Here is a 72,089-nt window from a genome sequence, read left to right as displayed (position 1 = left end):
AGAAAATGTAACTCATAAACAACATATATTCATTTACCTTCATTAAATTACCCAGGATCTTGGTGAGATATTGGTTCTCTGTTGCTTTCCCTGTTATGACAATACCTCAGCCAATTAGAGCTGACTTCCCAACCAATCAGAGCCCTTTCTCCTGTAGTAGAAATGGCTGTAACTGGCATTTGGCATTCTTGCGCTTCTCCTGAAGTGTATGAGATGAAAATTTTTGGTAACATGACTATCCTTTCAGTGATGTTTACAGACCATGAAGATCCTGCCTTTTCAACCTCTTCCCTCACCTGTGGCATGGTAACCCTCAGGTTAAAGCACCATCTAATGAGAGATCAGCCCTACGGTTGACCTTTATTTGTAACTCTGACTGGTGCCTCTTCAATGCCCAAAAGGGACTTAAATCTGACTGAAAATGAGACAACATGAGTTTGAGGTTATGAAGAATTTGGAGACATGATGTAGTTTGAAATGAAATAGGGAAAAGGTGTTTTTTTTTTAAATAGTAGGGTCATTAAAAGTGGTTATGAGAAAGCATTGCACAGTGTCCATTGGAGGCAATGTTAGTGAGCATGAGGATCAGGAAATGGAGGACTTCATGTGATCTGGACACATCTGACAATATATTCTGAAACCAGATGTGCTCATATCTCTGCCCCTGTGGCTTGAAGAATTGCTTTGGTATCTGGTAATGGGAAGAAACAGCCAGACTAGACAACTCCACTGACACTAACACAACTGAACCAGATTCAGAAACACTGATGCCAAGAAAGGCCTAGGCTTCCCATATTGTCGATACCTGTTTCAAGAATCAACAGGGGATTGTTAATAATCCACTACATCTAGTCACCAAGAGGTCAGTGAGAGCAAGTCAGAGTGATCGACCCCTTCACTGTCCTCCTGCTTCCTTATGGTGAGGTAGGTAGTTGCTGCTTAGCACGCCAGGAACTACCCTGGAAACATGTGAACTACATTCATTGTGGTCTGGTGGTCCAGACTCCTGTAATTTGGCAGCACAGTGTCCCTCTTCAGTCTTAGTCCCTCAGACGCTGACTTCACATCAGGCTTGGGCTGACAAAGTAGCAAGTAACATTCAAGCCACACAAATGTCAGCTTTTGTGACTATCTCCAATAAGAGACAATCCAACAATTTAAGGGGAGGCGATGACCTTGTGGTGTTATCATTTGATTATTAATCCAGGTGAAGTTCTGGGTTCAAATCCCACCATGGTGGAATTTGAATTTAATAAAAACCTGGAATTAAGAGTCTAAATGATGATCATGAATTCACTGTAATTGTTAGGAAAAACCCATCTAGTTTTTAGGGAAGGAATATGCCATTCTTATCTGGTCTGGCGTACATTTGACTCCAGACCCACAGCAATGTGGCTGAACTTTTTTTGTTAGCTCTCAGAGTGAACAGAACCTGTGACACTCCTGTTTATTTTATTTTCCTCCCCCACACTACCACCTGACAGCGGTGGTGCTTATTTTTTCCCCAGCACCCATGTCGAGAGTGTGCAGGTGTCAGACACAGTGAAGAACAACAAGTGTGTAAGTCTTTATTTATGTACCACCACCAGGAAGAAAGGAAACACCCGAGTGGCCAGTGACAAGCAGTGCCCTTCTCAGAGGGCAAAGAGTGATCAAACAGTGAAGGGGAGGGCAGGGATTAAATCAAAATAGGGTTGGAGGGGGAAATAAAACATTCCACTCCCTGTGGTGCCCACCTCTCCCTGAAAACCTTGAGGGTGCTGGTGGACACCGCGTGCTCCTTGTCCAGAGACACCTGGGCTCTGATATATCCGCGGAAGAGGGGCAGGCAATCGGCCCTAACAACCCCCTCCATGGCCCACTGCTTGGACCTGTTTAAGGCCAGTTTGGCCAGGCCCAAGAGCAGGCCCATGAAGAGATCCTCTGACCTACCCTCTCCACTCCGCACTGAGTACCCAAAGTTCAGTCATGTGGGACTGAAGTGCAACCAAAAACAGAGGAGAAGGTTTTTAAGAAAATCAAAAAGGGGTGGCTGAATCTTAAGTGTCCCACGGGCAATTACACGTTGGCCCAGCTAGTGACGTCCTCATCCCATAAATGAATAAAGAAAAACACTATCCCTTGACATTCAATCATGTTACCATCACTGAAGCCCCCACTATCAACAACCCTGGGGTTACCATTGACCAGAAACTCAACTGGACTTGCCACGTAAACACAATGGCTACAAGAGCAGATCAATGGCAGAGAATACTGTGGTGAATAACTCATCTCCCGTCTCCCCAAAGCCTGCCCACCATCTACAAGGCACAAGTCAGGAGTGTGATGGAATACACTCCACTAACCTGGAAGGATGCAGCTCCAACAACATTCAAGCAGCCCACTTGATTAGCACCAGATCCACTTCCTCCACCACCGATGCTCAGTAGCAGCAGTGTGTACTAGCTACAAGATACACTGCAGAAATTCACCAAAGGTCCTTCCAAACATATGACCACTTACATCTAGACGAACAAGGGCAGCACATACATAGGAACATCTCCATCTGCAAGTTCCCCTCCAGGCCATGCACCATCCTGACTTGAAAATATATTGCTGTTCGTTCACTGGCACTGAATTAAAATCCTGGAATTCACTGCCTAACAGCTTAATGGGTCACCTACAGCTGGTGAACTGCAATGATTCAAGAAGGCAGCTCACCACCACCTTCTCAAGGACAACAAGGGATAGGCAATAAATGCTGGCCCAGCCAGCAATGCCCACATCCCATGAATGAATAAAGGCAAAAGTCTGTCCTGTCCAGTCTATTGTTCCTCAATTTCTCAGCAGGGATTCAATGATTCACTTGCTACCTTTCAATTTACAGCCACCATACAAAGAGAAATGTCAGTACTATTGACCAAATGGATTTCTCTTGTCCACAGTATCAGACAAGTCCAGAATTACAGATGAGTAACTTTTCTATAGACCAGAGTCAGATTTTTTTCATACACGTGACTGTGCCTAAAACAGTCTTTAAATGTGCCACTCGTGGACTTGGTATGAATAGAGTATTGATTAGAAGAACAGACTATTCACTTAAAGGCCTTCTCGTGCTCCAATTTCTAATGTTCTTAAAATTAGATGATTTTTCTATAGTTGTTTATCCCTGTGACCTTCCATCCCTTTGTTCTGTCAGATTCACCGTAATTATACGTTAATGATCGAAGCTTAGCAAAACCGCTTCAGAATGTGTTCATGGCTTTCATCAAAAGTACATAGAGGCTCCTGCGTCATTTTGTTTCAATAGCTTCAAATTACCTTCAATAAACTGTGTCTGTTATTGTCCTCTGATTTACATGCACCATACACGTGCGAGTGAGAGGTCTCCGAGTTCAGACCAGATCAATTCAAGCTGTGGTGTTCACTTTAAATGTAAGAATAGGTGTGGGTGGGCCAGCTGAAAGGTAAGACCTTTCAACTCTGATCCTGAAATGTCCACATCCAGTTTTAAGGTGAAATAGATCACCATTCCACTGTCAGGACTTGTGTGGGGGTGGGAGGTGGTGGGGGGAGCAATGGTAACAATTAGCCTTTAAGAAGCCTGCAAAGCTTCTATTTTGACATGTGCTTGCTATTGTGACAGGGTGGTACTGTTCCTACCTCTAAACCTGGAGGCTAGCGGTTCAAGTCCCACCTGCTCCTGAAATGTGTACCAGTACCACTGAACAGATAAATTAAAGAATATTCAACTTGGTTACATATCTGCATGGAGAAGAGTGGGCAGTCCTTCCTCCATATCTGTAATGGCTCCTGTTCCGAAAACTCGTGCCAAATGATGAAGTGTGGGACATATGAGAAATAGGATGTGCAATTTTTTTCCCATAGTTCATTATTTTTTGGTACAGATTGGTAAATTTGTCATTCATAACTTTGCAGATGCAGGAGGGGTTACTGTGGTAGGGTGGAGCCGACTTGTCAGTGAACATTAATATGCCTTATTGAACATAACACATAAACATGGGGCGGTAAGTTGCCCAACAAAATCAGGTCCACGTTATTTGATTAACTAGAATTTATTTCAAAGTGAATGGGGTAGAAATGTCGGGAGGGTTTGCTAAAACTGTGCAAGGTGCCAGTCAGTCCACCATGAAAATACTGTGAACAGTTTTAGGCCTTCAGTTTCGGGGAGGTTGGTTCCCCTTATAGCAGGATCTAGGACCAGAGGGCATCACCTCAGAATAAGCAGCTTCCTGTTTAAGACAGAGAAAAGGAGGAATTCCTTTTCCCTTAGGATTGTGAATCTGGAATTCTTTATCGCGAGAGCGGGTAGAGGTTGGGTTGTTAAATACATTCAAGGCTGAGATAGATCGTTTTTCAATCAGAAAGAGAATAGTTATAGGGAAAAGGCAGGAAAGTGGAATTGAAGATGATCAGATCAGCCATTATCGCAGTGAATGGTGCAGCAGACCTGATAGGATGAATGGCCTATTCTACTCCTACGTCTTATGGTCTTATTGCTGAGTGTAGGAGTTGGGATGTCATGCTGCTGCTGTATTGGTGAGGCCACTCTGGAGTGCTGTGTACAGTTCTGGTTGCCCTGCTATAGGAAAGATATTATTAAATTGGAAAGGGTGCAGAAAAGATGGACAAGTATATTACAAAGACTGGACGGTTTGAGTTATATGGAGAACCTATAATTATTTTCGTTGACGTGTCAGAGGCAAGGGGTAACCTTACAGAGATTTATAAAATCATGAGAGGAATAGATAAAGTGAATAGCCAAAGTATTTCCCCCAGGGTGGGGTAGTCCAAATGAGGGCATAGAATTAAAGGTGAGAGTGGAAAGATGTAGAAGGAACCTGAGGGTAACTTTTTCACACAGAGTGTGGTGTGTATTTGTAATGAGCTGCCAGAGGAAGTGGTAGAGGTGGGTACATTTACAGCATTTAAAAAACATTTGGAGAAGTACATGAATAAGAAAGGTTTCGAGGGAAGTGGGCCAAACACAGGCAAATGGGCCTAGTTTAGTTTGGGCAACCTGGTCAGTATGGATGAGTTGGGCCAAAGGGTCTGTTTCTGTACTGTTTGATTCTATCTCCATACTAGGGAGAATGGACATGCCCCCTACCCCCCACCCCACAGACACACACACACATCGCTTCCTGAGTTTGGCAGACAGCTTTCAGGAGTTTATTCATGAGCTTAGGGATGATTAGACTCAAATGGATTTCTGGTGAGTCTAATTGCCTCCTGCCCCTCGTGAGTAGGTTTCCCACGTCAGCTCTCCTGCCCATCACTAAATCTGGTACAGTTTTCACACAAGTTGGAATTACACACATGACCTCCCATGCAACTCTCCTGGCATCCGCACCATCATAGCTACTCCAGTTGTCTGCCTAATGTCTTAAAGAAATAAAACACAGAATCAATTTGACTTCACCTGATAAAAGAGCAGTGCTCCAAAAGCTTGTGATTTCAAATAAACCTAGTGTGGTGTGACTTCTGACTTTGCCCACCCCAGTCCAACACTTGCACCTTTCCATCAATTTGGTTAGGAATGAGAAACCATAGAGAGACCAATGCATTACTTGGGCTATTCTATATTAGGTGGCATCAGAAAACATAGAGCAACAAACTTACCAGTTAAGGGTTTTTGACTAGTTTTCAGGAAAGTGTTTTAGATCAATGTCTTTCCAACAAGTGAGGAAAGAGGCATTGCTAGATGTAATTCTTGAGAATGAGGAGAACCATTTAAGGGGCAGTGACCATAACACATGGTGGCACAGTGGTTAGCACTGCTGCCTCACAGCGCCAGAGACCCGGGTTCAATTCCTGCCTCAGGCAACTGACTGCATGGAATTTGCACAGTCTCCCCGTGTCTGCGTGGGTTTCCTTCAGGTGCTCCGGTTTCCTCCCACAGTCCAAAAATGTGCAGGTTAGGGGAATTGGCCATGCTAAATTGCCTGTAGTGTTGGCTGAAGGGGTAAATGTAGGGGGGTGGTTTGCGCTTCAGCGGATTGGTGTGGATGTGTTGGGCCGAAGGGCCTGTTTCCACACTGTAAGTAATCTAAACGCTGTAAGGCTGAAGTTAGCTCTGGTAAAGAATAAGGAGCAATCTAGTGTGAGAAGACTAAATTGCAGAATAGACAATTTCAATGGGATGAGAGCAGATTTTCAGGTGAAACTAAAAGAATGGACAGTCCATAAAGAGGAGAGGGTTTGGGAATAGTCAAGGGAAACATCCACAAGCAAAAAGGTTCAGACAGACATAGCCAATGGTCTGAGACAACAAAAGAGATGGAGTGAGTTTGAGCAGAAGAAGGATGTGTACGCCAAAGTACAGATTAGTCATAGAAGCGACAGTGAGACTGAATCTAGAAAGTTTAAGCAGAGGAATTTTTTAAAAAGTGAAGCAAAGAGACTGGCAGTTAACAGAAATATCTTCAATAGGCATGTAAGTAATAAAAAGGTGGTCAAAGGAGGACTAGGACAATTTGGCATCAAAAGAAGAGATTTCTATGTGGAGGCAGGATGCCTTAGGAATGAAATCAGTATGTGTCGCTGTCACAATGCTACTAGTCAAAGTGAAAGAAAAGGTAATTGAGATGATGGATGAACTTAAGAAGAGTTATTAGGGATGTTGGTTATAGAGTCATAGAGATGTACAGCATGGAAACAGACCCTTCGGTCCAACCCGTCCATGCCGACCAGATATCCCAACCCAATCTAGTCCCACCTGCCAGCACCCGGCCAATATCCCTCCAAACCCTTCCTATTCATATACCCGTCCAAATACCTTTTAAATGTCATAATTGTATCAGCCTCCACCCCATCCTCTGGCAGCTCATTCCATACAAGTACCACCCTCAGTGTGAAAAAGTTGCCCCTTAGGTCTCTTTTGTATCTTTCCCCTCTCACCCTAAACCTATGTCCTCTAGTTCTGGACTCCCCCACCCCAGGGAAAAGACTTTGTCTATTTATCCTATCCATGCCCCTCATAATTTTGTAAACCTCTATAAGGTCACCCCTCAGCCTCCGATGCTCCAGGGAAAACACCCCCAACCTGTTCAACCTCTCCCTATAGCTCAAATCCTCCAACCCTGGCAACATCCTTGTAAATCTTTTCTTAACCCTTTCAAGTTTCACAACATCCTTCCGATAGGAAGGAGACCAGAATTGCACGCAATATTCCAATAGTGGCCTAACCAATGTCCTGTACAGCCGCAACATGATCTCCCAACTCTGATACTCAATACTCTGACCAATAAAGAAAAGCATACCAAACGCCTTCTTCGCTTTCCTATCTACCTGTGACTCCACTTTCATGGAGCTATAAACCTGCACTCCAAGGTCTCTTTGTTCAGCAACACTCCCTAGGACCTTACCATTAAGTGTATAAGTCCTGCTAAGATTTGCTTTCCCAAAATGCAGCAGTTTGCATTTATCTGAATTAAACTCCATCTGCCACTTCTCAGCCCATTGGCCCATCTGGTCCAGATCCTGTTGAAATCTGAGCTATTCTTCAGGAACCCTCTTCGCTGTCCACTACACCTCCAATTTTGGTGTCATCTGCAAACTTACTAACTGTACCTCTTATGCTCGCATCCAAATTATTTATGTAAATGACAAAATGTAGAGGACTCAGCACCGATACTTGTGGCATCCCACTGGTCACAGGCCTCCAGAATGAAAAACAACCCTCCACCACCACTCTCTGTCTTCTACCTTTGGGCCAGTTCTGTATTCAGATGGCTAGGTCTCCCTTTATTCCGTGAGACCTAACCTTGCCACCCAGTCTCCCATGGGGAACCTTGTCGAATACATTACTGAAATCCATATAGATCACATCTACCACTCTGCCCTCATCAATCCTCTTTGTTACTTCTTCAAAAAAACTCAATCAAGTGTGTGAGACATGATTTTCCACGCACAAAGCCATGTTGACTATCCCTAATCAGCCCTTGCCTTTCCAAACACATGTACATCCTGTCCCTCAGAATTCCCTCCAACAACTTGCCCACCACCGAGGTCAGGCTCACTGGTCTATAGTTCCCTGGCTTGTCCTTATCACCCTTCTTAAACAGTGGCACCACATTAGCCAGCCTCCAGTCTTCCAGCACCTCACCTGTTACTATCGATGATACAAATATCTCAGCAAGAGGCCCAGCAATCACGTCTCTAGCTTCCCACAGAGTTCTAGGATACACTTGATCAGGTCCTGGGGATTTATCCACTTTTATGCATTTCAAGACATCCAGCACTTCCTCCTCTGTAACATTTTGCAAGATGTTCCTGATGAAGGGTTTTTGCCTGAAACGTCGATTGTACTGCTCCTCGAATGCTGCCTGAACTGCTGTGCTCTTCCAGTACCACTAATCCAGAATCTGGTTTCCAGCATCTGCAGTCATTGTTTTTACCCATTTTGCAAGATGTCACCAACTGTTGGGTGGCACGGTGGCACAGTGGTTAGCACTGCTGCCTCATAGCGCCAGAGACCCAGGTTCAATTCCTGCCTTTGGCGACTGACTGTGTGGAGTTTGCACGTTCTCCCTGTGTCTGTGTGGGTTTCCTCCGGGTGCTCCGGTTTCCTCCCACAGTACAAAGATGTGCAGGTTAGGTGAATTGGCCGTGCTAAATTGCCTGTAGTGTTAGGAGAATGGGTCTGGGTGGATGGCGGGTCGGTGTGGACTTGTTGGGCTGAATGGCCTGTTTCCACACTGCAAGTAATCTAATCTCTGGATTCTCATTATCTCATTTCTGAAGGCTTCCCATTTTCCAGCCGTCCCTTTACCTGCGAACATCTGCCCCCAATCAGCTTTTGAAAGTTCTTCCCTGATACCGTCAAAATTGGCCTTTCTCCAATTTAGAACTTCAACTTTTAGATCTGGTCTATCCTTTTCCATCTCTATTTTAAATCTAATGGAATTATGGTCACTGGCCCCAAAGTGCTCCCCCATTGACACCTCAGTCACCTGCCCTGCCTTATTTCCCAAGAGTAGGTCAAGTTTTGCACCTTCTCTCGTAGGTACCTCCACATATTGAATCAGAAAATTGTCTTGTACACACTTAACAAATTCCTTTCCATCTAAACCTTTAACACTATGGCAGTCCCAGTCGATGTTTGGAAAGTTAAAATCCTCTACCATAACCACCCTATTATTCTTACAGATAGCTGAGATCTCCTTACAAGTTTGTTTCTCAATTTACCCCTATTAGGGGGTCTATAATACAATCCCAATAAGGTGATCATCCCTTTATTATTTCGCAGTTTCATCCAAATAACTTCCCTGGATGTATTTCCATGAATATCCTCCCTCAGCACAGCTGTAGTGCTATCCCTTGTCAAAAATGCCACTTCCCCTCCTCTCTTGCCTCCCTTTCTATCTTTCCGTAGCATTTGTATCCTGGAACATTAAGATGCCAATCCTGCCCATCCCTGAGCCACGTCTTTGTAATTGCTCTGATATCCCAGTCCCATGTTCCTAACTATGCCCTGAGTTCATCTGCCTTCCCTGTTAGGCCCCTTGCATTGAAATAAATGCAGTTTAATTTATTAGTCCTACCTTGTCCCTGCCTGCCCTGACTGTTTGACTCACTTCTGTTCTCAACTGTACCAGTCTCAGATTGATCTCTTTCCTCACTATCTCCCTGGGTCCCACACACCCCCCCCCCCCCCCACCTTACTAGTTTAAATCCTCCTGAGCAGTTCTAGCAAATCTCCCTGCCAGTGTATTAGTCCCCTTCCAATTTAGGTGAAAACCGTTCTTCTTGTACAGGTCACTTCTACCCCAAAAGAGATTCCAATGATCCAAAAATATGAATCCTTCTCCCATACACCAGCTCCTCAGCCATGCATTCATCTGCTCTATCCTCCTATTCCTGCCCTCACTAGCTCGTAACACTGGGAGTATTCCAGATATTACTACTCTCGAGGACCTCCTTTTTAAATTCCTGCCCAACTCTCTGTCATCACCCTTCAGAATCTCAACTTTTTCCCTTCCTATGTCGTTGGTACCAATGTGGACAATGACCTCTTGCTGGTCCCTCTCCACCTTGAGAACATTCTGCACCCTCTCTGAGACATACTTGATCCTGGCACCAGGGAAGCAACACACCATTCCGATTTTTCGCTGCTGGCCACAGAAACATCTGTCTGCACCTCAGACTAGAGAGTCCCCTAACACAATTGATTTCTTGGAACCTGACATGTCCCTCATTGAATTAGAGCCAGTCTCAATACCAGAAACTTGGCTGTTCGTGCTACGTTCCCCTGAGAATCCATCATCCCCTACATTTTTCAAAACAGCATTTGAAATGGGTATAGCCACAAAAGGCTCCTGCCTTAGCTGCCTACCTCTCTTACCTTTCCTGGAGTTAACCCATCTATGACACTGAATCTGAGACTTGCCATCCATCACATACTGTTGCTGTTACAAATTCCTCATTGGTTCTAGCTGTCTCTCTCACCGTTCCATTTGATCTGATAAGATTCGCAACCAAAAGCATTTATTGCATATATAATCCACAGTAACCCTTAAACTCTCTTTAAACTCCCACATCTGGGGTGCATCTGGGAAAATTAACAAACAGTTAAATTCACAACTGATCTTGGAGGAACTGTTTGGGTGAATTTCACAGCACAGAAGCAGATAAGCGTATTGTTTTTACGTGGGACCTACAGAAAGTCTGCAGTAGTGAGTAGAGTGGGATTTTCTTGATTATCTGCTTTTTGAGATATATCTCTTGATTAAACTTAAAATATAAGACATAACTATTAATTTAACCTGCATATCACTCTACTAAATGCCATTTTTACTCCTTCACAATCTACAGACTCAGAAAATAACACCGTCTTATTCCTCTACAAAACACTGCCCCAGGTTAAATTAATAGTTATGTCTTATATTTTAAATTTAATCAAGAGACATATCTCAAAAAGCAGATAATCAAGAAAGAACCCACTCGACTCACTACTGCAGACTTTCTCTAGGTCCCAATTAAAAACAATACACTTATCTGCTTCTGTGCTGTGAACTTCACCCAAACAGTTCCTCCAAGATCAGTTGTGAATTTCAATGTTTGTTAATTTTCCCAGATGCACTCAGAAGTCTAGCGATACATGAATTCAAACAGCAAAGGCAGTAACTGTGCAGGTTCACTGCTGCGTCAGTTTCTTTCTCTCTCTCTCTCTCTCTTACACTGTCCTCACCATGTGCTTCCTTTGTCTGTTCTTCTCCCTTTTAAAACTGCTGGTGTTTTAACTTTTTTTTCCAAAGTTCCAAAACAATGCAACAGCATATAAAACAGTAATTGCTGCTCCTGGAATTCGAGGAAATCAGCTCCAGCACCTAAAATACCTCAAAAATAGGAGCAGCTGTTACAGCCAGAAATTTTTCCCGTCCTCCATCTTCACTTAAAAGTTGGTAAATCACCAAGTTTGGTTGCAGTGGGAGTTAAGGGTGGAAATTGTAAAGTTAATCCTCCTTGCATAACAGATGACTGGAGACTTGCAAATATAGTACCATTGTTAATCAAATAGTGGTGTGAAGCCAGTCAGTTTAATCTCAGTGGGTGGAAATGTTTTTCAAAATAATAATCCAGGTCAAAATGAACAGTAACTTGGGAAGTGTGAAGTCATTACAGAGAGTAAAAACAAAACTTGGATTTGAGTTTTTTGATAAAGTAAGCAAAGGATTGATGAGGGTAGTGTAGTTAAAGTGGTGTATCAGGACTTCCAAATGGCATTGAATAAAGTGCCAGACACCAGGCAAAGTTAAAGACCATGGAATAAATGTGATAGCAGCATGAGAGATACAACATTGGCAGAGTAATAGAAAACAGAGACAATGGTGACCAGTTGTTCTTTGGACAAGAGGATGTTATGGAGCAGGGTTCTCCAGTGATCAGTGTTTAGATCACTGTTTAGTTGACCTACATTAATTAGACCATAAGACTATAAGACATAGGAGTAGAATAAGGCCATTCAGCCCATTGAGTCCACTCTGCCATTCAATCATGGCTGATAGGCATTTCAACTCCATTTACCCGCACTCTCCCGTAGCCCTTAAGTCCTTGTGAAATCAAGAATTTATCAATCAAAGATGTTCAACGTCCCGGGCTCCACTGTGCTCCATGGCATTGAATTTCACAGGCCTACCACTCTCTGGTTGAAGAAATGTCTCCTCGTTTCCATTCTGAATTGACCCCTTATAATTCTATGGCCGTGCCCATGGGTCCTAGTATCCCCACCTAAAGGAAACAATTTCCCAGCTTCCACCCTTTCTAAGCCACGTATTATCTTATAAGTTTCTATTCAATCTCCCTTCACCCTTCTAAAATCTAATGAATACAATCCCAGGATCCTCAGCCGTTCATCATATATTAGGCCTACCAGTAATGACCCAGACTTGAGTTTGTAAGGCTTAATTTCAAAATGACATAAGATTTGAAAGTATTGTGATGGTCTGTGATGGTCGACTTTACAAGAACATAGGCTGTTGGAAGACAAATCAAACTTTATGTGGAGAAGTGCAAAGTAATTCACTTCAGTTGGAAGAATGAGAAGAGGTGCTACAAAATGAAGGGTTCAGTAGTGCAAAGACAGAGGAACATGAGGGTATGTGTGTACGAATGAGTGGAAGTAGCAGCAGGTTCAGCATTCTGACACACAGGATACTGGGCATTAGAAATGAAAGCAGAATGCAAAAGCGATGATGGAATGATGAGCCTGTATAAAACACTAGAGTAGCCTCAACTGTAACTTGGTGTCCAATTCCAGGCATCACTCTCATGTCACAGAGGAAGAGTTTGAAGGCATTAAAGGTACGCAGTAAAGATTCATGACACTACATTGGAGAAAGGTGGGAACTGTGGTTTTTGTAGAACAGAAGTGCAGAGAAGTTTAGGTCGAGGTTTTCAACATCATGATTGGCTTGATGTGAGCAGAAAGGCAGATTCGGGATGAAAACAAAGGTTGACATGAGAATGCACTGCCTTTAATTGTGATGGGGGAAAATTCAACCATGGCTTTCAAAATGTAGGATTTGCAAGTATATCTGAATAATTATCCGAAGAGAAAAAATGTGAACTCTAAGTGCAAATTCAGATCTGTCTGGAGTTAGCATCATAAGGATAATTCTAAATGTAGTAAGTCAAAGAAAAGAAACACTTTTGAATAGCCAGCACAAATTTACATAGCGCAGACTTTGAGGAGTATATAGGATACAAACATGCACGCGCTTGTGTTTGCAAATTGTGACAGGGCAAAATGTCTGACTATTGTTTTAATTACCATTGACTATGGGCAAAGTCCAGTAATGGGGGCATACAGTCATAGAGCCATAGAGCTGTACAGCACGAAAACAGACACTGCAGTCCAACTTGTCTGTGCTGACCTGATATCCGAAATTAATTTTGTGGTATTTGCCACATTTGGCCAATATCCCTCTCAACCCTTCCTGTTCATATACCCATCCAGATGTATTTTAAATGTTGTAATTGTACCAGCCTCCACCACTTCCTCTGGCAGCTCATTCCATACACGCACCACCCACTGTGTGAAAATGTTGCCCCTTTGGTCCCTTTTTTAGCTTTCCCCTCTCATCTTAAACCTGCCCTCTAGTTCTGGACTCTACTACCTGGGGAAAAAAAGACCATGGCTATTTACCCTACCCATGCCCCTCATGATTTTATAAACCTCTATATGGTCACCACTCTCTGTCACTCAGGAAAATAGCCTCAGCCTATTTAGCCTCTCTCTTGAGCTCAAACCCATGTTTAGAACATAGAACATAGAAGAATACAGCGCAGTACAGGCCCTTTGGCCCTCGATGTTGCGCTGATCCAAGCCCACCTAACCTACACTAGCCCACTATCCTCCATATGCCTATCCAATGCCCATTTAAATGCCCATAAAGAGGGAGAGTCCACCACTGCTACTGGCAGGGCATTCCATGAACTCACGACTCGCTGAGTAAAGAACCTTCCCCCAACATCTGTCCTATACCTACCACCCCTTAATTTAAAGCTATGCCCCCTCGTAATAGCTGACTCCATACGTGGAAAAAGGTTCTCATGGTCAACCCTATCTAAACCCCTAATCATCTTGTACACCTCTATCAAGTCACTCCTAAACCTTCTTTTCTCCAATGAAAACAGCCCCAAGTACCTCAGCCTTTCCTCATACGATCTTCCTACCATGCCAGGCAACATCCTGGTAAACCTCCTCTGCACCTGTTCCAGTGTCTCCACATCCTTCCTATAGTATGGCGACCAAAACTGCACACAATATTCTAGATGCGGCCGCACCAGAGCCTTATACAACTGCAACATGACCTCAGGACTCCGGAACTCAATTCCTCTACCAATAAAAGCCAGTACGCCATATGCCTTCTTCACTGCACTATTTACCTGGGTGGCAACTTTCAGAGATCTGTGTACATGGACACCAAGATCCCTCTGCTCATCCACACTACCAAGTATCCGACCATTAGCCCAGTACCCCATCTTTTTGTTACTCTTACCAAAGTGAATCACCTCACACTTAGCTACATTGAACTCCATTTGCCACCTTTCTGCCCAGCTCTGCAGCTTATCTATATCCCGCTGTAACCTGCCACATCCTTCCTCACTGTCAACAACTCCTCCAACTTTTGTATCATCCGCAAACTTGCTCACCCAACCTTCTAACCCCTCCTCCAGGTCATTTATAAAAATAACAAACAGCAATGGTCCCAAAACAGATCCTTGCGGAACACCGCTAGTAACTGCACTCCAAGATGAACCTTTACCATCAACTACTACCCTCTGTCTTCTTCCAGCCAGCCAATTCCTGATCCAAATCTCCAACTCACCCTCAATGCCATACCTCCGTATTTTTTGCAGTAGCCTACATGGGGAACCTTATCAAACGCCTTACTAAAATCCATATACACCACATCTACCACTTTCCCCTCGTCCACCTCCTTAGTCACCTTCTCAAAGAATTCAATAAGGTTTGTGAGGCACGACCTGCCCTTCACAAAAGCGACAATCTGCAGTTTGTAGCTGCATATTTTACAAATACTAGAAAATTACACAGAGAACTCCTGAAAATACTGTAACTCTCAAGAGCTTGTGGAAAATAAAATAAATTGTTTTCAAAATTATTGCATGTAATGGAGTAATACCTGAATTTGAACACACTCCATCCACAGGAGATGAGAATTACTGTGATGAGTAGAACTAAAAATATCTCGACAGAGTGGTATTATGTGAAAGCTAACAGCACTCCCTCAAACAATGAGCATTTCCATTTTCCAAACTCATTGCTTTTCAATTTAATCACAATGCTGCAAATTTTTTTCATTTGATGTTTGACATGGGCTCAAAAATAATCAAGGAGTGCATGGGTTGATTGCCTTGTCTGTATCTCTGTGCCATTTAACTCAGAGTAAACATAGCAATCTAGGATTAACAAATTGGACAAAATATGACGCTCATTATTTTTAAGTGGAGTTGGTAATGTGGCAATTTAACTGTACCGTAGTTCAGGGTCCCTTACAAACATGGAAACTGGGTAGGACTGCATATCTTATATAAAGAAAACCACAAGCAGAAACCCAACTCTTAATCACCAGCTGTGATCTTTTTAATTCGAAAGAAATTACATTTTCATGCCGTGTAAATTGCATAATTGCATTTTTAATAATGATGTACATAACATATGCAATAGGCAAGGGTGTTTAGCCTTGTGTGAAAAAGATGGCCTATTAATGAATTCTTTTGACTGGTCACCTCCCTCAGTCACATTCAGGCTTTCAAAAATGTCCATCTTCCCCATGTTAAAGACCTGCCATTAGCAAATGTCCACAGCGTATTTCTTTTTCATCCTTTTGCATGGTAAAAATGACTTTCTACTGGTTACATAGCGCGAAATGTTCTGCAAACAGCAGTAATTAGCAGTAAAACACTATAATTTGCTGTAATTAAAGCAAATTACTGTGGGCACTGGCAATTTATAAGAAATAAAGAAAATGCTGGAAATCTTCAGGAGGTATGGCAGCATCTCTTAACAGAATTAATATTTCAGGTTGGTGCCTTTCAGTGTTCATCAAATTTGTTGTTGTGTGAGTGGTCCCAATCTTTATTTGGGCTGAGTTTCCAAGACTAAGCAGTAGTACTGGTTGCTGTATACTGTATCTTTGTGTGGGTGCAGGGACTTTGGTAACAGCCAGCGTGACTGCCAGGTTTGGCCTCATGCTACATGGGAAGTCTACTGAAGAGGCAGCTATCAAAGAGCAGGTAGGTTTGTGCTGCTGGAGCAGAGATGGTGAGAAGTGGTTGGGCTTGGAGAAGCGGTGATGGGGGAAGGACTCAAAGGATCAGGCAATCAAGAAATGGCACAGTGGCTCAGTGGTTAGCACTGCTGCCTCACAGCGCCAGGGACCCGGGTTGGATTCGAAACTTGGGCAACTGTCCATGTAGAGTTTGTACATTCTTCCCCTGTGGGTTTCCTCCCACAGTCCAAAGATGTGCAAAGATTAACCATGAGAAATGCAGGGATACAGGGATAGGGTAGGGGGCTGACTCTGGGCTGGATGGTCTTTGGAGGGTGAGTGTAGATTTGCTGGGGTAAGTGGTCTGCTTTCATATTGTAGGGATTCTAGGAATCAGAGGCAGGGATGTGGGCTGATGATTGTTGGGGGAGCAATGATTCGTCCATCCAATCATGGGGAATGCAGCAAGTTAGCTTCAAGGCACTGGATAGAAACCTTCTCCTGCGTTCTCTTGGCTACAAGTAGTACTGAAAAAGAGGTAACTCTTCCGCACAGAGGGTGTCATCTCCTTTGACCTGTTGGGATTCCTGAAGTCCATAATACTCAGCCTGGTTTAGCATAGAAAGGACATAGGACTGGATTTTCACCACCTGGAAACTAACTGATCCCTTATAAATGGCCTTGAAAGAAATTACTATTTTTGCTCTGGGGTGGTGGGATTATCGGGATTGAATCAGATCCACCAATTTCAGAAACAACTCAGATGGACAAGGAAGGCAGGTGAATGGTAAGGCAAACTGTGGGTTAGGAGACTCACCTCAGTTATCTGGGAATTTGTCCCAGTTGTATTAAAAGTTGTTAATCCCTCTAGCCCTTACCCTCACACACCACCCACTCTCATTCACCCGGTATTTATTTATAATAATTTAGGAGTCTGCTTTCTGAAAAATGACCAGATTTTACAACCTAATAAAAGAGCCACAGTTTTGATAACAGAATCTTAATGCACTTCATACTCCTCAACCATGTTCAAATAAACATAGATGTTGAATGGAAAATCAAAGAGTTACTTATTATAACCTCATACAGCCATCAATAAACCAAGGTAAACACTCCATCTTAGCTTGTGAAAACAGACCTTGGCTAGACTCTCCATTAGTGAGCCTAGAATAGAACAAAATACAACATATTGTCACTTGCATTTTTTAAAAAAAATAGTGAAAAGTGTTTAAGTCACAATACTCTGGCCCCATTTTAATAACAAAGTATGTATATGTGAGAAAGAAAAATACTAAGACAAAGTTCACCTTTAGTTCAATTCAGGGCTCCATGGATTCTGAGGTCAAGGAAGCCTTACAATGAAACAGCTGCAATGAATCCTGGGCTGGTCTCAGCACAACGCCAAAGAAGCTCTTGGAATTCAGCCAGACATTCCCAATGATGCTAGTTGTGAACTACAGAGCCAGATGTTCCATGTACTGAGGGAATGCAAAATAAGGCTTACCGGATTGATTCCTGGGATAGCAGGGCTGACACATGGAAATGGATTGGATCAGTTATGGCTATAATCACTAGGATTTCAAAGAATAAGTGTTGGGGGAGGGGCGGGGGGGGGGGGGGGGGAGTGGAACCTTTAAAATTCTAACAGAACTAGACAGGGTAAAACACAGGAAGGATGACCCAATGATCATGGAATCCAGGACCAGGAGTCACAATCTAAGAAAAGGGGGTAGGTCATTAAGTACCGAGATGAGGAGAAATGTCTTCACCCAGAGAGTGGTGAACCCATGGAATTCTCTGCCACAAAAAGCATTGAGGACAAAACATTGTATTTTTTCAAGAAGGAGTGATATAGTACTCGGGCCTAAAATGACTAAAGGGTATATGGAGAAAGCCGGAACAGGAACTGAGTTGGATGATCAGCCATAATCCTATTGAACAGTGCAGCAGGCTTGAAGGGCTGAATGGGCTACTCCTGCTCCTATTTACAATGTTTTTATGAAACAGAAGAAGATAGATCTAGTTTTTTCAGGTGGCTTGATTTGAGAGTTCTTTAAAATTTTAGGTCATCCCTTGGTCTTCCCTTTCCTTGAGAACAGAGTTCCCACCCTGTTTGATCATATTTGATAAATAAAACCTCTCAGTTCTGTTATCATGCAGTAAATTTAGCATCTTATCCTGTGCTCTGTATCCAGCCTACGTGTAGACAGTACAACCATTCACAACATTCCAAGGTTTATACAAACTGAACATAACCTCTCTGCTTTTGGATTCTACTTCGTTAGAAATGACCCCAGGCTTCTTTATTTTTTATCAACCTGTGTTGCTACTTTTGGTGATGGTGTTTCTATGTCCCAGATTTCTCAGCTTTTCTACCCCATTTTGACACTTATTTTCCAAACAGTGGAACAGATGTGACATTCTCCTTCTTTTGATTAAAATTAGTAACATTTTTACCTTATGCCTATCTATAGTAACATAGTATCTACTAATGCATTCTTGTATTATGCAAACGTGTCTTTCTTTCAATTCGTTAATTGAATATGGGCATCATAGCAAGGCTTTCATTTACTGCCCATCTCTAATCGTTCTTGAAATGGTGTTGGTGTCTTCTGCCTTCTGCCCATTATAGATGAATTCACCCACTCTATTATTATGATGGGATTTCCAGAATTTTGATTCAGTCATACCCAGGTACGTCATAAAGAATAGATGGCCTGTAACTTCAATTTTCATACTTATAGATGGTGAATATATTATATAGTGACCACAATGCTTTCCATCAGTCCTGGTTGTTAATGCTAATCTTCACTCATTTACATTGATTTTAACTTCTGGTCTATGCTAATAAGATTATCAGGATTTCATTGGCAAAGTGATTACATGAGTGGTCATACTTTTGAGTGGAACTACTCAATTAAAACCCCACACTATATTACAGACCCTAATTTTAAAGCATGCTTTGTGAGATTCCCTGGATACTGCGAATGCTGTGCTATTCTATCGTTGCTTAAACATCCCTACAGCCGTGGAAGCAGGTCATTCGGCCCAGCGAGCCCACACCAACCTTCTGAAGACCATCCCACAAAGACCCACCCTGTACTCTATCACCTAACCTACACTACCCTGGGCAATTTAGCATGGCCAATCCACCTAACCTGCACATCTTTGAGGAAACACAGGCAGATACTGGGAGAATGTGCTAACTCCACACTGACAGTCACCCAAGGCTAGAATCAAACCCAGGACCCTGGTGCTGTGAAGCTAACCACTGAGCCACCGGGCCACCCTCCTATTATCTACCATCTTGTTTAATTTCTGTATCTATAGGAAGTCAGAAATTATGATTTTGCAGCTGAGGCCAGCAATGATTGGAATGTTCATTTTAATTAACAAATTAATAATTCAGCAATAGAATGTTTTTGAGCACAGTTCACATTTTAGTGTCAAGTGCTGTATCTAGAATTGGCTTAATGTGTAAATGCGCTTATGCTGGCTATTCTGTTGAACCATAAAGATCCAAAAGAAAGAATGTGACTTTGTAAAGTATCTTTTACTATTTCAGGGATGTCTTAAAGTAGTCTGAAGCCAATATATCTTGAAGTGTGGTCACTGTCTTACTGTGGGGACACTTTGCAGCCAATGTACGGCCAGCAAGTCTCCACACCATTGAGATCAATGATCAGATCACCTGATAAAGTGACACAAAGGTTTTGACAGAATTTCCCTGCTCTCCTTCGAAAAGTGCTAGGAATTTTTCACGTCTCATCCAGACAGCATGCCCAACTTAGGAGGAGTCCTTCAGTAAGAAACTCAGTGGCTCTGGCAGCAGCTGTGGACAGAATTTGATTTGGGGCAGTGCAGCTGACATATGCTGATGCAGGAGTTCAAGGAGATTTCATGTTGTCACTTGATGAAGGAGCAGCGCTCCAAAAGCTAGTGCTTCCAATTAAACCTGAAAGACTATAACCCGGAATTGTGAGATTTTTAACTCTGTATGAAAAAGTCAGCCTTGTGCTCAGGTTTCTGAAGAGCAGCTTGTGACCCAGTGGGGCAAATTTCAATCTCTGGTCCATGAGGTCATACTGAAGCAGTGGGAAGGAAAGAAACTAGCCACGATTCGTTATCCTGATTACTATCACTAAATGCTGTGTGAAAATAAATGGCTGTGATTTCAGGCAAAAAAAAACTGGGCTTCGTTATGGAACCCAATGTTGAGGTAACCTGGCCATCACTCTCTGTTGAAGTTCACAGATAATTAATTACTAATTGGCTCAGTCTGGCCGACTCACATAAAGCACTCCCAAGCTGTAAACCCTACTTTAAACTGTCTCTTTAAATGGTCCTTCTTTGTCTTCTCCGCATTCACTTGCAACGATGAGTATGAGGAGCTTGTGATCTTCAATATCACCACAGACCATCCGATTATTTGCTGCTGCCCAATTCCCTTCATCCAACACATCTTCTAAGGGCCCACCCTCTCCACCCTCTGCCCCAGCCATAAATCTGTACCTTCCTCTATTTTATCTCTTACTGTTGCTCATCTTTGTCCACATCTTGGCCATTAGACAGACTTGCTGCTCCCTCAATTCTGTTCTTGCTAAATTGCTGACCATGTAACCTCTCTTTCTGGCTTTCATATCTGCTGACATTGTTCTTTTTTCAGGCGCTGTCTGTCCATCCTTCAAATAACCACCCTGACCCTGAAAACTATTTCCCATCACCAACTTCTCTTTTATGTCCAAAGTGCGTGAACATCCTTTCATCTCCAAAATCCATTACCGTCTTTTCTGGAACTCCATCCAAAACAACTTTTATCAAAATCATGAATGAAACTGCACGTGACTGCTCTGTTGTAAATTTTCCCCCTTGTCCTCCTCAACCTGTCTGCAACCTTTGATACATTTGACTAGATCATTGTCTTGCACATCTCTCCATTGTTGTCGTGTTAGTGGGATCCATCTTCCCTGGTCTCATTCTTATCCAGCTCAAGATTCACCCGCAAAGGCCTCTCTTCACATTCTTACATGGTAAGACCCAGTTTTCCCAAGGATCTATCTGTGGTTCTCTCTATATGTTTCACCTTGGCAACATCATCTACATTCATAGAGCAGTTTGCACATGCATGCAGGATGGGATTCAGCTCTACCTCACTGTCACTTTTCTCAATCCCTCCACTGCTTCCAATTTGTCATGTTTCTTGTCGGACAGCCTGTACTGTTCGTGAAGAAATTTTCTCCAATTAAATATTGGGAAGATTGAAGCTACCTGAGCCCTAATGTCTGGAAATCCCTCCTTACCCCTTCCCACCTCACTACCATTCCTTCCTCCTTTAAAGGCCATGATGTGGAGGAGTCAGTGTTGAACTGGGGAGGACAAAGTTAAAAATCACACACCACCAGGTTTACCTGGAAGTACAAGCGTTTGGAGTGCTGCTCCTTCATCAGATAGCTAGGAGCAGCGCTCCAAAGGCTTGTACATCCAAATCAACCTGTTGGACTATAACCTGATGTTGGGTGATTTTTAACTCCTTTAAAGGCTTTCCTTAAAATGTTTCTCTTTAAGCAAGTTTTAGGCCATTTAACCTGAGCACCTTTTTATATGGTTATGTCCAATTGTGCTTGACAATTGTTCCTGGGCTATTTTACTATATTAAAGTCAAAATATCAATAGCTGTTGCCTTTGCCCTCTTGCACATGAAAAATTTCATGAGCTTTATTCTGGTACTGCTGTTAAAATACAATTTTAGTGGGATAGGTTTCCATTTCAGAATGAATCCTCAACCTTGCACTCCAGGTGGTAGTTATGCCCACAGGGAGTATAACTCAGCTCTACAATCCGTGTCTTTCCAATCATTAATTTTATCGTGTGGGACATATTGAAAACAGCATGGTGATGAATTCCTACATTTCCCTCAGAAGAAAGAAAAACTGATACTTAGATAGAATTTTGTCAATCACTTATGTGTTGAGTCAACTCAAAGCTACATTCAACATTCAATCACAACCCACGTTTCAGAATATACCCATGTTATTTAATATGAATAACATTGAGGCTTTGTCCTTCCACAAAGGAAATTGGGCCACAGTGCATATTTCTTCCGGTATACATTCCTGCTCAAGCAGTTTGATAACTCCATGTCACATTCACAAATCATCCTTTCGCAATAGTCAAAGAAGTCCCCTGTAATAAAAGCAAATGTTTCTCTTTTAAAAGACTATTAATATTAAATGATTGGTATCAAACATTCAGTTGCTGGCATTCCTGCCTGAATCAGAGATTAGTATGTTCAAATCTCACTCCAGGATTTTAACACATTTTCAGAACTGATGCACTGATACAGGTTCTAGATTAGAGTGGTGCTGGAAAAGCACAGCAGTTCAGGCAGCATCCAAGGAGCAGGAAAATCAAAAGGAGCAGGAAAATGAAGGGCTTTTGCCTGAAACGTCGATTTTCCTGCTCCTCGGATGCTGCCTGAACTGCTGTGCTTTTCCAGCACCACTCTAATCTAGACTCTGGTTTCCAGCATCTGCAATCCTTGTTTTTCCCACCCTGATACACTGATACAGTCCACACAGAATGATGAGTTGCTATAGTTGGCACTGTTTCAGAGGAACAGTAAACTATCTGTGTGGTTCAATGAGTATAACAAGGATTATTTCCAAGTCACAATGCTTATCGCAATATCCTGACCAATGTCCTTCCATCTTCACTAGCAGAAATGTCAAACTGGTCATTTGTCTCAGTGCTCCTGTAGAATCTTCCTAAGTACTTCAAAAATTCATTATTGGCTTTGGCATCTCCTGATGATGTACAAGGAGGTCCATAAAGGCTATTTTCTCAACAGCCTAGACAACCTGTTCAGTTGTTCCTCTGTGGTTGTCTGCCACTTTGCTTTAATTCAAGCTCAGAACTTTGGGCTGCATTTTACCGGCTAAGTTTCATTTTTGTTTGAGTTTCAGTCTGCGAGGACTTGTGAGATTTCTCATGCAATCGTTCCAAACTTGCCACAATAACTAAGCAGCACATTCCTATGGTGTCCTGCTTGAAAATGTCAGCCTGATTCCTTCACATGCTGTGGGCGAAAGTGCTCATTGCTGTTGGACATCCAGGGATTCTAGGTTCAAGGGGCTCTTGTGCACCCAGCCATGCACTGGTATTTCGGATCTGCCCCACTGGGTTTGTGACATTTGCCTCAGATATGGTAGTTAAGGAGACACTGGAGCCCTACTTTGTGGACAAGGATATGGAGGTCCTGGTAGAGAAGGGAGTACAGTGGATGAATGCCCTATTCCCCCAGCAATGGCAGAGGAGATCACGACACCAACACTTACCAGCCTCATCCTAGGTTGCCACCCAGGTTCCAACCCGAAGGAACACCCAGCCTCAGGAAGGTCAATAGTAGAAGGTTTGCCAGGCTAAATGCCACCATCATTTTTTTCTATTATCCCAGACTCACTCTCTCTCTGCTACTGCACCCACCTCCCACTATGGCTTATGCTCTGACACTCTTATTGTCGCACACATTTTCCTTGCTCGCTATTACCCACCAAATACCGTCAGACCACTAACCCTGCATACCCTCTGCATCTTCTACAAGATATGTATCTCCATTGACTGATGGTTGCTGACACCACAACAAGCTGCTTGGTGTTGTGTCTATGCTGAAAGGCAAAGCAAGACAAGGCTAGGCTGAAATGCTGTTAGCAACAAGGTAGGCACAAACTGAATGAGTTATAAGAGATCAAGTAAAGAGCCCTGAGATGCAGGCTGGTTCAAACCATGAGCCAAGTGCCTGTCCCTGAGTGGAAAATGCCCATGTGACATCATTTCAAAGAGAGGTGCTGGTGTGCATCACTGAACTGCACAAGTGTACATTGTTTTATTATTCATTCACAGGATGTGGGCGTTGCTAGCAAGGCCAGCGTTTATTGCCCATCCCTAATTGCCCAGAGGGCAGGTACGTATCAACCACATTGCTGAGAGTCTGGAGTCACAGGTAGGCCAGACCAGGTTAAGGACAACAGTTTCTTTCCCTAAAGGACATTCGTGAACCAGATGGGGTTTTCCAACAATTGACAATGGATTTTTGGTCAATGTTAGATTGTGAATTCCAGATTTTTTTTTAACTGAATTCAAATTCCACCATCTGCTGTGACTGGATTCAATCCTGAGTCCCCAGAACATTACCTGGGTCTCCGGATTAACAGTCTAGTGATAATACCATTAGGCCATCACCTCCCCAACTGTAAGTGCTGTGACTGATAATACAGATTAGATGCCATGTCTTGTGGATGTGGAGCACATGCAGTCCCTGCCCTGAGGTGTTGATGCCAAATGTCCAACAGGCTTGGATGGGGAATGTTTGGGGTCTAATTTGTATCCAGTGGATGGAAGTATTGGAGACTGCTTAGTAATAAGGCAAGAATAAATAGAATGAAGCTGTTCATGAGAGATAATCCATGAACGTAGACCTCCTATTGCTCACTAATGGGAACACTTAGTCAGAAAAAAGGTCGTTTTGATCTCAAAGCTGAGAAGATCCTTGTTGGATATCTCACCCGATTTTCTGAACTTTCTCACCGTGACACATTTTGTTCAAGGGCTTGGAAGATTCCAACCTTTGAAGCAAAACATTTCCTTTTATAAAGGAAGAGAAAGTGAGAACTGTAGATGCTGGAGATCAGTGTCTGGAGTGTGATGCTGGAAAAGCACAGCAGGTCAGGCAGCTTCCGAGGAGCAGGTGAATTGATGTTTTGGGCATAAGCCTTTCGTCAGGGCTTTTATTAAGAAAGCCAAAGGTGAAGTCCCACTCCCTCAGAGAGACAGTGAGTGCAGGTGAGTGAAGAAGTTCAGTCCTTTGTGGTAACGTTAGCTCGTGCAGAAATGGAACCAACACTGTCGGTGTAGCTCTACATTGCAAACCAGCTATCCAGCCGACTGAACTCACTGACCCACTAAGAAACAGATTATGAGAGAAAACAGTTCTGAATATTTAATGGATGCACTTAGATCAATACTAACATGCAGACAACAGCACAGGTCACTTCTTAGCTTTCTGTAGTGATGAGATAAATGCAAAAGCTCACTAACACCATGTTACTGCTTCTAGCTCAAGATGATCAGATTTTGCATCATCAGTTATTTTGATTATAACATCTTAAAATAAGATCAAAGTGAATGAGTGTAAGTATTAGCTTTAGATTTAAAATGGTCTGATTGAAATTTAACAGTCTTGTTAAATTTGATTTGCAGTGTGCTGTCATTTTTTTACATGAGTGAACAGTTTTGAGGTACTTGATCAATGCACTCAGCAGATGAACATGTAGTTACCACCTGATTGATATATCTGTCCACTCTTCAACCAACCACACTATAATGCTGAGGCACTCTGGTCACTCAGAGATTAGGAAAGATGTAATTTAATCAGAAATTTAAAAGCATTACCATATGGAGCTGGGTCATCAGGAATATTAAAAACTCAGTGATGCTGTGGTTCACTGTTTGATTTGTTCAAGTAAAGTAAAATGATGTTTCCATATTTATTTGCAGGAAAGAAACCTAAAGTAAAGTGTTTGAATTCCAGTAGTCTTTTTAAAAGCTAAATTGTTACGAATGAGGGACTGACTTTAAGGAATTGAACACTGGGTGTGATTTCCCCTTCCTAAAGTGGTGAGGCTAATTGTGAAAATAAAACAAAGAACTATGTGGATGCTGAAGATCTGAAAAAATAAAGCAGAAATTGCTGGAGAAACTCAGCAGGTCTGGTAACAAATGTGGGGAGAAGGCAGAGCTAATGTCTGGAGTCCAGTGGCCCTTCTTTACAAGTTCTGAAGAAGGGTCACTGGAATCAAAATGTTCATGCTGCATTTTCTCCACAGGTTCTGCCAGACCTACAGAGGATCATGGCAAATGTGATGATTTAATTGGGCGAGAGTCTAAAGTTAGATTCTTGCAGTGATGTTAAAATGTCACAATTAAGTCCTTCCTCTTTAGATGGTGAGATTATATTCTCATGATCAGGAGGGGAGAAGCTTATTTGCATGAATTTGTAATTTGTTCGTTCCATGACTTGCCCCAACAACTTTCACTTCCCAGTTAGTTTCTGCTGAATTGAGAAACTTGCATTTCAAATACTCACCTGCAAACACCAGGCAGATACCTGTCAAGTTGGATTCGCAGCCTTGACTCTGGGTGAGTTCATGGCTGTCTGACCATCATTCTTCTCATCACTGGAGATGGACCCAATGCAACTGCAGCCATCGCCTCCATGTTCAGTGGGATCAGTGTTTCCCTGGACTCTTCATCCCCACAACTGGGTGATGATAATGTGTCAGCCTCAGAATAGTAGGGTGCTTATTGTTAACCAGATAGCAATCTACAGCTGAGAGGGAAATCTTTAGCATCAAGAGACTCCACTGGCTTTGGGTTGAAAGGTCAATCATCGAGGCAGCTGAAGGGCCATAATCTGGTCTCCTGCCTACCGAAAAGATGTTGTGAAACTTAAAAGGGTTCAGAAAAAATTTACAAGGATGTTTGCCAGGGTTGGAGGATTTGAATGATAGGAAGAGGCTGAATAGGCTGTGGCTGGCTTCCCTGGAGCGTCGGAGGCTGAGGGGTGACCTCATAGAGCGTTTTACAATCATGAGGGGCATGGACAGGATAAACAGACAAGGACTTTTCCCTGGTGTGGGAGAGTCCAGAACTAGAGGGGATCGGTTTAGGGTGAGAGGGGAAAGATTTAAAAGAGACCTAAGGCGCAACTTTTTCATGCAGAGGGTGGTACATGTATGGAATGAGCTGCCAGAGGAATTGGTGGAGGCTGGTACAATTGCAGCATTTAAAAGGCATCTAGCTGGATATATGAATAGGAAGGGTTTTGAGGAATATAAGCCAAATGCTGACAAATGAGGCTGGATTAGTTCAGGATAGCTGGTCAGCGGGATGAGTTAGACTGAAGGATCTATTTCCATGCTGGACATCTCTATGACTCTCAGAGGCCACAGAGTTTACAACACAATTGCAGATCTGAAGACTGGGGGAGGGGGAGATTCTTATGTCAAAGTTGCTCATTCAAACACAAAGTTAGAAACTCGCCATATTAATCTGAAAATCAACCGTGCAATAGTCCCAATGAGGGTACCAAGACTCATAGGTGCTGCCCTCTTTCCAAGGCCTTGGGCCACACAAGGATGGTTTGCAGGCAACAAGAACAGTAAAGCTTATGCAAGCAATGCATCAGGGTTGTTGCTCAGCTGTAAAGCCAGCATCGTGCTTCTGTCTCTCTCAGCATTTGATTCACCAAGTAACTTGATTGGTCATGGCATAGATTTCACCACCCAACATACTTGCCATCACACTTTAACTTCAAAACGGAAATTTCTGCACTAACTCGCAATAGTACAAATATAGGCATAATCCCCATTTGCTGAGCTCTCAATTTGAGCTGACAGTCATGAAAAAGATATCAACATGTGCAGAGGCAGGGAAATAATAAACAATTATGTGCAGGTTAGGTGGTTTGACAATGCTAAATTGCCCATAGTGTCCAGGGATGTGTACGTTCGGTGGGTTAGCCATGGGAAATGTAGGGTTGAAGGGAAAGGATAGGGGGTGACTCTGGGTGGGATACTCTTCAGAGAGTCAGTGTGGACTTGTCGGGCTGAATGGCCTGCTTCCACACTGTAGGGATCCTATGATTCTGTGAATTAGTGTTCAATGCTCAGTGACCTTTTTGGTCAATAACTAATTGCCAGTAGTTGCAAATTCCTCTTTAAACTCCTTTCTTAAAGTTCCTGTTTCTCTGCAAAAGAGAAGTTTGGAGATAGGTAAGAATAACTTAGATGAGTTTTCATGCTGAAACATCAGCTGTATGTTTAAAACAGGGAAACTTGGTCTTTCCTACAGTGACCCAGCTACAGGGGTGGGGCGTGGTGACTCAGTGGTTAGCAATACTGCCTCACATCAGCAGGGACTCCACCCCTGGATGACTGTCTATATGGAGTTTGTACATTCTCTACCCGTGTCTGTATGGGCTTGCTTCGATTTCCTTCCGCAGTTCAAAGATGTGCAGATTAGGTGAATCGGCCATGCTAAATTGCCCATCGTGTTCGGTATGTGTAGGTTAAGTGGAATTCAGGGTGTTTGGGTGGGTTTGGGTGGGATGTTCTCTGGAGGGTCAGTGAGGACTTGATAGGCCAAATGGTCTGCTTCTACGTTGTAGGGATTCTCTGCCCTTCTATACACTTAAATTCTGCAAAATATATTTTCAACTGTCAGTGTGAGGATATCCATTTTGGAAGGACAAATAAGAATGCGGAATACAGGGTTAACGGTAGGGTTCTTAGTAAGGTGGAGGAGCAGAGGGATCTTGGGGTCTATGTTCATAGATCTTTGAAAGTTGCCACTCAGGTGGATAGAGCTTGTAAGAAGGCCTATGGTGTATTAGCGTTCATTAGCAGAGGGATTGAATTCAAGAGTCGTGAAGTGATGTTGCAACTGTACAGGACCTTGGTTAGGCCACATTTGGAGTACTGTGTGCAGTTCTGGTCGCCTCACTATAGGAAAGATGTGGAAGCTTTGGAGAGGGTGCAGAGAAGATTTACCAGGATGTTGCCTGGAATGGAGAATAGGTCGTACGAGGATAGGTTGAGAGTGCTCGGCCTTTTCTCATTGGAACTGCGAAGGATGAGGGGTGACTTGATAGAGATTTATAAGATGATCAGAGGAATAGAGAGAGTAGACAGTCAGAAACTTTTTCCCCGGGTACAACAGAGTGTTACAAGGGGACATAAATTTAAGGTGAAGGGTGGAAGGTATAAGAGGGATGTCAGGGGAAGGTTCTTTACCCAGAGAGTGGTGGGGGCATGGAATGTGCTGCCTGTGGGAGTGGCAGAGTCAGAATCATTGGTGACCTTTAAGCGGTAATTGGATAGGAACATGGATGGGTGCTTAAGCTAGGACAAATGTTCGGCACAACATCGTGGGCCAAAGGGCCTGTTCTGTGCTGTACTGTTCTTTGTTCTATGTTCTATGTCCTATGTTCTACGATCTAGCTGTGCAGCTGCTCTCTCAATAGTAAGTGGCTTTGCATGCTTTCTGTTAAAGAGCTACCAAAATTACATCTAGATCTTTCAACTTCTGATTCACATGAGAAATACAAGTGAGCTCTTTTGACATTATTGAGATCAGATTTAGGCACTTCTTGTGCTCTGATCGATTTAACACATACAGTCAAAAGCAAAAGAACTTTCTGCTAGTCCCTGTAGCATTGCTATTAATTTCACTTTTTGACACAGTAACTTAGCCAAATTCACTTGATATCATTAGCACACCCGCTGTTCAACAATAATTGAAACTTCAGCAGTTGTAGATTAACAGTTGAAAAAAAAATCTTGAATTTGAAATTTTCACAATAGACAATGGTTATACCACTGCTTGGAAATTTAGCGGTTGGGGAGAACACTCAAAATTAGTGCTCATTTTTAAAATAAGTTCCAGTAGTTAAACAATGGGGAATTTTTAGCATTTACTTCCAAGTTTTATGTAATGCTCATTAGAATCCAGGACCCTGGAGTACAATCTTGAACATGTTTATAGACATGATGTTTTCCCTGTGTACTGATTGCCTTTTGTAGCACTCATGTTGTTCTCCACAATAAACTCAATGAACCAAAACAACCACAAAGTATCTGCATTGTTTTATTTTGATATTCAAACTGTGCCTCTGAGCATCTCGAGATTAGCAGCTCACAAGCTGGTGAGATCACTCTCAAGGCCTGCAAAGAGAGTTGGTAACTATCTGGCTTTAGATGAAAAGGTTTCCATTATCGCATGCCTTCCTCTTCCCTTTCACATTATTGTTCCCCTTTAAGTCCAAACTCGAGTTTTCCTGACAACACTGATCTTATATTCGATAATTTTGAAACCTGGAGGAAAGTTTTAACTTGTCTCAATTTCTTAAAAGAAGATGCCAGTGTTGGACTGGGAAAGTTAGAAGGCACACAACAGCAGATTATAATCTAACAGGTTTATTAAAAATCACAATCCTTCAGAGAGCTGCTCCACCCTCATCTGAGGAAGTTTGTGATTTTAAATAAATCTGTCGGACCATAGCCTGGTGTTGTGTGACTACTGACTTTGTCCACATTTCTGAGATATTAGATCTTGTTTGGATCGGTTTGATTGTAAACTATGACAATTTAGATGATTACATGGGGAAAAATAAACTCTAATGTACTGTTGCATTGCAAACATTGTGGCTGCAGTGTTCAGTTCATGTTTGAACATTCTGTAGGCCAGGACAGACAATATTTCCACCCTCTACCTGGAGTGAGATTTACCCAACTGATTATTTTACTTGGAGAAAAATGAGGATGACAGATGTTGGAGATCATAGTTGAAAAGTGTGGTGCTGGAAAAGCACAGTAGTTTGGGCAGCATTACAGGAGCAGGAGAATTAATATTTTGGGCATAAGCCCTTCATCAGGAATGTGGTGGGGGGGGGAAGGGGACTGAGAGATAAATAGGAAGGGGATGGGCTAGGTCGGAGTGGAGAGTGGAGCAGATAGGTGGGAAGGAAGATGGACAAGTAGGACAGGTCAAGAGGGCGGTGCCGAGTTGGATCTGGGATGAGAGGCAAGGAAACTGCTGATATCAACTTTGAAGCCATGTGGTTGGAGGGTCCCAAGGTGGAAGATGAGGCATTCTTTGTCCAGGCATTGAGTGGCTAGGATTTGGTGGTGGAGGAGGCCCAGGATGTCCTTGGCAGAGTGGGAGGGGGAGTTGAAGTGGTCAGCCATGAGTCGGTGGGGTCGTTTGGTGTGTGTGCCCCCGAGATGTTCTCTGAAATGTTCCACTAGTTGGCATCCTGTCTCCCCAAAGTAGAGGAGACCACATCGAGAGCAAAGGATATAATAGATTAGATGTTTGGATGTGCAGGTTTATTTTACTCATTAATCTAGTATCATGACGTATGACCTGCTAATGTGCTAAATCAAAATTCACTGTACAGATTTGTTCATAGTCACCTTCTGAAATTTATTTTAAAATTGAGTCCAGTGAATCCATCAGGGCTTGACAATAATATTAACAAGAGACCGCATGGTGGTGATATTATTACCAGGGCAAACCTGCTGGATTAAAGGCAGCAACAGGCTAAGTCCAGTAAGCTTCTTTACAACGGGTGGCACGGTTACCCCAGTGTTCAGCACTGATGCCTCACAGCATCAGGCAGCCTCACACAACTGTCTGTGTGGAGTTTGTACATTCCCCCCGTGTCTGCGTGGGTTCCCTCCAGGTGCTCCAATTTCCTCCCACAATCCAAAGATGTGCAGGTCAGGTGGATTGGCCATGATTAAATTGGCCATAGTGTCCAGGGATGTATGGGTTAGGATTAGAGTGTTGCTGGAAAAGCACAGCAGGTCAGGCAGCATCCAAGGAGCAGGAAAATTGACGTTTCGGGCAAAAGCCCTTCATCAGGCTTTCCTGCTCCTCGAATGCTACCTGACCTGCTGTGCTTTTCCAGCACCGCTCTATTCTTGACACTGATCTCCAGCATCTGCAGTCCTCACTTTCGCCTATGTGTAGGTTAGGTGCATGGGAAATGCATGCATAGGTTAGGGGAATGGATCTGGGTGTGATGCTCTTCTGAGGGTTGGTGTGGACTTGTTGGGCCGAATGGTATGTTTCCACACTGTGGGGATTCTATGAGAACTAATTTCCTTGTGGCCTTCATCAGCCTGGCCTCTGATTCAGGTCCACCCTCTTGACCTGACCTATCTGTCCATCGTCCTTCCCACCTATCCGCTTCACCCTTCGCACCGGCCTCTCATTATCACCTCCTCCCCTCGCCCACCTATCGCCATCCCAACTACCTTTCCCCTAGCCTCAACCCACTTCCATCTCTCAACCCCCCTCCCCAGCCCTGAAGAAGGGTCCTGCCTGAATCGTCAACTCTCTTGCTCCTTGGATGCTGCCTGACCTGCTGTCCCTTTTCCAGAGCCATGCTTTATCAACTCCTTTTCTAACGCCAATTAATTTACCTTAGTATTGGGGGCCACTTCTGCCTGTCCAGCTCAGCAGTTTCCTGCTGTCAGATATTTACTGGCCAGAGAGTGGTTTCAATCAGAAAGCTCACACGCTCCATTCAAATGAGGCCTGGGAATTTAAAAAAAGAGACCAGATCTCGCGTAGTTTCCAGTTGCTGAGTACAACTCATCTCAGTCTCATAAACCCATTCCAGTCTGCTTCCTGTTAAAACCACTCCTCTGAGAGTTACCTCCTACTTACCACATCTAGCAGCACCATATATGCAATACCAGTTGTAACTCTCTGACTTGGGACGGCAACCAGCTCTCTCTGCTTTCCCGTAACAGCAGTCATGAGTAAAACAGCACCTGGAGAAAGAAAGGAATAAGTGAATGAGTAAAAATAAATAACTGAGTTTTTCATTCTAACTTGAGTGAGGGAAGGGGCTCAGCAAAGCTACTTCCTTCCACAGATACCACTGTTGCCCATCAGTGCCAGAAACAAATGAGAGAAGTGGCTATTTACAAAACGGGCACTGGATCTGAAATGTTAACTCTGCTTCCTCTTCACAGAAGCTGCCAGATCTGCTCAGTTTTTTTCCAGCAGTTTCTGCTTTTGCTACAAATGGTGTTCGGTGTGGGTTCTCTTTAACGTTTTTCATTTGGAAGTTTCCACAAAAAAAACTTGAATGTAGTCAGTGGTGACAGTAATTTAAAAATACAACAGATTTCCTTACGTTGAATCTTTATGGATTATGGAGTTTAAAGTTTGTGGAAGCTTGTTCCTGTCTATTTCTCTAATGGAGAAAGGAGTCAGCAAAGGCAGAGTTTGGGTGGCACACTGTTGGAGCTGTTGGTTATTAGTTATTTGAGCTCAGCCTCTTTTGGGCTTGGCGTGCTGCTTACAAATATTTAGTCATCCTTTGGAGGGGTAATTCAACCTGTGGGATGTTCTCCAGCTCTGAAGACTGTGCTAGCTTCTTGATGTGACAAACTGAGAAACACTGGCATCTCGTGATTAACTGCTTGGAATGAGCTATTACCCAGTGTTGAACCTTCTCACAGAGGGCCTTTTAGTTTTAACAGCTCACTTGTCCCAAGTGGCAACGCAGTCTTTTGAATGTGGTCTAACAAATTCTGATATCGCAATTCTTTCACTGTGGGTGAAGAATGACTAAAGTCCAGTTTCACAAGAACACTGTGGGCTGTGTATTTCATTTGTACATTCCTTTTTTAGGAGTATTTTAGATGTGGATCCCTAACTAATGACATGTTTCAGTAACTTCAAGGAGGGAGACAGGCAGGGTGCAGTTGGGTATTGATAGATTGTTGGGGGGTGATTCATATCACGTTGCATTTCTGTATGTTGAAATTTTATTATTTCCATATCTTTCTTGATGCAAACTTTGTCTGCTATTTCACAAACAGCTTTGTATAACAGGCAGTCATCTGCAAAGAGTCTGATCTGGTTTGACATTGCATTTTGCATATCATTTCAAAACGGGAAAAACAAATGTAGGTCCAGGAAGGTACTGTCCCTTGGGACAGGCTGCTTAACTCTGATTTCCAAGTTTGAGGTCTTCCTTTCACTATGACTCATAGTCAGAGTCATACCGCACAGAAACAGACCCTTCAGTCCAACCAGTCCACACTGACCATGTTCCAAAATTAAGCTAGTCCTACCTGCCTGTGTTTGACCCATATCTCTCCAAACATTTATTATTCATGCACTTATCTAAATGTCTTTTAAAGATTCTAACTCTATTTGCACCCATCACCTCCTCAGAAATCACTCTCTGTGTAAAAACATTGCACCCATTCTCCACTTACCTTAAAAATATGCCCCATGGTCTTGAAATCCTCCACCCTCGGGAAAAGACACCTACCATTCACCATATCTATGTCCCTCATGATTTTACAAACCTCTGCAAGGTCACTCCCCAACCTCCTTCACGTCAATGAAAAGGTTTCAGCCCATCCATCCTCTCCTTCTAACTCAAACCCTCCATTCCTGCAATATCCTGGTAAATCTCTTCTGAGCCCTCTCCAGCTTGGTAATATCCTGCCAATAACTGGGTGACAGAACTGCACATAGTACTCCAGAAGAGGCCTCACCAATATCCTGTACAACCTCAACATGACATCCCAACTCCTATATTCAAAAGACCTCAGCAATGAATGCAAGCGTGTTAAGCACCTTCTTAACCACTCTATCTACACGTGATGCAAACTTCAAAGAATTACCTACCTGAACCCCTAGGTCTCTGTTCTACAACACTACCCAAAGCCCTACAATTTATTGTATAAATCCTGTCTTTGTTTCTTTTACCGAAATGCAATACCTCCCATTTGTCCAAATTAAACTTCATCTGCCACTCATCAGTCCATGGACCCAACTGATCAAGATCTCTTTGTAATCTTAGATAACCTTCTTCACTGTCCACTATACCACCAATCTTGGTGTCATCCCCAAATTTACTAACCATGCCTTCTATATTCTCACCTAAATTATTTATATAAACGACAAACAAAAGTGGACCCAGCAACAATCCCTATGGAACACCACTGGTCACAGGCCTCCTATCTGAAAAATAACCCTCCTACATCATTTTCTGTCTCCTGCCATTAAACAAATTTTATATCCAATTGGTAGGCTCATCCTGAATCCCATCTGATCTAACTTTACTAATTAGTCTACTATGGAGAACCTTGTCAAAGGTTTACTAAATTCCAAGTAAAACAACGTTTACCACTTTGCCCTTGTCGGTGTTTAGCAAAATGACTTTCGTGTTTCCTCAGATTCCATAATGTTTGTCCAATAGTTTTGAGTGTGGTATGAATGTATCTTGCACCTCACTCGCTGACCATTACTCAAGTGTATACAAAGATAGTAAGCATCAGCAGATTATTTACCAGGTTTAGCTGACTCTCATCTATCAATCACACACATATGTATTAACAAAAATAAATCATTGGTGATTAATCTATCACTAGAATCCTAACTCTAAGCCCAACCCTTTTTAACACAGCGGCTCCAAAGCCTCTTGCAATGGACTCACTGAAACAGATAAAACAAGGGGCAAGACTAAACAGATATTTTTCAGGACAGCAGTAGTTTAGTGCCTTCCTAATGTCAGGCTAACTCTTTTCTTGAAATAGCAGGGTTATGTCCGCTATTTTCCAATCCACATGGATCATTCTAGAGTATCGGAATTTCTGAAAAATAAAACAAAATGAAGGCCTTCTCTGTTGATAGCTCTTTGAAAACCCATTTTGAAAACATCAGGACCATTGAAATTGTCAACTTTGACTCTCATTACTTTCTCTGACACAAATATTAATGCCTTATAGTTCCTTAAGCATTACAGAAATGGGGGAGAATTGGAGTTAACATAGAAATTCAGCCCTAGTCACCATAAATGAGAGGCTCAAGGAAGCATATGACCCACTCCTGCACCTTCTTGGTAATTCAGCATATCAGAATGCAGTTGTGATGAAAGGGAAGTTTTTAATTTTTTTATATTTAGGACACTTTGAAGGTTGGTTTTCAGTTGGGGGTAAATCCTTTTAAGTCACAGAATTAAGAAAAGTTCTGGTTCCTATGTTGAATTTTTTTTTAAGTTATCGTCACCAGGAAGACAGATTATCCAGTTATGGTCACATTGCTGCTTGTGGATCATGCTATGCAGAAATTGGTTGTCATGTTTCCCATGTCATGGGAGTGATGATGGGTCCAAAGGTCTTTATTGGCTATAAGGCACATGATGACATCATGTCATAAATCACACTGATGATGGTCATAAATCACACTGTATACAGGTAACCAGTCTCAATTTCTTGAAGTAGATATTGATATAAGAAGGCATGGTAGATTTCAACAGTAGATTCTGTTGGCAGATGTAAAATATCTTTTTCTTCAAAGATCACTGCAGATCTCAGGTTAATTTTAATCCTTTCACCCAGCAACAAAATTTAAAATGATCCCCAGATCTTTAAGGAACAACAAATCCCGGAGAACAGAAAGAAGAGGAAAATAATAAACAGGAAGATGTTAAGAAAGTTATTAAATTGCTAAATTATTACTGCTAGCTTTCAGTTATGATTCACACATGTCTTTCTAAACCAAAAAAATTTATAAGAGGAGAAACAATTACACTCCTAGGAGTTGAAAGGTGAATAGAAGTTGAAACACTATTGATCTTGGGGTCAGATAGCATTTGAGAGCAATTGCTGAAGCCAGGCATATTACTTGTCGAGTGGTCTAATGACTACAAGACTTATGCACCCATGTTAAATGGTATTTTTGTCAGATTGTTTCCACTGTCAGGACTTGGATTTGGGTTTAGCTTCACAATTAAATTTGATGACCATCAAAGACAAGTACTAGTAAACCAAACACCATTGCAGGTAAGTGCAGGGTACAGAAGCCTTCCTTACCAATCTGTGCTATCCCGTGGCCAGCCTTTTCCTCCAATTCCGCAGTAACAACCATACATCAGGTAAGAAATAGAACTCCCCGTGCTACACTGAATCATTCCGATCAAGTCCAGAATACTTCTTGCTTGCCGTCTGTGGTGTTCTTTCACGGCTGTAATGTGCACTGGAGTAAGACCACAAACATGATTAATACCCTGACATTAAGGTGCATAAATATGCTCAATTTCAGGAAAAATAATACAATTTTTTGAACATGTATCATATTCAATTATCCCCAATCCCTGCAGCCATTGGCAAACTAAATGAAGCTGAATTTGGATAAGGGCAATGGTGTAATGAAGGAATCCCATTTGTTCCCATTTATATAGTTATACAGATGTACAGCATGGAGACAGACCCTTCAGTCCAACTCATCCATGCCAACCAAATATCCTAAATAAGTCTAGTCCCATTTGCCAGCACTTGGCCCATATCCCTCTAAACCCTCCCGATTCATATACCCACCCATTTGCCTTTTAAATGTGATTGCACCAGCATCCACCACTTCCTTTGGCAGTTCATTCCATACACGCACCCCACATTGCGTGGAAAAGTTGCCCCTTTTAAATCTTTTCTCTCTCATCTCAAATTGAGGTACTCTAGTTTTCAACTCCCTCATCCTTGTATGTTTACCCTATCCATGCCCCTCATGATTCTATAAACATCTATAAGGTCACTCCCCCAGCCCCGACGCTCCAGGGAAAATAGCTCAAGACAATTCAGCCTCTCCCTGTAGCTCAAACTCTCCAACCCTGGCAACATCCTTGGAAATCTTTTCTGAACCCTTTCAAGATTCATAACATCCTCCTTATAGCAGGGAGACCAGAACTGCATGCAGTACAATATCCTGTACAGCCGCAACATGCCATTCCAACTCCCAGACTCCATGCACTGACCAACAAAGGCAAGAACACCAAATGCCCTCCCCACCACCCCACCCACCTGCAACTCTATCCCCAATGGACCACGATCCCACACCCCAAGGCCTCCCTGCCCAGCAACACACCCCAGGACCCCACCACCTAGTGCACCTATCCCATCCTGATCCGCCCCTCCCAAAAATGCAGCACCCCACATCCATCCAAACCAGACTCCATCTGCCACCCTTGGCCCACCAGCTGAGACCCCACTGCACTCTGAGGCAATCCCCCACCCCCGCTGCTCACCACACCCCCAACCCCGGTGCCATCTGCAAGCCCACTAACTATACCCCCATGTTCATATCCAAATCATTTAAGGCATGGCTAGCAAACCTGCAGATGACACCAAAATAGGAGGTGACAAGCACCAGCCCAGTTACAAATTCTTCATCACAATAACACTTTTGGGAAAAGATTGCACCATGTCACCAAACAGAACCCCTTTCTCTAAGTTCCAGTCTCCAGATTCGAAACTCAGCTCCTTAATCGACAAATTCAGCCTAAAACACACATATTTACAGTCTTGGGGAAAGCAGATGGTCCACTTTGATCTGAGGTAGCCTCCTCTGTTTCAACCTTAAGTGCAGGTACAGGTTCAATAATCGGTTTCATGCACACCTACTAGAATGAGGGTCTCAACTGGAATGAAGTACATTTATAAATCAGAAAGCCATGTTTCCAGCACAATAATAGGATCAGGGTGAGTGGCACTGGTTAATCTTCAAAAATGTGTTTCTGCAGCATCAAAGGAGTCAGGAACGTTAGAAGGCAAAGGGGTGGCTACTATATCCAAATGAGGGAATGAGAGTCTTCAGTGAAGATTTGGGAGAACAAACAGCCTATGTAATTGTAATCGCCTGAGAAAATCTCACTCACAGGGTAAATTTACCCTCTGTAGGGGATTAATGATCTTCACTGGGGAGCCCAATTGGTATCTCACCCAAGTGAAGGGGTGCCCAGTGCCCAATAGTCATTCATTTGCGCCATCCCCCCATTAAAGTAAACCTGGCCCCATTCAATCTATCATCACCAACAAAACATGGCCAGCACAGCACAACAGAAACTGAAAAATGCACCACTGTTGGTTTCTAACAGAAGTACCCAGTTCCAGTGGGACATTAATTTAAACAAAATGAAACAAAACCACAACATGAAAAAAAACATAGTCTTTCACTAGGAATCAGTTCTCTTCAACATGTGGGACTTCTTCACATGATCCAACCCTGCAAGTACAATCGTCTCTGTGACTTCACTCCAAAATGCTCCAACGGGATGCCCTAGCTGAGGACAAGGTACTTTCATGTCAGCTCATGGTGAAGCTGTTGGAATGATTTGTTGGTCACTCTCAAACCTGGATTCCTTCCTTAAAATTGGTCCAAATGACCGAAAGCTAAACACTAGAAACACATAGCAGGAGCCCGAGATATTGGGATGGAGTTACACTGTCACCATCACATCAACACACAGCTGCTCCACTGTAATGAATGCAGGAGTGGTAATGGCCCTGAGAGACAGGGTTGATCAGAGCCCTGAGAGAATTAAAACCAGATAACACAAAGTCTGGTTTTCTCCTTGAGTCTCGCATCAGTAAGTTTACAGTGGGTAAACTTATTGATGTGAGACCCAAGGAGGAAATCAGACTTTGCACTATCTGGTTTTAATAACTCAATTCTATTTTAATAGGCACACCTTCCGCTTCTGGGCACTTTACAGAATGATATTTCAATATTCAATAAAGGAGTTGCTCCCATCACATTAACGATGACAGACAGACAAAGCTCCCTCACAGAGGATCCAGTGATATACAGCAAGTTGCCACAATGTCTCTGACCAGTAGCTGTGTCTCACTCAGATACCAGCTCTAGACAGATGGCTGGGGGTAAAACTGTCTTTAATAGTTGGGCAGAATCCCCCCCCCCCCCCCCCCCCGCTTTTGGAATCCTTCTGTTCTAATTGTAACCACAGCTGAATTACAAGCGCAATTCCACAAAGTGACAGACCTGTTTGGTTCAGTTACAAAGACAGAATATGCAAGGTCAATTAATTACAGCAATGCACACATACAAAAAATTATCCAAGTAATCAATAAACAGCAACAAAGCAAAGATTTCCCTTATTTCACGAAAGATCCTTGAAGATCATGTATATTAAGTATAATCTCAGTGCAGGCAAGAGACAGTCATTCAGTGAATGGATCATGTCAGCATCAAAATTAAATATCCCAGAGATTTAAGAATATATTGTACTCTGTACGTGTACAAACTAATAACCTCACCCAGATAAGGGAACAGTCCAACAGTAAAGACCGCTACAGTAGAGATATGCCATTCACAATATTGTTCCTGAGAGCAATGATCATGTTACCACAGACTTTGATCAGGTTTTATTAAAAAATACTGGCCAAAGGGACTGGAAAATACTCATAACAACTTTCAGATAAGAAAGGACAGCGGAGATGGTTTGCAGTGATTGGACTATAATCCAGAATGTGAGATAATGAACAAATTAAGAACTAAATATCAAGTTGACCTTGATCAGTAGCATCTCCCAGTGTTAAACTCATTGTCATTCTCTATACTGCGCATGTTCTAGTCCCAGTGACACTGTGTCTCTGAACTGGATAAAAATAAAAACACTCTCATTTAAAACGAAGCAATGTCTGTAATACTGAGATGTACTGAATCAACAGTTATCCAGAAGTGAGCAATCTTGAATGAAGAAGCAAAGACATATTAGAGAAATGAGCCTCAGGGAAGGGGGCACTGATGAGTTGGAAGGAAGGGAGGAGAATAGAGGGTGAAACTAGAGAAAACTCCCCCATTCCTTCCACTACCATTACCCAGCAGCCTCATAGACAATAGAGAGGTACCAGTGAAGATACAATTGGATGAGGCCAAATGGAACTCTATGCTGTCAGCTAGTAATTAGCAGTAATTTTGTTATAAATCATATATAATGCAATTATGCAAATCCACACTCAAATAAACAACAATCTGGGAGAGAATTAAATGTTTATGGATAGTATTCACTAAAGAAATAGTCCACGAACTTCTTTTGATTTGCATATTCTGACCACTTAAAATATTCCAAACATGTACCACTCGTGTCTTTAAGAATTCATGTTCAATTTCCTTTCTGTGCCCTTTCCATCTATCTTGTTCAAAGTGATTAGGTCAACGCAACTGAGTATTGGGTGCAGAGGAAACTGACTTCTCAACAGGGTAAGAAGTGAGTGTTTATCCCCAACTCCATCTACAAAGTACTCTGGGTGCATTACATCATATGCATCATAAGAACAATACATCAGGCAAATTATGAGTAGGCCATTCGGCCCACTGAAACTGGTCTGCGATTCATTAAGATCATGGTTGATCTGACTGTGGCCATAAAGCCACTTTCCTGCCTGTCTCTGCTGACCTTTAACCTACCTGCTGATCAAAAACTGGTATAACCCAGTCTTGAATATATTCAATGACCTGCTTCCACTGCTGCCTAGGGAACAGAACTACAAAGATTAACTACCCTCAGAAAAAATAATTTACTCATCTCCTCTTACATAGGAAACTTCTTATTTTTAAATTACATCACCTAGTTCAAGGTTCACACACAAGAGGAAACATCTCAATATCTAGCCTGTCATGTCTCCTCAGAATCTTAAATGTTTCAATATAATCATCTTGCATTTTTCTAAACTCTATGTATAGGCCCAATCTTTCCACATAAGTTAACCCCTTCATCCTAGGAATCATCCCAGCGAATCTTCTCTGAACAGCTTCCAATTTAAGGCAATTTCTCCACAATAAGGAGACCAAAGCTGTACATTGCATTCTGGGTGGAGTCTCATTAATTCTCTATAGTGAGACTTCTCAACTTTTATCACAGAATCACTACAGTGTGGTAGCAGGCCATTCGGCCCATCAAGTCTACACCAACCCGCCGAAGAGCATCCCATCCAGATTCACCCCTACCCTATCCCCATAACACCACATTTCCTCACAGTATATTCCATCTGTCAATGTTTCTACCCACTAACCCTTTTTACCTTGACTTTTTGTATCCCCCTGACATCTTGCTTTTTGACTTATCTTTGTATAATCAGCAAATTTGACAACAATATAGTCTCCTCATCCATGAATGGTGAATTCATGTGGCACTCTCTACTTAGTCATAGTCATAGAGATGTACAGCATGGAAACAGACCCTTCAGTCCAACCCGTCCATGCCGACCAGATATCCCAATCCAATCTAGTCCCATCTGCCAGCACCCGGTAAACCCTCCAAACCCTTCCTATTCATACACCCATCCAAATGCCTCTTAAATGTTGCAATTGTACCAGCCTCCACCACTTCTTCTGGCAGCTCATTCCATACACGTACCACCCTGTGTGAAAAAATTGTCTCTTAGGTCTCTTTTATATCTTTCCCCTCTCGCCCTAAACCTATGCCCTCTAGTTCTGGACTCCCCCACCCCAAGGAAAAGACTTTGTCTACTTATCCTATCCATGCCCCTCATAATTTTGTAAATCTGTATAAGGTCACCCCTCAGCCTCTGCTCCAGGGAAAACAGGCCCAGTCTGTTAAGCCTCTCCCTATAACTCAAATCCTCCAACCCTTGTAAATCTTTTCTGAACCCTTTCAAGTTTCACAACATCTTTCTGATAGGAAGGAGACCAGAATTGCACGCAATATTTCAACAGTGGCCTAACCAATGTCCTGTATAGCCGCAACATGACCTCCCAACTCCTGTACTCAATACTCTCACCAATAAAGGAAAGCATACCAAACACCTTCTTCACTATCCTATCTACCTGCGACTATGAACTTGCACTCCAAGGTCTCTTTGTTCAGCAACACTCCCTAGGACCTTACCATTACATATATAAGCGCTGCTAAGATTTGCTTTCCCAAAATGCAGCACCTCATATTTATTTGAATTAGACTCCATCTGCCACTCCTCAGCCCATTGGCCTATCCGGTTAAGATCCTGTTGTAATCTAAGGTAACCCTCCTTGCTGTCCACTACACCTCCAATTTTGGTGTCATCTGCAAACTTACTAACTGTAACTCTTATGCTCGCATCCAAATCATTTATGTAAATGACAAAAAGTAGAGGACCCAGCACCGATCCTTGTGGCACTCCACTGGTCACAGGCCTCCAGTCTGAAAAACAACCCTCCACCACCACCCTCTGTCTTCTACCTTTGAGCCAGCTCTGCATCCAAAATACCTCATTATCCTGGATCCTGTTGTTATCTAATCCTTTACTTATGCTAACATATTACCATCAACATCATGAACACTTAAAAACCAAAAGAACTGCGGTTGTTGTACATGAGAAACAGAAATTGCTGGAAAAACTCAGCAGGTCTGGCAGCATCTGTACAGAGAAAGCAGAGTTAACATTTCAGGTCCAGTGACACATCTACAGACCTCCTGAGCTTTTCCTGCAATTTCTTTTTTTGTTTCTGATCATGAACTATTACCTCCTGCAGTGATCTCTTATGAGGCACTTTATTGAAAATTGAAATATACTCTACATCTGGTTCCCTCTTATTCACCTTGCTGGGTAGAAGAGAATGGCAATTTATTATCAGTTGAATTTATAAAAATTCAATGAGATATTGAAATGCGTATCAGTTGCCATAATTTGGCACCATTTTGATTACAGAAATTATAAGAAGAAATTATTTAACTAAAATAATTAAATAATGTAATTGAGGTTATTTCCTCAAAAAAGGCTAATGAACCTGTCAAAGATAATTTCCCATTCACAAAACCATATTGATTTTTACCCAATTGTATCTTGATTTTCTAAATGATCTGGTATTGCCTCCTCAAAAATGGGTTCCAGCATTTTTATAATGACACATCAGGTTATGATTTTCTGCTTGACTGCATCAATTTAAGAACAGGTTCACTATTCAAGGACAGTAAGGGGATGGGCAATAAAAGCTGGCCTTGCCCATGATACTCACATCTCAAGAACCCCGAATAGGGGAGGTGATGGCCTCGTGCTATTAACGCTAGACTATTAACCTAGGAAACTCATCTAATGTTCCGGAGACCTGGAAAATCCTGCCAAGGCAGATAGTGAAATTTGAATTGAACAAAAAAAATCTGGAATTAACAATCTAATTATGTCCATGAAACCACAGATGATTATCAAGAAAGCCCATGCCCTATAGGGAAGGAAATCTAGCCTACATGTGACTCCAGACCCACAGCAATGTGATTAATTCTTAACTGCCCTCTGGGCAATTGGGAATGGGCAATAAATCGTGGCCTGGCCAGAGACACCTACATTCTGTGAGTGAATTAAAAACATAAAAACAAGTCGGTCCCAGCCACCCATATCTTCATCATCCACTTTTGCCAGTGACCAAATTCAGTCTTAGAATTGTTGCCTGTCTAAGCTAGCTCTCTCCATTTGTCCTGGATGGGCAGCGAGCTCCCCGAATTTAAAAATGCCAAGGTGACAAACTGATGACGGTGGATGACTTTCAACTCCATTTTTGACCAGGCCCGTGCAGCTGAAACCATCTCACAGTTAAAATTCTTCTGTGAGAATTTTACAGAATTTTACAGAAGAAGGATTAATGTTAAAGGCAAATTCTGATGAAGATTTACAAAATGATTCAAACATATAACAAGGTGCTGGACGTACAGTTATTTTGCCAGGTCTCCTGCCATGTTTACACATTGAGCCTCATTCGCACTCAATCAGGCTTAGCCATTCTTTATCGACAAATGTTTACTTTTTAACCAAACTGCAGATTTTTGAAATGACTATCCACCCAACCCAAGGCTAGGATGCTCACTTAGCATAACATTCTGTCATGGATTCAGATTACTTTTCAGAGTTAGCAGACACAAGGGAATTAGGTTCGACAGAGTCTTTTTGTTTGTAAACTTTTTTTAGCTTGAAGGATGTTATTTCTGGGAGTGGATTTTGTTTCACTTCAGTGTCTTCAATAAGAAACAAGCACTCTCAGACTAAGTTTCACATAGCTGCCACACTGCATGGGTGGAAACCTAAAAACCAGTAGACAGAGAATACTTTCTTTTCACCAGAACTGACCAAATTTGAGCACAAGCTCAATAAGTAAATGGACAACACTCACTGCAACTTCCAGACCCATACCGCCCCTGTGGTCTCTGATCATTGAAGAATAGTATCACAACTTTATTCAGAATTTGATTAACATCTATGCAGATCTTATATTTGAACACTTTATACTGAACGCAACGTGGGTGTGAAATCAACTTCCCTCGGAGAAAGTGGAGGCAAATACTGTGGAAAAGTTGAAAACTGAGTAAATATTTGAAGAACTGTTTGCTTGCATTGGTGGGGGAGTTAATAATAAGATGCTTAATTCAGAGCCAGGCCATTCAGGAGAGAAGTTATGAAACACCCCTTCATACAAAAATTAGCAGAAGTATAGAACTGTGTCCTATCAAACGCTATAGATCGTTACGATGATGGGTTGAAATCTTGAAATACTGTAAGCTTTTAACTTTTATTTCAAAAATGTGTTCTTTTCAAAAGAGGACAGCTGGAGACAAAGTAACTACATATAAATTTAGTGGCTAACTGGAATAATGTCTTCATGGCACTGATGTACTGTAACACCCAAAGAAGCTTCAAACAAAGAGAGCGTGACTTGAGATAATGAAGAGCTGACTATCACCACATCCCCTCCCTCACCTACCACCACCACCCCTTTAGCAGACAGCCACCCCTTGCAGACATTTGTGTCATTCCCCTTGCAGACATTCCCCTTCCAGGAAAATATAAAGTAGGGGTTAAAATTGATCTTCAACACAGCTGTTGTGCTCTAGAGTGTGCCCAGTATGCTGTGGACATTACAGATTGAGAACAGCCAATTAGCACCCTGCACTGCAGGTAAAATAAGAGAACGGCTCTTTTCAGTCAAGTACTGCAAATCAGTAGAAATCAGGACAGAGGAATTTCAATCAGCTTACAAAATTAAAAATCTACAAAACTGACTTCTTAACTACTGTTATCAACACTACCAGTGCAATCAAATAATGGCCAATATGTCTTCTTCCCCGTTGTTTAGGAACAATTCAGAGATTGATTCATATAACTGCATTTTTTTACATATATCTTTTAGGACTCAGCTCTTATTTCTAATCTGTGTTGGCATTTTTTCTTATGTGTAGTAACTAATAAACTCACTCTTCCCTGTTAACTCAAGAAAGCCTGGTTAAATTAGATCATAGAATCATATCATAGAATCCCTTGGCCCAGCAAGTCCACACAGACCCATTCCCATAATACAGGTACTGTACATTTACACCTCATCTGGCTGTAAATCTCCTTGGAATGTCCTGAGACTGAAAAGCACCAAAAAAAAGTGCAAGTTTACCCACATCATTGAAAAAAGCAATTAAATTCAAAGGAATTTGCCCCTCAAGCCTATTCCATTGACTCCTTTTAAAACAGAAGTTTGTTTGAGTCTAGGAGAAAGGTAAAATCTCTGGCTGAAAGGCAAGGATCATTTTCAAATTAACCTTGTTGCAAACAACTGAGGGTGGGGGGTGGGGTATAGAAATACAGGGAGCCAGTGCAGCCCTCCTCACTTGAGAGTTTAATGGTTTGGGATATCCAAACTGGAACTAATACAAATTGGGAAACATCACCCAGCATCTGGGAGGAACAAGATATTAATTCAATTAATAGTCTAAAACATAGGACTGATAGCGTTTTGCTGGACAAGTGTATAAAAAGGATAAAAGGCTGTTGGTTACAGTTATCTCAGCTTCAGGGCATTTCTGCAGGAGTTCCTCAGCACAATGTCCTAGCCCACCCACCATCTGATGCTTCATCAATGATAATGCCAGAAAGAAAGATGTTTGCCAATAACTATACAGTTTTCAACACCATTCACAACTCTTCAGGCAATGAAGCAATCCAAGACTGCATTTCAAAAGACCCTGGACAATATTCATACTTGGGCTCATAAGTGTAAGCAACATTTGCACTCCACAGGTAATGACCATTATCGAGACAGTCTAACCATCTCCAAATGGCACTTAACAGCATTTTCATCCTCAAATCTACCACTTTCAAATATCCTGTTGTTGGGCAGGCCACTAATGCTGGACAACATTGTGGTGCACATAAACAATGTCATCTTGCACAAGTTGAGGGATCATTTATTGAGGTTGTATTATCAAGTATAGAGTTTTGTCACAGTTCGAGATGAGAAAGGACCATTTGCAGGCAAATCAAAGATGAATAATGGGTGGGAAATGAGCATTGACAACTAATCTCTGTATTCCATGTCTCAATAATTTAAAGCTGTCATAATAGTATAAATCCAGATGAATGATCATTCACTTTAGGGTCATTACTAATCCAAATGTAACTGAACCAGTCATTGCAATTGCTGGGTGGAATTTTCTTTTCTTAAGTGGAGCAGATCAAAAGGCAGGAGTTTCTTTGGGGCAAGGTTTCTCGAAGAATTATATTTTTTGCAGCCTCTTATATGTGTACGTGTGGGTAAAATGCCAAAATTTACAGATAGGATGTTATTTGCCCCACCAGGATCTTCTGGGTTCCAGTGCCAGGGTACAATATTTAATTCAGACCCTGACAGCATTTCACTCTCTGCAACTCAGAAACAGTCCTCAACTAAAAGCAAAATACTGTGGATGCTATTCTTCAGATGTTTTAAGCCAGTTCCACAATTTCCAGTTGAAAAACTCAAACCAACTCTTCTTCAGCACGGACGTGCAATCCCTTCACAGGCCCACTTCCCCATCAGGATGGCCTGAATGCTCTCTGCTTCTTCCTTGAAAACAGCAGACTTGCGCAGAATCCATCCACCACCAGCCTCCTTCGCCCATCTCAGCTCATTCTCATTTTCAATAAGTTTCGTTTAACTCATCTCATTTCCTCCATGTCAAAGGTGCTGCCATGCCACACAGGTTCCAGCTATGCCTGTCTTGTTTTGGGACATGTGGAACATTCCTTGTTCCAGTCCTACTTGGCTCACAGACATAACTCTTTCTCTGAAACATTGATGATGTCTTCAGTGCTGCTCCCTGTTCTTGTCTGGATTTGGAAACTTAATCCGTTTGCTTCCAATTGCCACCCCTCTCTCACCTTCATTGCTAACTCTCCCTTTCTCTTCCTTATGGAGTCATAGAGTCAGACAGCATGGAAACAGACCCTTCAGTCCAATCAGTCCATGCTGAATATAATCCCAAACTAAACTAGTCCCACCTGCCTGCACTTAACCCATATCCCTCCAAACCTTTCCTATTCATGTACTTATACAAATATCTTTTAAATGCTGTGATTATACCCACATACACCACTTCCTCAGGAAGTTCATTCCACATGATAACCACCCTCTGTGTAAAAGATTGGCCCCTCATGTCTTAAAATCTCTCTACTCTCACCTTAAAAAACGTTTACCCTAGTCTTGAAATCCCCCATCCTAAGCATAAGATCATGAACTCTACACCTCTCATTGACTTTATTCTTTTCATTTCTAAGATAGGCTGTCCACCAAGATCCATTACAAGCTCACTGGGACATTGGTTAGGCCACTTTTAGAATTCTGGTCACCCTTCTTTTGGAATGATGTTGTTAAACTTGAGAGGATGCAGAAAAGATTTACAAGGACTGCAGGAATTGAGTTACCACTTCTACTCCATCCCAGAACCACGATAGGGTTCCCTTAACCTTAATATCAACCATACGATTCTCCACATTCAAAGGGTCACCTTCGGCCATTTCTATCAGCTAAATAAGATCCTCCCGTCCCTCTACTGTCAACACTTCACATGGACAGCTCCTTCATGATCCCTTGCTTCACTCTTCCATCACTCCTTACAGCATGTTCCCATACGATCGAAGAAGGTATGACGTTGCCCATTCACCTCCTCTCTCTTCACTATTCAAGGCTCTAAACACACCTTCCAGGTGAAGTAGCATTTTACTTGTACTTCTTTTAGTCTAGTCTACTGCTTTGGCTGCTCACTGGGGAGACCAAACATAGACTGGATGATTACCTTGCAGGACACCTCTGCTCAGTTCATAGGAAAGTTCCAGTCTGCCCAGTTGCTTGTCATTTTAATACCTTTCTACCCTGCAGACATGCTACCATTTTTGTCCTGAGCCACTGTAATCTCCCACAAAACACAACACAAACTGAAGGAACAAAACCCCATTTTCCACTTAGGCACTTTACAGCTTCTTGGACTCAATGCTGAATTCCATAACTTCAGAGCCTGACTGGAATGTGTCTGTTCTCCATTTTGTGTACATTCACTCACACTCCCGCTCCCAATAATCCTCGAGTCTGGTTTGTGTTTTGTTTACTTTGCTCGTTGTTCCCAATGGAGATGATTCACACACTCCCTTTCACATGTCTGTTCACATCTACTTTCATCTTAATGTCTCTTTCACCACCATTAACGGCGCCTTTGGCACTGAGTCTCCATAGCATCTGAGCTCTTGCGCTTCCTCTCTCTAAAGTATAAAAGAACTCTGATCCAACCGCTACCAGTTCTGAAGAAGCTATTTTGGACTGAAAGTGTTAACTCTGTTTTTCTCCGTCCACATATGCCGTCAGGTCTACTGAGTTTCTCCATCATTCCCTGTGTTCGTTAGCATCATTCACCTGCTATTCCTCAGCTGAACAGTCCCCTGGAGACGTCAGAGACTCAAGCAAAAAGCAGCATCACCCTTTAGTGATGCCTCCCAAGAGAGGGTGTCCAAGAGAGAAGAGAAATCCTTTTCCTTGAATATGGTAGCATGACGTTAGTACAACTGACAAAAGTCAGACTGGACAAAGGTTGCTGGGGAAGTTCCCACCCCTGGGAAGCTCAAAAGGACCTGGCACCAGTGCCACAAGAAGATAAATGATTGGTGTGTTTGTCCAAAATGCATACTTAATGCTTCATGTTCTTATGAATGTGGGTTAGCATTATAAGGCCACCACTGAAGGAGGTTGGGTGCCAAACATCTCCAACTAATACCTTGTGTACAATCAGTGTCTGTCACTTCATTGCAGCCTTCAGTGTTGCACTACTGGCACCACAGTGGTATTGCCTTTTATACATTTGTCAGGGCTGAAACATAAAAAGTGCTACAACATTTAGCAGTTCATGCTCCTTATAACTAGAACTGACCACTCCTCTCAACTAGAACGTGTACAATGTATAGCTTCTTACCAAAGGCTTGCATGAAGCAAGAACACAACCACAAAATGGCCTATTTTGCAGGAGAGGCCAGCTGGAGATGTGCCTTATCAGCCTGGACGAGGAGGAGACCTTTGACAGGATATCATGCACCAACATGTGGGACACACTCTCTAAAAATGGGTTTTAGGGAGGAAATCCACAATTGGATCTGACTGCTCTACACCAAGATCAGTAGTGCAGTCTCAACCAATGGGTGGGAATCAGAAAGCTTGTCGATCAGATCTGGAGTCAGGCAGGGCTGCCCACTCTCTCCTGCCTTGCTTATGTGCTGGACAGAACCTTTTGCCAAGTCCATCAGGAAGGACCCAAGCCTGAGAGGGGTGACTGTTCTGTGCAGCGGACACCTGCAAGTCAAAACCTCCCTGTGCATGGATGATGTCACTATTTTCTGCTTGGATCCACTGTCAGTGCACAGACTCATGAGCATCTGTAACCAGTTTAAACTGGCCTTGGGAGCCAAGATAAATCGAGGCAAGAGAGAGGTCATGTTCTTTGGGAATTGGGCTGACTGATCCTTTCACTGTCAGGACAGGGTATCTGAAGGTACTGGGAACGTGGTTCAGAGGGACTGGGACCTGCACAAAATCTTGGGAGGAGTGCATTGCCAAGGTGAGGCAGAAACTGGGCAGATGGGAATACTGCTCTCTCTTCATTACAGGTAAAAGACTGATCATCAGGTGTGAGGCACTCTTGATGTCACTGGTCCATTCCCATTGCAGTCACACAAGCCATCTGCCACTTTATCTGGAGCTCAAAAGATGGACTGTGTCCACAGGGGCACCACATACAAAGCTCTGGATAAGGGGGGAAGAACATACTCAATACTGCCATCAGCCTGATGGCCATCTTTGTGTGTAGCTGCATCAAGCTGTTTGTAGACTCTTGGTACACAAACACCAAGTATCACTGCGTACTGAGGTTCTACCTGTCCCTGGTGTTGTGAAGGATATGACTGGTCTCGTTGTCATTGAATGCTCCAAGTAGTCGGACTGTTCTGTATTACCTGTCCTTCTTGAAGAAATTTGCAGAAGAAAACATTTTTGACAACAAGTCTATTGGTGGCAGGGCTGCCACACACGTGGAATGTATCTTTGCAAAGGAAATCTGGAGAGAAATGCAATAGTTTTTGTTGAGATTTGTTCCGAGCAGCTCAGTGATGCAAACCTCTGTGCTCTACGGTCTGTTCCCTGGGATGCACAACGAGACAAACATTGACTGTGCCTGGAGGACCATCAACTTGGTGAAAGATGCTCTTTGGTGTGACCAAAACACATTGGTCTTCCAGAACAAGAAGTTGACCCCAAATGAGTGTTGCAGGCTGGTGTATTCCAAGATCCAGGACTACATGCTGAGAAATGCACTAATGCTTGGGGCAAATGCCACCAAGGCACAGTGGGGAAAGACCACCGTTCAAGGTCATTCAGCCAAAGTATAATAGGAGTCTGTTCAGATCCCTCATTGCCTCCAATTGAATGCAAGTAGGATCCTGCATGAGTAGAAAATGTCATTGTTTGTAACACAGGGAAGTCCTGAGGAGTGTCAAATTCCAATGTTTGTTTTCTCCTCTTTGCAAAGACTATACAGAACTGCTTTAGTATCTTGTGTATTGACCTGAAGATAATTCTCATGAATAAAGTATAGTTTTGCAATTTAAAAAAATGTGTGATGGAATACTCTGCCATTTGCCAGGATCAGTGCAACTTCAACAATATAAAGAAACTTATTAAGGAGAAAGCGTCTATCCATAGTTGCTCTCTCCATCACTAATGCACGGTGGCTGCTTTGAGGACCAGGCACAAAATACACCACAGGGACTTGCCAAACGTCTTCAACAGCCCCTCCCTAACACCCAGCTTCCACATCTAGAAGGACAAAGAGCAGTAGGCACATGGGACACACCACTATCAGTAAGTTAACATAAATCCAAGTTGAAAAAATATAGCTGTTCCTTCACTGCTAGATCATAATCCTGGAATTCTCTACCTAACAACAGCCACAGCATGTTTGTCATACATACTGCAGCCGGCAAGCCACTACCACCTTTGCAGGAGCAAGTAGGGGTCGTCATGCCAGCAACCTACACAGTCTGTTGGAAAACATAAATGATCGATCATACAGCCAATACAGGTAGATGCAGTTAACATATAGGTCAGCCCGATCTCAATAACTGGTGCAATAGACTCAAGGGCCTGACTGAGATACCCATGTTCCTATGCATTTGTTTTTGCCACTAGATGAGGCATTTCTGATCTTATTGTCCTGCCTTTCACTCTGGATTTCCACAGTCTAGACTAAAAGAGTCTGCCTTCAATACAATAGCACTGACTTGTTACTGCATGGTCATGTTTTGTATATTGCAATAACTAAAATCTGCTGCATTTGCAATTAATAAATAAAATCAGGCTCCAATTCACCCTGGAACCTCATTAAGGAACGATATGCAGACTAGTCAATCATTTTGTTAGCACCGGCAAATCTTGGTATCGCATGGCACGTTGTCTAAGAGACAGTCACAGCTTGAGTCACATCGAAGTCAGATTATGATTTGCAAAAGGAGGTGAAGCAGACTTTGTATTCAGTAATCAGGTTATATCGAACAAGATCTATACGAAACAAATCAAAATACAAAACAATAGGGAAACAGTGATCTATTCGTACCTTCATTCCAGGGGACAGCTTTGTAATTCAAACAGAAATGTATTATCTTTATGGAAGAGTTAACCTAAACGACTAGCAGTGAGTGTGAAGAAAGATAAAAGAGAGTGTTTCTGATAGTGAAGTGGAACCTCAAATACCTGTACTTCCATGAACTAGAGTCCTAAGCATCATTTTGATAGGATAAAGCCCTAATGTGACAGAAATTGTAAAGTAAAACACCTCCATTGCAAATCAATTTTGCAGACTTGAAAAACCAAGCGCAATTCTCAATTTATGTTACCCTCATTTTGTCCTTCATTCCTGCGACATTGCCACATCACAGACTCAGGAACAAAATTTAGGACTGTTCAATTTTCCACCAGTTTTATTATCTCTAATGTCTCCTCCATTAGAACAGAAAGTTCTACTGTTGTTAAATTCCCTCAGTGACTTGCTGGGAGACTTGTAATCTTTAAATACAAAATATCAATTATCGAGTCATAGACTCAGAGATATATTGACTGCAGGGTCAGCTTTAACACAATTATTCTTTTTAGCGTTTCTTGTAGAACTTTATGGTGTTAGTGGAAATACGGTTCCTAGTACATTTGCACATAAAAATGAAATGAGGAACTGCTTTTTAGTAAAGAGTTATGTTAAGATGGTTTACCTGATAGCAGTAAAAATAGACTGAAGAGCAGGAATTCCATTGATGAAAACGCAGGCAGATCTAGACTCGGACTCAGGAATGGGATGAGATGATGATTTTCTGGTTTTCTCAAATGGACTGGAACTAAAGCCAGCTGCTTAAACCCTCCAATGCCATCATTTCCTGAAAGCATGCATATAGTAACAGCTCGAAAAGGAATCGAAACTTAATGCCTTTTACATTCAGTCAAATGGAAATCTATACGAGATTTTGTTTGAATTATGTAAGCAGCCATTCTTTAATGAGATTGCCTAGCACCACAGTAAGTCATACTCACTCTAACAGCAAACATTCTGGTACAGTGTAGCATGAAGGAAAATCTCACAAACTTTTCGAAAATTCAATGCCTGCGGTGCAAGGTTATTTAAACCTATCCTTCCTGTAGAATGAGTACAAGGGACACTTTGTTAATTTAGGGCTACATTTGGTCTTTTTCCTGGAGTTCAATGTAATGTAAGAAGATTACTTTGTAGATTCTGAGTCAGCAATTTGCTAATGTACTAACTTTGCACACTGATGCACTGGATACCTTTGGCTATTTACTGACATTCTGATTACTTTCTTGTGTGCATTGTAGCATATACTGAGGCATCAAGCTTGCCCAGTCAAATACTGTAAAGTAAGAATTCTGCCACCTAGTCTATTTAACATGTTCTGGCCCTGATCTTGTAAGAATACCTTCAGATGAATGAGTGCAACATGTTTTGTTCAAATCAAATATCCTTGCAGAATAAGAAATGAAAATGCTGAAAATACTCAGCAGGTCCGGGCAACACATGCAAGTGGTTGGAAAAGCAGACTTAACATTTCATCTGAACATCTTAACATTCGCGCTCTATAAACGCTGGCTCACCTGCTGAGTATTTCCAGCATTCTATTGATGATCTCCAGCATCAGCAAGAATTTGTTTTTGCAGAGCACCTCTGTGTGAAATTGCCAATCAGATTTGGGAGAATTGCATACATATGGGCTCAACCCTGTTGGGAACAGAATCAGAACTGCTTACATTTGCTAGTGTGAACTGTCCGCTCATGGGCCAGAATTTAATGCCTTCCTCCAAGATGAGTTTGATGATGAGCTCAAGTTTAGTATGGCAAAACGGTGGTGAGTGGGGGCACGTTCTCAACCCTGCCCAAGGGTGGACATGTTAGTGTATGACCTTCGCACCCAAAGCCACCTGAGGCTCTTGGGTGGGCAACTGCCTCAGCTCATTAGCCAACAGTAGGCTTAGAACTTGCCTTATGGAATGGCCAAAGGGACTTCCAGAGGGGATATTTCAACATCAAAGAAACCAGCATCAGGGAGGATGGGTTCCCATTTCTTGTGCAAAACTCTTCTCTCACCATCGCTCAAGTCTCGTCTGGGTTCCTTGTGTGCTTGTGCCATGCTTGGGTGCATTACTGAGCGTTGCACAGATGTTGGCCAGCAGATCCCAGGGAGGAAGTTGAAGGAATGGGACTCACCCCGAGGTCCCTGAGCCCAATAGAGGTCTCCCAGTAACCAGTTAAGTACCCAATTTGACAGCTTTTCCTGAAAGTAGGCAACACTGGGCTCTCACCAATTCTGCAGCCAGTGGCTGAGACTCCTATCACCCACATTCAATTCTGCTCTTGGACAAGGCATTCCAAGCGACATCTCTGTTGTCAATTGATGCTTTCCATTATAATTTTCAGAAAAGGCCAAAGGTGGAGTTCTTCTTTAAATATACAAATTGGGGTCAACTAATACGTGCAGGCCTGACTGCAATTTTACTCCTCATGGATTCGGGGAGTGATTGTGGCTTTCCCTCCAGTCAAAGACAGACTGAATAGAACTGATGTTCTTAATAGGGTATTTAAGATTTTTAAAATTTTTCTCCGTGGGGTCAGGAGCACCAGTTGTCCTCCAGGCCCCATAAGTATCTGCTTCTGAGGCTTTCTAAAACTCTGGTCAGACCACATTTAGAGTATTGAGAGCACTTTTGGGCCCCATACATCAGGAAGGGTGTATTGGCTCTGGAGCGAGTCCAGAGGAGGTTCCCGAGAATTACCCCAGGAATGAACAGCTTAACATATGAGGAACGTTTGAGGACTCTGGGACTATATTCGATGGATTTAGAAGGATGAGGGGGATGATCTGATTGAAATGTGCAGAATACTGAATGGCCTGGACAGAGTGGACGTTGGAAAGATGTTTCCATTGGCAGGAGAGACAAGGACCCGGTGGCACAGCCTAAGAGTAAAGGGAAGACCCTTTAGAATGGAGATAAAGAGTAACTTTGTTAGTCAGACAGCAGTGAATCTGTGGAATTCATTGCCACAGAAGGTTGTGGAGCCCAGATCATTGAGTATATTTAAGACAGAGATAGTTAAGTTCTTGATTGTCAAGGGGATCAAAGGTTATGGGGAGAAAGTGGGGAAATGGGGTTGAAAATCCTATCACAGCCATGATTGAATGGTGGAGCAGACTCAATGGGCCAAATGCCCTAAAACCTTCTCCTATGTCTTATGGTCTTAAGTAAAATCTAGATATCCTCTGCCCTGGCTTCTTATCTCTTCCTCCCAAGAGCGTTTCTCAAATTTCCTTTTAATAACAAGCCCGAGTGTCATGAGGCCTTACTCAGATGACTTCCCAAAATGCTGCACCCTGTTGTTTGTACTTCCTGCCCACGCGAGTTGGTTATTGACTGAAACCACTCAGATAACCTCTGGCAGTTATAAGTGTCTGGGTCTCACACAATTTAAATCACACTGTGCTTTTCAAAAGAAGGTTGGTCATGGGATGTGGGTGCTGCTGACAATGCAAGCACTTAGTGCCCACCACTAATTGCCTTTGAGAAGGTGATGGCGAACTGCTTTCTTGAACCACAGCAGTCCATGAGGTGTAGGGAGTGTCAGGAAGAGAGCTCCAGGACTTTGAGCCATCACTTTATAATTCCAAGTTGGGATGGTGTAAGGTTTGCCTCCATCAACACCTGTCTGAGTCTTATACCAAGTTAAAATTTGGACAATGTTTTTTAGGTGAAGAACAACAGACAGCTTTATCTGAGAGCTGCTGAGGTGGCCACTTGATGCACTGTCATCCATCTATTTTTATCCCCCGTTGTTTCCTAGATCTGCTGTTTAAGTTGGCCCTAATGTAAATTAATAGGGCTAGAAATGTGGGATTGCACTGATATAACTTCCATATTTCTCAATTGCAGGCAGTACTGCATGTCAAACCCAATGTTTTCAGGCCCTGTTACTTTGAATTGTGGTTGTGCTGACACACACGTCACAACAGTGAAGTATTATCCTCTGAAAAATTATATTTAGATCCTAAAACATTAGTGATAATTCAATGCAAAGTGCATTCCTAATTCCTTCTTTTGCCTGAATGCACTGAACATTAGGATTAAGGTTAGGGTTTATCTCTCTGGCTTGATGCCTAAAGCTGACAGAAAGTTTATAACCTGCTCCAAATGGCAGAGAAGAGTTTCAGTTACTGGATAGACAGGACACCTTAAAATAGCCAATGGTTCTACTCCCCATTTCAATTATCCATTATTGTTGTTTAGGCACGCTTCAAATCAAGAATGAAAATTGGGATTGGTCATCTTTGGTCCCTCATCAAAGTAGCTATTCTTGATGCACTGACAGTTGCAAGAATGAAAGAATCCTCAAGCCTGCTCTCGTGAGATTTTTTCACACTATTCCCATATCCCTGAATTCCCTTAAATTCTAAAACTCTATCCATCCAATCAATCCTGAATATACTCATTGACTGGGGCAGAGAATTCCAAAGACTATCAAATCCCTAAGAGAAGGGGCTTTGTCATCCCACGGCTAACCCCTTTATTCTGAGGCTGTGACTTCTTGGGACAAGTGGCAGAGTCAGGAGAATTCTTGATGAGTAAACCTAACTGGGGAGAGAGTCTCTGGACTTTCATTCTGGTGACTACAGGGGCTGGATGTGAACAGGGATCCCCAGCACGTCAACCCCAGACTTTGCTTGGAGGCAGCCACACAAGTTGCTGGGGGAGCGGGGGGAGTGAGGGGAGCGGGGGGTGGTCGCCAGACTGGTAAACAACATGGTATCTCGGTACACATGACAATAATAAATAACAAAAACAATAAAAGCAATAATACAGAGTTCGTTAGTCCTCACCACTCAGACCAATTTGTATACCTCTCTACACATTACCTATACTTAACAATACTCAAGCCCGCACCACCCATCCCGATGAATCTTCATGTCCCCATGCCAGTCTATGCATCCCACCTACTCCGCATGGGTCCTCATATCTTCCATGCCAACTAACATCACCCACTTAGGCCCATAGTGTTTTAGTCCTATGATAACCTAGAGCTAACTCATGGCAAAACTTGGCCTCCCCATCCACCAATCTTTGCCCTAACAACCTTTATGCAAACTCACCCATTTTAACACCATGAGCATCGAAGTAAATTGTAATACCCTTTGCACATTCTCCCTGTGTCTGCATGGGTTTCCTCCGGGTGCTCCGGTTTCCTCCCACAGTCCTAAGATGTGCAGGTCAGGTGAATTGTCCATGCTAAATTGCCCGTAGTGTTAGGTAAGGGGTAAATGTAGGGGTATGGGCGGGTTGCGCTTCAGCGGGGCGGTGTGGACTTGTTGGGCCAAAGGGCCTGTGTCCACACTGTAAGTAATCTAATCCACCCTCATCCATGGCCATCCAAAGCAGATCTCAATAGTTTTGCGAGATATGCAGGTCAACTATTGTTATGCGATTCAGTTGTAACTATCAGTACTATCATAATCTATTACTCCAGTTAGCCCCACTCTTTAACCCTGTTTCAACCAAGTTTTGATTCCTTTTGTTTCTTAATCAACAGGACGATGCAGTTTGCTGCTAGATATATCAGAAACATGTCAAACATTTGAATTTCCCACTTCCAGGATTGCTTTTGGAACTGCATTTTGGTACCATCAGGGCTCAAAATGAACATCCATAGATTTCAAAACTTACTGCCTCAAACAGAACATTTTTGCATGCTTACACATTCCCCTTAAATAGGGCTGATGGAATATTATTTGAATTTGGCCTGCCCGCTGAAGACCGTGTGTGTCAACAGTTAAAACTGATTAATTATCTGCTCGGAATGTGCCCTATTTGTGCCACTTGTGATCTGCATCTATAGATGCTACAAAGCAGGAGGGACCTGACAGAATCTCAGACTGACTTCAATCTAGATCTGATCCAGCAAGCTGTCAAGGTTAACCACTGGTTGAGGCAAACTTGGTCAATAACAATCACTGTCAGGACAGATGAAGAGATGCAAAGACTTGGTGAGCCAGGAACTTTCCCTTCTAGGGTAAGTAGGAGCAGCAGTGATCTCCTGGGTCGCAGAAAGGAGCGTTTCACATTCCCCAGATCCAATCTCCCCTTCCCTCCGGAGGCCTCTAACTTGGAAGGTGTCACACAGCCAAGGGCTTCCTACTTTTTAGCAGTTGCTAGCCCTCCAGCCTGGATCTTGGGCAGAAATGGTGCTAACCTGCATCTGATTCAGTGCAGCAGCTCAAGCAGCACCCGAGGAACAGGAAAATCGACATTTTGGGCAAAAGCCCTTCATCAGGAATAAGGCTGGAAGCCACCAGGGTGGAGAGATAAATGGGAGGGGTGTAGGCTGGGGAGAAGGTAGCTAAGAGTACAATAGGTGGATGGAGGTGGGGATGAAGGTCGGAGAGGAGGGTGGAGCAGATAGGTGGGAAGAAAGATAGGCAGGTAGGACAGGTCATGAGGATGGTGCTAAGCTGGAAGGCTGGAACTGGGGTAAGGTGGGTCGGGGGGAATGAGGAAACTGATGAAGTCCACATTGATGCCCTGTGGTTGAAGTGTTCCAAGGCGGAAGATGAGGCATTCTTCCTCCAGGCATCAGGTGGTGAGGGAACAGCGGTGAAGGAGGCCCAGGACCTGCATGTGGGAGGGGGAGTTGAAATGTTCGGCCACGGGGCGGTGTGGTTGATGGGTGAGGATGTCCCAGAGATGTTCCGTGAAGAGCTCTGCGAGAAGCCGTCCGGTCTCCCCAAAGTAAAGGAGACTGAATCGGGAGCAACGGATACAATAAATGATATTGGTGGATGTGCAGGTAAAACTTTGATGGATGTAGAAGGCTCCTTTGGGGCCTTGGATGGAGGTGAGGGAGGAGGTGTGGGTGCAGGTTTTGCAATTCCTGCGGTGGCATGCGAAGATGCCAGGACGGGAGGGTGGGTTGTTGTGGGACGTGGACCTGACCAGGTCATCACAGATGGAATGGTCTTTGTGGAATGGGGGTGGGGAGGGAAATATATCTCTGGTGGTGGGGTCCTTTTCTAGGTGGTGGAAATGTTGGCGGATGATGCAGCTTCTGAGAAGGTTGGTGGGGTGGACAGTGAGGACCGGGGGGTTCTGTCCTTGTTGCGGTTGGAGGGGTGGGGTTTGAGGTCAGAGGTGTGGGACGTGGATGAGATGCTTTGGAGGGCATCTTCAACCTTGGGAAGGGAAATTACGGTCTTTAAAGAAGGAGGCCATCTGGTGTGTTCTGTGGTGGAACTGGTCCTCCTGGGAGCAAATAAAGTAGAGGTGGAGGAATTGGGAATACGGGATGGCATTTTTGCAGGAGGTAGGGTGGGAAGAGGCGTAATCCAGGTATCTGTGGGTTTGTAAAAAATGTCAGTGTTAAATCTGTCATCATTGATGGAGATGGAGAGGTCCAGGAAAGGGAGGGAGGTGTCAGAGATGGTCGGGGTGGAATGTCTTGGTGAAGTTTCACCTGCACATCCACCAATATCATTTATTGTATCCGTCACTCCCGATGCGGTCTCCTTTACACTGGGGAGACTGGACGGCTTCTCACAGAGTGCTTTAGGGAACATCTCTGGGACACCCTCACCAATCAACCCCACCACTCTGTAGCCGAACTTTTCAACTCCCCCTCCCATTCGGCCGAGGACATGCAGGTCCTGGGCCTCCTCCATCGCCACTCCTTCACCACCCGTCGCCTGGAGGAAGAACGCCTCATCTTCAGCCTCGGAACACTTCAACCCCAGGGCATCAATGTGGACTTCACCAGTTTCCTCATTTCCCCTCCCCCCACCTTACCCTCGTTCCAACCTGCCAACTCAGCACCGCCCTCATGACCTGCACTACCTGCCAATCTTCCTTCCCACCAATCCGCTCCACCCTCCCTCCAACCTATCACCTCCATCCCCACCTCCATCCACCTATTGCACTCTTAGCTACCTTCTCCCCAGCCTCACCCCCCCCCCCCCCCATTTATTTCTCCACCCCAGAGACTCCCAGCCTCATTCCTGATGAAGGGCTTTTGCCTGGAACGTCGATTTTCCTGCTCCTCGGATGCTGCCTGACCTGCTGTGCTCTTCCAGCACCACACTCTCATCTTGACTCTGATCTCCAGCATCTGCAGTCCTCACGTTCGCCTGCATCTGATTCAGGGATGGTGAAGAAAATTGCCAATGGACTCCTACAGTGCTAGTGGCTAAACAATTTCTCATAGGATACCAGCTCCAAGTTAAAACATCCCCTTGGCATATTTGCAACTCCAGTCGAAAAACAAATGCAGGCTGCGTGCTTTTCCTGTTGGAATTGTTCACTCTTGGCTATCATCGACCATTCTGTATCAGTTTTCACAGGAGAACAAACAGAAATATGAATGTAAATCCTGAACTGCAATCAAATAAATAATTAATATATACAATAATTTGGTCATATTTCACTATTAGGAACATTGGAACTGCTAGACAATAAAAACACTCAGTAGGCCAAGCAGCACCTATGGAGAGAGAGAAACAGTTAACCAAACCCGAGGTGCCACAGAGGCTATCGTATGCTCAAGCAAACTGTCTAAAAGACCCACCTCATTCTCTTGGTACTTTGACCATGATGTGTTGTTATATATTAGGCCTCTCATCCTCTCACTCTTCACTCTCCATACCCTGTCCAAACTATGAGGCTACCTCATTGAATGTTTTTAAAACAAGGATAGATAGATTGTTGAACAGTAAAGGAATTAAGGGTTATGGTGAGCGGGCGGGTAAGTGGAGCCGAGTCCACAAAATGATCAGCCAAGATCGTATTAAATGGTGGAACGGGGTCAATGGATCAGATGGCCTCCGTTTGCTCCTATTTCTTCTGCTCTCTGCCGACACATGCCAAAGCATGAACCCTCTGCCCAGGCCGGCATTTCAACAGTTCAATTCTGAAAAGGTAACGATTTCTGTTTCCACCCATGCTGCCTGATTTGTTCAGTTTCTCCAGCATTTTCTGTTTTTATTTCAGATTTCCAGCATCTACAGTATATTATTTTCACATTAGTAATAAATTTGTTTTACTCACTGCCATTGAGTATTATTATAATAGCTTCAATTTGTTATTCATCTGGATGTAGATCTCCTTCATTTACAAAGAATTATTACTTGTATAGAAGCTAGATTGGCTACAGCTCAGATGGATGCCATTCAGCCAGAACTTATACTACTACCTCGCCCTTTCTCTTTAGCTCCACAAATTCTTTTGAACATTGACTCTACCACCGTCATACACTTACTATGTCCAAAAACTTACAGAAGGCTTTTGGATTTATTTTACATCATCTGCCTGTATTTTCTCATACTTTCTCTTTGCTTCCTCTATTTCTTCTTTTACTTTGTCTATGCATTTTCTACAGTCAGATTGGTTCTCACTTCTATTGTCAACCTGTCATTGGTCTTCAACATCCCTTTTCTGCTTTACCTTACCCTTGAACACTTGTGTAGTTTTGATGCTGCTTGTCCTACCTCTCCCCCTTGTGGTAATGTACCTCAACTGTTTGTGAACCATCTCCTCAACAAGAGTCTTCCATTACATAGTTGCGTTTCAGTCTTTGGTTCCATATGCCAGACCCGTTCTCAGTCCATTGAGACTCGCAATCCCCAAATTAACTATTTTTATTCTGAACTGCTCCTTGACCATTTTCACTCCTAACCTAAACCTTCTTTATCATGTTATGTTCATGTTGCAGAAAATTAATTTACACCTTATTTCATTCTCTACTGCTTTGACATCACCTTAATGTTTCTTTCTCTTGTGCTATTTGTCCCTCCCAATCCTTTAACTGCCTCATTTCCCTTTTCATCTTTCAGCTCCATTCCCCTCTACATTAGTTTAAACCCTCTCCAACAACACCAGGAAAAAATCCCATAAGGATCTCTGTCCTGACTTATATGGATCTCATCTGCCCCAGAACTGGTCCCACTTTAAAGTACTCCCTTCTGTACTATTGCTCCTGCCCTGCATTCATCAATTAGATTAGATTAGATTCCCTACAGTGTGGAAACAGGCCCTTCAGCCCAACAGGTACACACCCACCCTCTGAAGAGTAAGCCACTCAAACCCCTTTTCCCCTCTGACTAATGCACCTAATTGACAATTTAAGCATGGCCAATTCACTTAACCTGCACAACTTTGAACTGTGGGAGGAAACCGGAGCACCTGGAGGAAACCCATGGGGGGAATGTGCAAACTCCACACAGACAGTCACCCGAGGTTGGAATCGAACCCGGGACCCTGGTGCGGTAAGGCAACAGTGCTAACCACTGAGCCACCGTGCCGCTGCCAAATTCTATCCTCCTTTCTCCATGCTGTACTCATGAGCCTATGACACCAGGGATGATGCACAGATTACTACCTAGTTGCTTCCCGGTCCCTAAATTCTGCCAGAAGGACTTTGTCCTCTTCTCTAATTATGCCAATACCTCTGACCTTCCTTATTCAAGGTGCTTTGCATCTAATCAGTGACATTCCTGATTCTGACATCAGGGAGACAAACATACCATTCTGGATTCACATCTGTGTCACAGAAATGCTTGCCTCTTTTCCTAACTATAGAGCTCCCAATCACAACTTTCCTAATTGTCTTTCGCTACCTCGTGCGGGATTGGAATTCCCTCCAGCAGGACTTTATGAAACACAAAAAGACCACAAAATCCTTAGATACATGGAGTGTGGAAAAAAAGCTGAGCTTCAACACAAAACACACAGAGGCAGGCTACATTGTAAGAAGTTAATCTCAAACATTCCAGCATTGCAACAGAGCTGATATTAGAAGTACTGGAATCTGGGACATTATCGCTCAACAGTAGTACAGGATAACTGCCATCATGTAACTCATTTAAGAAACTGAAGATGCCACTGTTACAAATAAATGGGCCTCAGACAACAGTCATTCTCTCCTATGAAAAAGGAGAGAAAAATTTAAGTGTGTTAGCTTTGGATAACGTGCCTTAGTGAGATTCAGTGCCTGTGGAACTACCATCAACGCTGAGTGGGTTCACTTGAAGCAGAACATATAGCAGATTAAACGTGTGCTGAACACGTGTCATCCAGCAGAATAATGTTTGTGGTGATCAATCAACATTGGACAAGCCAGCAGTGTTGATCATTGTAAGTGTTCCAGACAAATTGTAATGATCTTATTGGGAAGGGGAGGAGTGAGGATTGGGGCAGAAACGTGGGGTTTTGCCCATACTTTGCTTTTAGTAATGGTTTTCCTGTTACGTCGCTGTGACCTTAAATGTTTGGGTGGGAGCGAAGGCTAAAACATGAGATAATTTCAAGTGAACAAACTTTGAGGTATTCTATAGTGTAATTTAAACTAACTTAGAGACTTTTGCATCAGAGCATCAGGAAGTTTTAATAAGCAACATGCTTGTGGTTCAGACAAAACCTGTGTCTGTGCAGTTCTGTTCTTTACAAAATCCTAAAGTCCAAGATCCATTTGTAAGGCATGGGTGGAGAGAACTGAAATTGGAATGAATTTCACAGCAGAACCATTCATAGTACAGTGTATCTTGCTCTGGCTGCACCCAGCAGATGAGCCATCACTCTCTCCAATATTCAGAACTGGAAATCAAGATGCCTTCAGAGAACTCCTTAACTACCCACCCATCCCCCATGACTGCCTGGTGGTCAGCCATTCTCTTCCTGTGTTAGATTCTAGAAACATACTGTCATTTAGATCTCAGCCTCATGGATACAGCTTAGGGAAACCAGCTGTCAATCTCCAAAATCCAGAGCTTGAGATCTTGAATGAACAACAGAAGGCAGTGGTATGGTAGTAATGTCACCGAATTCATAATCCAGAATCCTGCACTATTCTTCCTTCCCACATTTTTTTTTCACGATAGACAAGATGGTTAAGGAGGCATATAGGGGATACTTGCCTTTATTGAATAAGACATTGAATATCAATGGTTATCATGAGTTGTACATAAAATTAGTTAGACCACACCTACTGTGTGCAGTTCTGGTTTCCATACTGTATGAAGGACGTGGTTGCCATAGAGTGGGTGCAGAGGATATTCATCAGGATGTTGCCTGGGTTAGAGAGATTCAGCTCAGAAGAGAGACTAGGGAAGAGAAACACCAGGGGTTTGGACTAGGGAAGGCTTGGTGGGGGGGGATCTGATGGAGTACAAAGTTCTGAGATACATAGACTGGGCTGACAGGGAGAAACCTTCCCAGTCAATAACCAGGGGCACAGTTTTAAGGTAAGGAGAAGGAGATTTAGAGGGGATTTGAGAAAATGAAAATTCACCCAGAGGATGATGGGTATCTAGCACTCACTGCCTGAAAGGGTGGTAGAGGTGGGAACCGTCAAAGCATTAAAAAAACAATTTATAACAGCACTTGAAATGCCATATCATACAAGACCATGGGCCAAGGGCTGGGAAATGGGATTAGAATAGATGGAAGCTTGATGACCGGCTTGGACACAATGGGCTGAATGGTATTTTTCCATGATGTTAAAAGATCTATAACTCTATTCCCTGTATATGTGGTTATCCAGGACACAAGAAACGCTCAGTGTTACCATATTGTACAGGATGCATGTTCTTTGGGACTGAGATGCCCTGCCATGTCTGTTTTCACTATGCTATCTAAATGTAATGGAAATAAACTAGGAACGTAATAAAGGCGTACGCATTCAGATACTCACCAACTAGTACCTTCCATTGTTCTCATGCCATTTAAGTTTTTTGTCACCTTGGTCCTTGACACTCTCGCACTGACACTGTGTTGCTGTGGCCAGACTCCTTCAAACACTTGCTTCAGCCGTCCAGCCTTTCCAAACAACCAATCTCCTACATGCTGCCCTGTGGTGTCACTTATGTTGATTGGTTGGCAAAGTGCTTGCTCTCTGTGGCTGTTTCTATCTTTGTACTGCACTCTTGAGCCACCTACTGTTCTTCAGTGTGCTCTCTTCCCGTTGCTCAGGCCATGTTTGCTGTCCTGTTGGCTTCCTACCATCTTTGCACTGACCTCTTTCTTTCTCTCTTCTCTCTCCTCCCTCCTTTGATTTATCCCCACATGAAAACGCTTTGCATTTCTCTACAATAAACTTTTGCAGCCTTTTGTCTGCTTAATCTTTGAACGCACTTAATTTGCCTACATCTTATCCCATTCAGCTTGATGAGGTACCACTTTCAGTAGCTTCCTATCATTTGCATTTTTAGCCTCTGTGCTTGAAGTCCCAGCTCCAAGTCAGATATTAAACAAGAACATCTATTCATGCAGGACTACGCGTGTAACGTTCGGTCACAAACAATTTCTGATTATCAGAGAGATAACAGGCTTTTTATATTGAGGTGAGAAAATACAGGTCATTACAGGAAGACAATTTTAGTCAGGACATTTCCATAAGCATAGCCAACTGAGGAACCCCACAGCAACATCTTCAAAGACAGGTGAAAATCTGTGAGCCAGTGCCTACTAATTCTAATTGGTCAGTGACTTGCATATTCATTTTAAGTATTCCCTTTGATACTGACTTTCTTCATTTTCACTACCAACTTTGCCAGCGGAACTACATTCAAAAGTTTTCCAGGAATTTCCATTTTTGCTGCCCTACCCATTTCCTTTGTCACACTCTCAAAGAAAAACAATAAGATTAGCGAACCTTCCTTCACAAATCCAGATTAGCTCTCCACTCTGATTCAGCTTATATTCACATGCTCTTTAATTTTACATTTGAGTATTGCGAAAAAACAGACGCATTTTGACAAAGACTTTAATCTTGCATTCATCAGGACAATTCACAAGATTAACAACTTAACGGCTAAACAAAGACTTATACTATTTGAGTCGAGTGGTGACTGGTTAGGAGATGGACAGGATTTAAAAAGTTAAATGTGTTACCATGGAGAATGCAAACGTGAATAAAAATTGACGGTTATTTGCAAGATATTGTTTAAAATTTAAACCATGTAATTCAACTCTGATTGGTCAGGCATTGTATTTTAACTTTAGGATTTCCATCACTTTATTCACACAGGGCATCAAAATCACTGGTTTGTAGTTTCCTGGATCATGTCACTATCTTTTTATAAAAGATAGCCATCTGTCTTTTTGCAGTTGCCGTATATCCAGTATTCAGCAGTTTTTGGAATATCTGTACTATAATTCCAACAATTTCTTTCTTCTGAAGCATCTTCAGATGTATTGCATCTGAATCTAAATATTTCTTCACCTTAATTATGAGTGCGTGTCAGCTTGAAAAAATTTCTATTTATGGGTTCCTAAATCTCTCCGCTGTACTAAAATTACTAGCTACTCAATGTGATGTCTTTGCAGGATGAGAAATAATGGATAAACTCTTCATATTTAGTACATACATATGTTACAAATAGCCACAAGAGGGTGCTGCTGCATTGAACATGTAGAAAATCATAGAATCCCTGCAGTGCCGAAAGAGGTCATTCAGCCCAACAAGTCTGCACTGACTCTCCAGAGAGCATCCCACCCTACCCTCGTAACCCAACATGGGGTTACCCTGACCTTGCTCAGTTCCCACATTGAGCTCCAACTGTCACAGTTCTGTCCACTACCTTAATCTAGGGTCAATAACAGTTTGCAAAATTCTGCTCTCATTTGCACTATTTACTGTGGTGCCTAACATAGCGTTCTCAGCAAATGTAGATAAATAGCCCTCTATGCATGAACACTAACAATTCCTAAATCTGACAATTTTGTTCCAGTTTTACAAATTAATTATTGTAATATCAAACATGGTTACATATGATAATTAGTACTTAAAACCTCACTTAACTTTGAAGTTGGAGATTCGGTCAGTTCTAATCCTCCAAATCAAACCCAGGATGCTTTCCCCACTTATTGGCTTGTTTACAAGTTAAATCCTGAAACAGCTTGAGAAATATTTTCTCTGTCTTAACAGTAAAATCACCCATAGCCCAAGAGGAACGTGCTCTCGTTAGAGGGAGATGACTTTACTCTGGGGGTCACCATGACGCAGGTGAGAGATGAGCTTGAGAAGACATTGCGATTTCAGACAGTGTGGGAACTGAACCCATGCAGTTGGTACCACTCACCAGCTGTCCACCCAACTGAGCTAGCCAGCCATGAGTGCTTGGATCTGTTCTCCAACTGGTGAAGCTGAAAAATCCACTAAGTGTGCAGGCTGATTAATTTCTATTGGCCTTTGAAGATCGTAAGTGTTCCTCCTAAAATCAGAGCCACTGCCACACTAGAATCCTATCCTCCCATCACTGACTCTCATCCCTCTACAAAATTTACATGAGCTTGGCAGCCAATGTTCAGCAAATTCACATGAATCGCAATGACCAAATAATCAATTTTAGTGCTGTTGCTAAATGATAAATATTGGCCAAACTCTCCAGCTCTTTAAAGCAGCACCACAAAATTTCTTTATGTCTGTCAAGAGGGTAGAGGGGACAATGTAAGATCTCATCTCAAGGACAGCCCACCCCCTCAGCAATGCACTATGTTTTAGCCTGGATTTTGTTCTCCAGGCTCGACAGTGAAATTTGAATCAACAGGCTCAGACTCCGAGATTATACCAGGAACATGAAGTGAAGCTTTTGGCATAACTGTGACAGCACCAGCCTCAGGGTGGCAAAACAAATTTTTATGTCTTGGCATTGTGTTTTCTAAGGGTTGCCACAACTAACAACGCTTTCAGTACCTACATCCAGACAATAGGTTCTGTCTAAGGCTGACCCTAGGATCATGTCTGAAAGGAGTATGGCGTGAAGCTGAAGACTAAAATCAAACTCCACCAGGTACTGTCATTACCACTCTGCAGTATGCTGTAGAATTCTGGGTTAAAAATCACACAACATCAGGTTATGGTCCAACAGGTTTAATTGGAAGCACACTAGCTTTCCTGATGAAGGAGCGATGATCCGAAAGCTAGTGTGCTTCCAATTAAACCTGTTGGACCATAACCTGATGTTGTGTGATTTTTAACTTTGTACACCCCAGTCCAACACCGGCATCTCTAAATCGTGGAATTCTGGGTATGTTAAAAATACCAAAGCTCTGGGTATCTTTTGCTGAATGTGCTCAAGATCTGTTATGAGAACTTGATAGCTGGAGAAGACCATAAACATTGAGGTCATTCATCATGCCCATAAGATATAGATCAGAATTAGGCCATTTGGCCCATCAAGTCTGCTCTACTATTCGAGCTTGATTCTCAACCCCATTCTCCTGACTTCTTCCTGTAACCCTTGATCTCCTTACCAATCAAGAACCTATGTATCTCTGTCTTAAAAGCACTTGGCCTCCGAAGCCTCCTGGGGCCATCAGTTCCACAGATTCACCACCTTGTGGCTGAAGAAATTCCTCAACTCAGCTCCAAACAGTTGTCCCTTTACTCCGAGGCTGTTACCTCAAGTCCTAGGCTCTCCTTTTAATGGAAACATCTTCTCCATGTCCACTCTATTTAGGCTTCTCAGTTATTCTGTAAGTTTCAATCAAATCCTTTTAAACTCTATTGAGTAGAGACCCAGAGTCCTCAACCACTCCTCACAAGTCCTTCATTTCTGGGATCATTTATGTAAACCTCTTTTGAATCCTCTCCAATACTAGCACATTCTTCCTTAAATACGGCACCCAAAACTGCTCACAACATTCCAAATACAGTTTGAACAGAGCCTATACAGCCTCAGCAATACATTTATGCTCTCATATTCTAGCCCCTTGAAATGAATGCTAACATTATATTTGCATTCCTACCTGCATGTTAACCTTAAAAAGTACCGAATTAGGACTTTGAAATCATTTGATGCTTCAGATTTCTGAAGCCTTTCCACATTTAGAAAATAGTCTATGCCTCTGTTCTTTCTTCCAAAGTGCATAGCCTCATACTTACCCTCGTTGTATTCCATCTTCCACTTCTTTGCCCACTGTCCGAATCTGTCCAAGTCTTTCTGCAGCCTCCTTGCTTCCTAAACACTACCTACCCTTCCACCTATCTTTGCGTCATCTGTGAACTTAACATCAATGCTCTTGGTTCCTTTGTTCAGATCATTCATATATAATGTAAATAGTTGTGATCCCAACACTGACCCCTGTGGAATTCCACTAGTCACTGGTTATCATCCTGAAAAAGACCCATTTATCCCTACTCTCTGCCTTGTGCCAATTAGCCAATCCTCTATCTGTCCCAGTACTTTGCCCCCAATACCATGGGTTCTGGTCTTATTCAGCAGCCTTATGTGCGGAACCTTGTCAAAGGTCTTCTGGAAATCAAAATAGATCACATCCACTGACTCTCCTCTGTTTACATTGTTTGTTACCACCTTAAAGAATACTGACTGATATGTCCAGCATGACCCCTCCTTGATGAAGCCGTGCTGACTCAGCCCTTTTTTACCATGCACTTGCAAGTATGCCACGATCTTATTCTTAATAACAAACTCTAAAATCATACCTACTCCAGAGGTCAGGCTAACCAGCCTATAATTTCCTGTTTTCTGCCTCTCTCCCTTCTTAAATGGGAATGTTACATTAGTTATTTTTCAGTCCTCTGGGATCCTCCCTGACTCCAGTGATTCCTGAAAGATCACCACCAATGCGTCCACAATCACCTCATTTACCTCCTTCAGAATTCTGGGGTGTACTTCATCTTGTCCGGGAGATTTATCCATCTTCAGACCATTTAGCTTCCCAGCATCTTCTTCTGAATGATGGCTACTACACTCATTTCTGCAACTGACTCTTTTGAAGTTCTGGTATTTTACTGGTGTCTTCCACCGTGAAGACTGACACAAATATGGAGACCACCATCTAAAAACTTCAACTTAGTTGGCCAGAACAGAAGATGATAAGACATGGGAGCAGAAGTAGACCATTCAGCCCATTGAGTCTGCTTCACCATTCAATGAGATCATGGCTGGTCTGATAATGCTCAACTCCACTTACTTTCCTTTCCCCAAAATCCTTGATTCCTCTAATGATTCAACATTTGTCTATCGCAGCCTTTTAACACATCCCAGTCTTTTACTGTGAGCTCCCATTGGCTACTAATACTTACTCAAAGTCAGCAGGAGAGTGTGGGTTAACAGGCAAGGTAGGGGAGGACATTATGATGAAATATCTGAGTCAAGATTTCTCACATGATATTCCAAACTTCTCTTGAAAGCTAGCCCACTTGTAGGGATATCAAGGGTAGGCAAGGGAGGGCTACAGCTGTGTGAAGCGTTGGATATCACAAGAAGACAGTTTGTCATACATGGAGATGGTACATTGCTAGGAGATGGAACAGTGCCAGGAGATCGGATATCATAGTGCATTCAGTCATTGTTGGTAGGTGGGACTTTGTAGGTGATAAAGTTATTACAAGGGGGCGAATCAGACATGGTAAGAGATGATAAAGAGATACATTTGTTGATCAGGGGGTACCACTTCAGTTCCTATCCACAAGGGTGACAACAAAGCTGTCAACTTTCACCTGCTGGAACTTCCAAGGCCAAGAAAGCTCAATCTCCATGGATCAAATCCGGACATGGGCGAACTGAAGCGAGGCTGGATTACATTGAAGAATATTTACGTCTATACATTCTATCTGTTCCAACCCAAAACCTCTGGGAAACCCCAGTTTCTAATCTCCTAAATAGGGTATGAAATTTCAGAAGTTGATTGGGTGTGGATATTTGCAGGCAAAAGAATGGCTGAAAAATGGGAAACCTTCAAAAACAAGAAAATGAGAGTCCAGAGACTCTATGTTCCTGTTAGGGTGAAAGGCAAGGCTGGTAGGTGTGGGGAATGATGGATGACAAGAGAAAGTGAGCTTTCAGTCAAGACAATGAAGGAAGCATATGTCAGGTATAGACAGGATAGATCGAGTGAATCCTTATAAGAATATAAAGGCAGTAGGAGCATACTTAAGGGGGGAAATCAGGAGGGCAAAAAGGAGACATGAGATACCTTTGGCAAATAGAGTTAAGGAGAATCCAAAAGGGATTTTATAAATACATTAAGAACAAAAGGGTAACTAGGGAGAGAATAGGGCTCCTTAAAGATCAACAAGGCAGCCTACGGGTGCAACTGCAGGAGATGGGGGAGATACCAAACGAGTATTTTGCATCTGTGTTTGCTGTGGAGAAGAACATGGAAGATATAGAATGTGGGGAAATAGATTGTGGCATCTTGAAAAATGTCCATATTACAGAGGAGGAAGTGATGGATGTCTTAAAACAAATAAAAGAGGATAACTCACCACACCTGATCAGGTGTACCCTAGAACTCTGTGGGAAGCTAGGGAAGTGATTGCTGGGCCCCTTGCTGAGATATTTGTATCATCGATAGTCACAGGTGAGATGCTGGAAAATTGAAGTTTGGCTAACATTAAGAAAGGTGATAAGGACAAGCCAGGGAATGATAGACCGGTGAGCCTGACGGGCAAGTTGTTGGAGGGGATTCCTGAGTGACAGGATTGATATGTATTTGGAAAGGCAAGAACTGATTAGGAATAGTCAACATGGCTTTGTGCATGGGAAATCATGTCGCACAAACTTGATTGAGTTTTTTTGAAGAAGTAGCAAA

At 42.7% G+C, this 72,089-nt stretch overlaps 1 protein-coding gene across 1 annotated transcript; it reads right to left on the bottom strand.

Moving 5' to 3' along the window:
• Positions 1 to 19,531: 19,531 nt before the first annotated feature.
• Positions 19,532 to 53,313, bottom strand: pla2g10 (phospholipase A2 group X). Its single transcript, XM_072560258.1, has 4 exons — positions 53,210 to 53,313; positions 36,704 to 36,866; positions 32,529 to 32,635; positions 19,532 to 22,421 (listed from the first exon to the last, which is right to left on the bottom strand). Exons 1-4 carry the CDS (start codon positions 53,247 to 53,249, stop codon positions 22,273 to 22,275), a joined length of 459 nt encoding a protein of 152 aa, XP_072416359.1. The 5' UTR covers positions 53,250 to 53,313; the 3' UTR covers positions 19,532 to 22,272.
• Between the last annotated feature and the right edge of the window lie 18,776 nt (positions 53,314 to 72,089).

The sequence above is a fragment of the Chiloscyllium punctatum genome, chromosome 40 (assembly GCF_047496795.1).
Source record: "Chiloscyllium punctatum isolate Juve2018m chromosome 40, sChiPun1.3, whole genome shotgun sequence".
NCBI lineage: Eukaryota > Metazoa > Chordata > Chondrichthyes > Orectolobiformes > Hemiscylliidae > Chiloscyllium > Chiloscyllium punctatum.
The sequence above is the reverse complement of the archived record's forward strand: the minus strand, read 5'-3'. Positions and strand labels throughout refer to the sequence as shown.

What these genes read in the sequence shown, in the direction of transcription:
- pla2g10 (XM_072560258.1), bottom strand. Translation starts at nt 53,249, where the DNA reads ATGGAATTCCTGCTCTTCAGTCTATTTTTACTGCTATCAG. An exon ending in CCACGGGATAGCACAGATTG is followed by an intron (nt 32,636 to 36,703) that starts GTAAGGAAGGCT and finishes TTCTTTCTCCAG; the next exon opens with GTGCTGTTTTACTCATGACT. An exon ending in ATATGGTGCTGCTAGATGTG is followed by an intron (nt 22,422 to 32,528) that starts GTAAGTAGGAGG and finishes CTTTTATTACAG; the next exon opens with GGGACTTCTTTGACTATTGC.